Source organism: Ophidiomyces ophidiicola (genome assembly GCF_022830035.1).
Source record: "Ophidiomyces ophidiicola strain CBS 122913 chromosome Unknown scaffold_5, whole genome shotgun sequence".
Classification (NCBI taxonomy): domain Eukaryota; kingdom Fungi; phylum Ascomycota; class Eurotiomycetes; order Onygenales; family Onygenaceae; genus Ophidiomyces; species Ophidiomyces ophidiicola.
The window spans coordinates 1-56,373 of NW_026054645.1; the positions used below are offsets into that span (position 1 = coordinate 1).

The window sequence follows — 56,373 nt, forward strand, 5'->3', positions numbered from 1 at the left end:
CCCCCCGCCGCCGCCCGCCCCCGCGCGCCCGCAGTCGGTCGTTCCGCCCACCCGCTACGACCCGCCGCAGTATCACCAGCCGCGGCCGTTCTCCGTGCCGCCGCCGCCACCACCACCACCAACACAACGCACCAGCGGCCAGCACTATGACCCCGTCCGCGCTGCTCTCGACAGCTATCCTCCTCCACCTCCTCCCGTGCCCTCCACCTCGTCTCCCGCCTCCGCTGCAGCCGCTCCAGCGCCCGCCGTGAACGTCACCATTCCCTCCACCCTCTCTGGCTCCTTCACCTCCCCCCCCAACACTGCTACATCGCCTCCTCGCACCGTGTTCCGTGCAAGTGCATCGCCCGCCATCTCCAGCATCATCGACCCTCCAGCACCCACCATGGCTGCCGTCAGCCTCGCTCCACCGCCTCCCACAGCCCTGTTGCCGCAGAACATGACCAACCTTCCTATCCACAACTCACCCGCCAGGCCAGAAGCAAGCATGGAACCACCCAAGCCAGCTGAAGAGCGTTCGCTGGGCCCTGCCAGGCTGCAGGAACTGGTGCCCATGGACATTGACAACAAGCAACAGCCACCTCCCGTTCCCACCACAGCCATCGCCCAAAAGTCCTCCGCCACCCCCAAGAAGGATAAAGCCACTGCAAGCCCTAACACCCCAGCCTCCGGGGCGCAGTCGCCCAAGCCTGGCGCGCGCTCAAAAGAAGCTGCTCCTCGCACAACCGGCTCTGGCTTACTAACGAGCGCCGTGTTCGGGCTGGACATGAACTCTTCTGCGTCCACCGCCAAAACAGTGCCCAATATCATTGTGCACGTCCCACTACAAGGCCAGACCAACGTGATCTTTAATTTCGCTCGCTTGGCCGAAGAACAGTACGGCTTCGACGCCCTGCATCCTCGCATCGCGGCGCAAAGGGAGCGTCGAGCACGCCTGGCCGCCGCCAGTGCGGCGCTGGCCCGGAACGAGAAAAACCGAGGCGAGAGCGGCGCCGAGGATGATCTGAGTCTTGACGTCGACCGCGACAGCGATGGGGATGGCGACATCGCCATGTCGGGCACGGGTCCCGCCAGCGAGGCTGCCGCCGGCGCGGCAAAGGGCCGCAGAAAGAAGATGGAGGACTACGATCGCGACGATCCCTTTGTGGATGACAGCGAGTTGGTTTGGGAGGAGCAGGCGGCTGCCAGCAAAGACGGCTTCTTTGTGTACAGCGGGCCTCTGGTTCCGGAGGGCCAGACACCGAGTGTCGAGAGGTCAGTAAACATCCTAATTGTTCTGTCTATTACACTCTTTCTAACACCAGATAACTACAGAGCCGACGGCACCGTCAAACGCGGTCGTGGCCGCGGTGGCCGCGCCGCCGCCGGTGAAAGCCGAGCCGCTGCTGCCAGCAGAACCGGTCGAAAAGACGGAGCCAAAGACAAAGACTCCAAGGATGACGGCCCTGCCAAAGAGAAGCCCAGGTCCGGCCGAGGCGGCGCGGGAGCCACGAGAAAACCGCGCATGACCAAGGCCGACCGCCTGCTCATGGAGAAGGAGAAGGCCGAGCGGGAGAAGCTGGGTATGGGCCTGGCGGGTAAGAATGGCGTCGCGGTGGGCGCGAAGTAAAGAAGTAACTATCTGCATGTTTGTTTGTTTGTTTTTTATTTGTGTGTTTTTTCGATGTCTATGATTTTGTGTCTCCATTCATTCCTTTTTCTTGATTTCCTTTGTTGTTTGTCCTGCACCACTTTTTTCTTTCTTTTTGGTGCAGTGTCGGTTTGCAATGCTTCAGGCTAGCCGATCGGGGTCTACATAATTCTTTTGTTTGACGGCGGTATTTTTTTTTTTTTCCGAGGGTGAGAGAGGGGATGCTTGCTTGTATGTACTGTCTTTTTTCTATGTCTCCCTGGAAGATGTGTGTATAACAATTCTCGTATCCACCAGGTGCTTATGTTGCAGAGAATTTTAAAGGAACTCATTGAAGATCTTTTCCATCTGTTACTCGCGGCAGCTGGGATCAAACCGGATATTAAAAGCGGTTAAATATATAGCCATTTATTATCTTTATACACTAACTACTCGTCAGTCTTTCGCAAGACCATTTAGAACCCGTCTCCCGACATGTAGTATCTAAATCAAACGCTCCCTATGCAATATTGCTCCTAAATGCAAGTCAAAAGAGACAAACACCCCAAGCTCATGGGAATCACACGTAAGAGGACTACCACCTACTCCTGCCCAACAGCACCAACATCGCCTGCCTGAATGGCCCAGATCTTCCACTTCGCATCGTCAATCACACTCTTCCGAAGCCACAAACCGCTCTCCTCCCTCTCACCCTGCTGTCCCTCCGGTTTCGACCGCTTGTCTTTCCCGCCCTCCTTTTCACCCTGCTCCAACCACGCGAAAAGCAGACGGAGCTGCCACAGCCGGTCCCGGATCACATCGCACCCGGCTCCTCGGCCTTTGGCCGCGGATACCATGTCGCGCACTATCCTATCGACCGACAGTCTCGCCTCGACGACCGTAGGGCGAATCCAGGGCGGCAGCACGAGCTCGCTCCTTGGCGAGTTGTTGGGCTGCAGTGACTGGTCGAACGGATTGGGCGGCAGGACCAGGGTCTTTTCGCTCATGTCGAGGTGCCTGAAGGCGGGCAGCTTGAAAATCCATTCCCAGAGATGGCGCGCGGGAATTCTGATCTCGACCGAGGAATTCCCGTATGAGCAAAGGGAGGGTGTGGTGGGGTTGGCGCTGCCGCTGAGGGCTTTGGACGAGGCGACGGGGACATCCTGTAGCTCTGTCAATGCCGACATTGTTGCCGAGAACATGGTTCTTCCAGCAATATTATAGGTGGTCCGTCTCTTGAGGTAGATAGATTGATTCCCGCAGCGAAATTTGTCAAGCAGGGATTCATCAGCAGTGAAATCGAGGTTAAGTTTCCAGTGGTCAGGGCTCTGTACTTTTATACTAGCAAGCAATGACACCTCTGGCAGAAGACAGGGTGCTATGGTCATCCTTGTTTCCCCGGACTTGAATGTCAAGGAGACAGGAATTGGCATTGCGCGTCCGGTTTCGAGGTCGCGAGGGATCAGACATCGAGGTTCGGCTGCTAAGACCCACAGATGCCGAAACGCTTGCAAATGGCATTTATTATCCAGTACGGTCGTTGGGAATACCGGGTATAATGCACAAAGTAACGACGCGACGGCAATATCCGATGTTCCCAATGTATGTGTTCCTCCTCCCAGAAACAATATCCCAATGGCCATATGTGTTGCTAGGTGGCTTCCATATGTAGTGTCCATGTCAACGCGGCCGTGAAGCGAGCGTAAACGGCGAAAAACAGGCACATCGCCAGCTCCAGCCATAATAACGGCGGCAGAGAGCGCAATGACATCTTGGCAGTTTCTTGCCGAATTCCGCGTCAACCTCGAGTCGTAGTTGATGGCCGGCAGACGACAGATTCGAATAAACTGATCAAGGTAAAAAACAAGCACGTCACGCGCTCCCTTTGACCTGGAGCCCGCGTAGCGCAGGCCCATAGCGAAGCAGATACCCGCAATAATATTGAATAACGGCATATCGTCTGTGCTCAGCCGACGAATTGTAAGAAGACGACACCTGCTCCTATAAGCCAGTGGAAGAGACATCTCAACCCATTTATGGTTTGGTTTGATTGCATCCCACATAATTAAATGTCGAGCTAGGGTACGAAGAAGAAAGATATCAGGGCGAACATAGTCAAATTGAGCTGCCGTATCGGGTATGTCGACTTGCTTGGCGAGAGCCGCGTCGTTCGACTTCATAAAGATGATTGCAAGAGCAATAGTAGCGCCGGCCGTGGCTCTGTCCAGAGTGTGAACCATATCTACTTGTCTTGTGCCTACTGCAAGGGCAAGCAACCTTTCGACAACACGCATATCACGAAGGCCTCCCAAATCCTTTCCTTTGGCTAGATTAATGAAGCCCAGGGCAAACCCAGCGGCTAAACGATACCCTTCGTCTCGCAAGATTTCTTGGGACAGCGATGTATCCTCCGTTTCCGTATTTTCGATTTCTGAGAGCATTATTTCGCTCATTCGGCGATGCTGAGAGTTACAGTAGAGCAAACCAATCCCCATTATTCCAGTAGTCTGGGTTAGCGGAGATAGATTCAGTTCTGCTGCGCCGGGTGGAAGCATTCTTGTAACATGAACCGAAAGTAGGCGTGCTATCAGGGTATCCATTGTTCCAAGATATGACGCCGAGAGGCCTAAGAGCAATCCAACAGAGGTCATTGTGTGTTTCGGTGTCAAATACTTAAAAGCCACCCATTTTGCAAGACATTTGAGGTGTCCGTTTAGACCAAGTGCGAGCAGAAAACCTGCATGTCGATTCGTCAATTCACCAGGTTTGTTGTATAATATCCATGAGGTGTCAATGCCTCTGGCAGCTTTAGATATAGCAAGGCCAGTCGAGGCCCCATTATGAAAGAAGGCCCAGCATACTTTTTCTTCCGTGAACGAGGTTTTGTCAGCACTAATCGTGATATTAGAGGGTTTTACGACACATTGCAAGGAAAATGAAGGAATTGGGAGTTTCTCCGTGGATAGAGGCACTCGACTGCTAAAGAATAGCAACCCACGCCCGCTCGGGATAGACAATGTGCGCAGAGTAACAAGCTGTACCAGCTCCTGTTGTGCTTCAAGTAAATCGGCTTCTGACCAGTCCGGCTCTGGCTGGCACTCTACTACCGGAGCTCTCATTTGGTTCAATACTTTCACAGCTTCAAAAAATCGTCTATCGTCACGGAAAATGAGTTTAGTAACGGAAAGTCTGTCAGCCTCCGCAGACGCTTCAAACGAATTAACCCCGTTACCATCGTAAACTGAAGATCCAATGTGAAGAATATCGCGTGACGCATCGTGAGACTGCAAAACCTGTAGTCGCGGTATTGGAGGCGTAAGATGTTCGTTAGAAATGGTCAATGAAATATCGTTCCTGTCAATAAATTCGAGTATGGAGGGTCCACAACTAAGTGATGGGTTACTTCGACAATGGGCAATCGCTTCATGCAGCGGTGCGCTAATGCCGTATGGAAGAGTATCAAGGATTGATGTGGTTAAGCGCCAACGTAGTAGCAATGCCGCTCTCTCAGCTGGTGAGGATTGTAGCTCAATTTCCGAAAGTACCCCAGAGACGGCCAGTGTCCTAGGTGTAAGCTCAATGGCTTGCTCCCATAGTTTCCCTGTATCTCGTTTAGCCTCTGTCCTCGAAACTAAGTCTAAGAGAGTAATGAAGTTAAACTGTTTATTCTGCACAAAATGCTCCACGCTCTGAAACACTGATGGTGGAGCAAACGGCTCTGATGGTATGTCTAGTGTCGATATTTCGGATTCCTCAAACGACCAGCCATTTATGCTGGAACTCTCCAGGCCATAGTATGAATTTTCTTTCCAAGTCCACGATTTCCACCCTAACCAGGTGCCAATTTGTGCCAGTACAGGCAGCATGAGCCCCGTGGAATTGTTCAACAAATCAGCATCGACAGATGATAGTTTCAATTCCTCGCGAAACAAGTGTAGCGCAACTAAGATGGTACCCAGCGCAGTCCTTCGGGTCTCGGTGCTTTTTGAGACAGCAGTAGGCAAATAACCCTCGGCGCCACTGGTCGCTTCGCCTTGAGGAGATAAGATAAATTGACGCGCAAGAGAGGCACATCGGATAATGTATTGGTTTTTCTTTGAAACGGATTGATGAAGTAAGGATGCATTTGAGGGGTGATTTGCTTGAGCGACCTCAACATGGTCTTCTCCCTCACGAATCCATCCCCATGAAGGCGTCATCATCCAAGACGGTGAAATACCTGATGAACCGGCTTCCTGTTCCAACATTGTGTCCCAGTTCTCAAAGTCAACAAAACCACTGCTTGAGCGTAGTAATGCACCTCTTTTTCGCTTCGGCTTGGCACCAGTTATTGAGAAATCACCTTCGATGAAGTAAACTGCCATAGAAAAGAGTGTTACGACAAGGGCGGTCCATTCTAGGCTGTTACAATTCTCATTTCTAGAACGAAGCCACCTCAATGTCTCCCACCAGGTCACGAGAATTCCGTCACCTCCTTTTTCACACTGTCGCAAAACAAACCGGCATACATTGAGTATACGCTTAACAAGTACGTTGCGGGGTTCCATTTGGACCTGAAGCCTATGCTTCCTGTTCTGATCGTCAACTATATCAACCTTTCCCCTATGGCTGGGGTGATCTAGCGCGCAGAGATTAAAACTGCTGCTATCAAGCACTCTTCTCAGGCCAGCCTCTCGTGGGTAGTTTGATAAGCGTGCAGGAGAAATGTTAGAAGGTTCATACAGTCCCAAATAAGATGGTAGTTCAATTTTGGCTAGAGTGCTCCAAGGGGCTTGCAAGGTCAATTCGCCCCGACCATCAAGAGTAGTGGATAACACAAGCATTCGAGAAATTTCCCCGTCAATAAGTTTGCGGCAGTCAATGACATTGGATCCTTGGCGAACATCCCTGAGCTGAACATTATAAACGACGTCTAAGGAGTTGTGCTTTTTTGCTTTTCCAGTGGAAAGCGTAGATGACTTTGTCTTTTGAACTTGTAAATTCAAAACGACTAAGTTCTTCGAATGTTTGTTCAAAATGCAAACGGAAATAGGAGTGGCATCAGGTTTATCAGGGTAGGTTTCGTAGAAAGACGACACGGTAAAAACCTCGAACTTTCCGCGTTTTTCACTTGCTGTTAAGCCGCGTAGGCTTGAAAAACCTGAGGAATAACTTCCTACTTTTGACAAAATGATCTCTCTCGGTAGTCCAGATACGCTTTCTCCGAGGCCCATAGTCTCGAAACCTTCCAACTGACCTTCTTTATTCAACCCCTCAAGGAATTTATCAACGGGAACATCCAGAAAACTGCTCCCAGCGCTAAAGACGGAGGGATTTCCAGGAGGTAGAGAGCTTCTGCGGCGGTACCCAAAGCTCGCCCGAGTACTTCCGGCGAAGGATTCCACTTTGCGGGTAAATGGGGTATTTGATTGATTTCCAGCCATCAAATCGGTAAATGTAGTTCTGTCATGGTTTCCACCCAAATCGCTGCGTGCTAATAGGGAGCTAACTCTCCTCGATGCTTTCCACGAAGCCCCAATATCACCAAAATCTTGACCTAGCTGTGATGCTAAAGCTTCTTCCTTTTCAGGGTGAGCATCTGGAACTTGTGAATTGAGTGTATGCGATGCACTTCGGACTTGATTAAGCATTCCAAAACTCTCTCTTAGTCCGTTGGCCCCACGGCTTGCAGGAGTAGCAACGCCAGCTGGTACATCAAAGTAAGAGCTCCTACGCCTACCATACGTCGCGTTCGATGTCCTTCCTTTCCGACTCCGACGAAAACCAGAGCCCTTCTCTCTTTGCTGGGCCGTCCAGACAGTGTAGAGCCCGGTAGTTTCATTAAGTGTCACAACAAGTATTAAAGGATGACGAACTGGTTTTCGAGGATCAAGGTGCGGTAGTTCGTTCGTGGAAGATACATAAAGAATATCTTCTAAAGGGCTTAGGGCTTCTAGGAGTGTTGAGGAGACGTTCGGCACATTGGGAGAGACGGCGACCAATCCCATCTCTGAATGGTGGTCCAAAAGGGAAAAGGTTCTGGGGTAAAATTTCTCCTTTTCCAACTTTGATTTCGTAGAATAAGAAGGAGACATTGTCAGTGAGAATCTGGCACTACTTCGAGCAGAGGCAGAGAAGGACCCCGACGTCCTTGACTTCAGCTGTATATTCTGTGGTGACACAAAAGAATTGGGAGGCACTGGCGGGACGGGCGGTGGTGTGCTTTCAGAAACCTGTGCTTGGAATAACAGGCCGCATGGGGCAGCCCAGATGGAGTCCACTTCGAAGGGCAGTGGAACTACATGAGTATCTCCAGAGATTATGAAAATATGCATCTGAGACTGTAACACCACAACCAAGGCTCTAGACATGGATCTCCTACTGTTTTCGTCCTCATGAGAGAGTCCATGTATGCCGTCAGAGCTGTGTTTCTCATTGATAATAACCTGCTTGGCCAGCTTTCGACTCTGCCCTGACGAAGTGTTCCCGGCATTCGGGTCTGGAGCCGGTATCTGAGTAGTAGCCGCAGCATCATGAGAGCCTCTCAGTTGCCCCGTAAAACTATTTGTCCATTCATCACCAGGAAAATATGCAAACAAAGCGTGGGTGACCTTCTCATTCTCAACATCAAATCCAAAAGCCCGGATTACCACGCCTCCTCGAGACCAGACGACACGATTGTCAGTGACAAACAGCTCTTCTTCAACGGCAACTCCTCCCTCATTCTCATTGCAACATGTCTTCCATGTAAACGCGTTCAACGGCGTGTGCGGTGAAATCACGGACTCGGCAACAAGGTATGGGACAGCTGAAGGTTCGTGGAGGCCCAGCGAGTAAACTGCCGCCATTATCGCGACGCGTTTGAACGGTAAATCGACCTGGCTGCTCCAGCCAGTACTGCAATCATACCCATATTAGCGCTCAAGGGTGTTTAGCACAGGTTGCCAGGCGTTCAGGCTGCCTTCCATTGAGGTGAAGGAAAGTCACGTTGGTTGGTCGTCGCGGTCACGGAAAATCTTCCACAAAACAAACTCTCCATCCAGCTCACAATGCCATCGCAAGCTCCTTATCAGCAACACATCATTCACAGCTAAAGCACAAGGTTCAATTTCGATACTTCAGTCAAACTTCAATACCAGTCATCATGCTCTGAATATGGCCGCTATTTATTGATTGAAGTGCACCGTTGATACAGCATGGAGTTCCCTCAACTGGAGCCTCTTGTCCATTCGACAGAGAGTGGCCTGCGGTTAAGGTGAAGAAGCTCCATTTGTTTATATCAGCCCTACATTCTAACACTTTGTAACAGCTATGAGCTTCCTCATCGCGTCTACAGCACCAAGGTGTATCCGATCCAATCTCCCAACGGTTCTACCATCATAATATATGGCCATGACACTGGAATACACGTCCTATGGAGAGGGGGCAAGAGGATCAAACCTTACAAAGAGGAAGAAGAGAAGGAAAATATCGAAAGCCAGAATGATGGGAATGATGACGTTATAATGATTATAGATTCAGATGAAGAAGACGATGCTCAAGTCGAGAAGGAAACTCCTGCCCCCGCCATCGAATTCGAGGAAGAAGAAGACGAGATCGACCCGAATTGCCCTTTTTTGAACATAATTGCTCGCTATGACATACACCTAGGAGTAAAGGTTTCAAGGGTATCCATTCCAAGCATTCTTCCCGACGCGATACGGTCTCCGGATTCTGTGCCGCAGGTACTCTCAAAAACAATACTCATCACTGCGTGCTGTGCGGATTCTTCAGTTCGCCTCATTGCTGCACCTATTATACCTCCGCCCCCTGCGGACAGTCCATATTCATGGGACCTTCAGACGCTTACGATCCCCTCTCAAAGCATTCAAGCGATTCCACCCCAAGCTTCCATGACTATAACCTGTGAGAGACCTGCTAGCAATGTAGAGTCGCGAAGTCGGAGCCGTAGCAATGCTGAAGCTTTGCGAAAATCTACTGAAAAGTGGAAGCTTCTTGTGGCCGTCCATTCTGCAGAGGCTTCTGGCAAGCTATCGATATACCAAATTCCCTTCAACGAGCAAGAAACCAAAGTTTTCTGCCCATACACACTCTCAAACGATCACCTTTTCCCCGTTCAACAGCTCTACTTAGCGTCGCCAGCAACCAGCGTTTCTTTCAACCCAAGCCAATTTCCCTCCTACCGACACGCGTTTTTGCTTCTGGGGTTTGAGACCGGCAGTGTAGATCTCTACTCATGTCTACCGCCAGATCCGAGAAACCTGTCTACGGCTGATAAGCGAAAATCTAAAGCTGACGTCGAAAAAGGAGGCGTTCGCACAAAGCTACTATTTACATTTTTCACCGATTTTGATTCATCATCAGCAGCACCACTTCGCCGCAAAGGGCTGGTTGACGCAAGATGGGTGCTTGGTGGTAGGGCGATTATGGCTTTAACGACAGAAGGTGAATGGGGTCTATGGGATATTGAATTATCTGGCTCAAACCAGAAGAATCTCGTCCCTGGCTCCAGCGTTTCTGCCGGCCAACTAGGCTTGTTCGCTCTTCGAGGTCGCGTATCTTCCCCAGAAGCGCTGTCTAAACCCCAATCTACCCGTGCTCCGCCCGTTGTTGGTCAGCATAAGTCTAGATTCGCACCTATGACGCCGTCGACCCGCCGTATTCGTGAGGAAGCCCTATTTAAAGGATCACCACAGCATTCTACCCCCATTAGCCATTCTTACAGAGGTGGAATTTCTGTGATTCCAACCAATCAAGGTTGGGACAAACCAGTGGACGAATCCATCTTGATATGGCATGGAGATAAAAATATACAGATTCCTAGTTTACTGTCACTTTGGAAAGCTAGCAACAGCCAACTCACAGTGTCGTTTGATTCACCAAGGATGTGTAAGCCATCTGATGTTAAAGATATCGATACGCTTGGAGAATTGGAGACTGGAATATCTTATATATCAACCTACTCACTATCGCCCACACAAAGTTTATGCCCCGATATCATCATTACCGCTGAAAGCCGCCTTATTATCCTTGCTTCCAAGCTTCGAGTCCCAGAGACAAAAGAGGAAAACGAGCATAGAGAAGAATATGTCACGACTGGTGAGGTTGACCAGACTTTATTACAGAAAGGAGAACTAGACCTTGATGGGATGGATCGTGTATTGGCTGGAATGGCGGATAGTATCCATGGAGGTCGGCCGAACCTTCTACGAAACTCGCAGAATACGTTTTTCGCTTAGATTTTGCTGGTCACCTTACGTGTGAATCTTGTCAAGAGCACAATTCCTCTGTACCATAATACTGATGATAATTCTTCACCAGAGTCATGCCATCATCGGTTTAAAACTAACCAACTTTTGAAATAAGTATACTGATGGACATGCAATGACTAGATTTCCCACGTACCTTTCTGATATCCAAAAGACACGGATTAGTCTCATTTCGCGACGCAAGGTGGAGCACAAGGCGAGCATTAATGCCTTGAAAACTTCTTCCTCTCTCTTCATCCCATGGCCTTTCCTTCCGTGATGTGGTTATGGCTTGGAGATGATGGAGGAGTTAAGCTCTGTATTCGACGCGATACATCAAACACACTTATTTTCCCTCTCTACACCTCTTACACTACTATCAACCATATAGTGATTGTGTTAAAAAAGGTGTGCGCTGAAGGGAGCTTGAGGAACTTTATTTAGTCACTCAGCCATAACTTACTGCCTTTTGCAACATCGAGCGGGAAAAACAAACAAGTCCAGATCTAGTATGTAGATGTACAGGAACTTTAGCAGAATGCAATGCTCAGTGACACAAAAATATTTTCAATTTTCTTTGCTTTTATCTAGACGCACTTGTGCAAACGCACCTCTACTGTCAGGTGAACATATCACAAGAGTCTCACAGCCAGTTCCTCGGCCATTTAAATACAAGAAGACAGGCTAAAAATGGGGACAATACCTGGTTCTATGACAGGATACCAGTAAGCCAGTAGGGACAAGAAATCACAAATAGGGCCAATCGACGTCATCCCATATATCCATGAAGCAGTAGACACTTATCTAACTACCAATTAAAAAAGCTGCGATGCCATCACTTTCCTACTTGAATTATTCCATACTAGGAAGACAACAAAAAAATGAAGGGTGAATCAAGAAATGAACAAATACAAACTAAAAATCACAAACAAAAAAGAAAAAAGAAAGTCTAGTAGTGTAGCAGTGGGATATCAAATGTGCTGAAAAAGCAGGTGAAACCACAAGGCAAGCTTTTGGCTTGAAAGAAATAATCCGGCCTGAAAGAAGAGCTATTTGCGTCTTGTTTGACAGAACAAAAAATATCACACAAAGCAAGCAAATGTAGGAGACATATGATACTTGGTAGAAGAGGTTAAAGAGCGCAGGTAACAATTTGCCACCAAAATTCCGGCCACCAGATTCATCCATAGGGGACCGTGTATCATGGCGGAAGTAATAATTGGAAGGTCCAAACACACACACAAAAAAAAAAAAAAAAAAAAAAAAGAGCGTCTAGACAAGAGTAGGGTCGGGTACCAAAAATTAATCTGAAGAGAATCTCAAAATGGAAGATGATCTGGAAATCGTCTGATCGGAATGATTTCTCAAAACCACTCTTTTTTTCGTTTTCGAAAAAAGCAGCAGGGCTAAAGTGTTATGCAACCTGAAGATGCGAGAGTGTACAGTGCTAAACAGAGCTCCGTGGTCTTGAATGCAAAGGAGAGAGTGCTATGCATAGGGAAAAAAAAAAAAACAAAGGAAATGAAGCGCTACACATAGTTGGTTGAATTTTAGTTACTTGTAAAAACTCCCAGGTGTTTCTATCGGGAAATTCCATTGGTTGAAGCGCGTTGATGCGACGCGAGAGGTGTGTTTGCAGGAGGAAATGCATATGCATCAAAAGGAGGCGGAGGCAATTCTTTGTCTCGCGATGCCATCTTCATAGGACTGCCGTTTCGCCGCTGAGGAGAACCATCAACTTTGGGAGGAGGTGCTGGGCGATCGGGTGGCGGCCCAGGTGATGTTAGGTCGGTGCGAAAAGCGCTCCGCCTTGTGTCCGATACACCATTCGTTTCAACCCCATTGGCTTCCTCTTGATGATTGATGCCACTCTTGCCACTTCTACCCCCAGTGCTACTAGCTTCACCGGCTTCTTCAACAATTGGCAAGTGAGTAGATTGCGACGACGGGCCGGCCATATCGGTATCGGAGGCTCTAACAGTAGTTAGAACTCGTTCTCCGGGTTCTGGTCGCTCGGTAAGGGTTTTTGAGGATTTCTCAGCTTCCTTCTCCGCCATCTCCATAGCAATCTCGCCAGGAGATCGGGAAGCCGTTTGTTCTTCGTCCACATTTTCAGCTGCTGCTTGCTGGTGTGCTCTTTTTTGTTCAAGCAATTCCCTTTCAGCCTCTTCCTTTGATTTTGTAACCATCGAAATGAAGTTGATGAAACGATCACCATATGCAACTGGAGGAATTGCTGATATCAAAAGTTTTCTACCAGAAAAGCCTTTCCAGAAATGCTCCAGCTTTTTAATCATGCCATACTATGAGTAAAAAAATTAGTATCAAGCGTATAGCCTTGCAGCATATTAATTCACTTACATGAGTCAGACAATCTATTACACCAAGGTAATAAATCTCATTACCAAGAACTCCATCTTCATGGGTCGATCTCAAACCAGCCTCGTCGGAGTAAAAGACGTGATTTGTTCGTTCATCAAGTATCTCATCGGGCATTCTGGCCGTTGTTTGTTCCATCGGGACGGGCTTTTCTCGCTTAATGATTTCCCGTAATTCCCTGGCCTTTCGTGCATGCTCTAGTCTTGACGGAGTTCTCATCAGCAAATTTGGTGGCTGCTCTTCGACACCTTCACCGCCAGGTTGAAAAACTTGCAACGTTTTATCGCGTAGCTTTTCCTCGTTACCCTTCTCGACATCATGAATACCGACGAGCAGTGAGTAGTCCATGATTTTCAGTCGCTGAAGCAAGGCAACATCTCTCCGCAACTGCGCCAGAAATATATCTCGTTTCATTGGTCCCAGTTCGAGGTGACGATGCCTTCGTAGCCAGTTTAGATCTTTCAAAGTTGCTCTCGGGTTGGTTTCCAAATCTTCTTCCCGAAAGTCCCTACCAATAGTAGAGCCTTTAAGATCAAACATCTGGTGAATATCTTTGTGCGGAGGGAAGAGGTTATTCATAACAACAAAATGGATCTTCCGGCCGTATGCCATCTTGACACGATGTAAGCCATAGAACTGGGAGATGAGAGTATTTGGGTTGTTCTCAATGTGCTCATAGTAGTCTCGAAGTATGCGGCGAAGAAACTTATGCTCAGAATGGTGAATTGTCTTGATGATATATCTGTAGTCGCGAGAGAAGTAGAAAAAACTACCACTTTTCCCAGGCGACCCGAGTTCTGATAGGATATACTTGCTAGTGAGCGACATCAGATAGTCGGCAGGGTCGAGTTGGAACTTTGCCCGCAGGTGACGAAAGACCCACGGGGCATAATCCTTGAATTTGAAGTCATATTTTGCAGATGGCGTCAGTTCGTTACCGGTTCTGTAGGTTGGTCAGCAAGGCGAGTACACAGTTATCTCGAGGTGGGGCTAATACGTACATATCAAAGGAGAACTTGTGTTTTGCGTTAAAATCAGCATCTGTGAGCTCGCGGTCTAATTTTGCATTCGTTCTTGAAACAGTGAAACGAATTCCGGTCAACATGTTATACGCAGTGACGTAATTGACATGGTTCTGATCAACCTTCGTCCCAACGATAACACGCTCGTCATCATCGTCATCACGTTTTCTCCGCTTACTCGCCCTCCTGTGTTTAATGGCTTCCGTCCATCGTGCAGTCTCTTCTTCTGGAGCGCCGTCGTCAAGATGGAGGTCTGATTGGATAGATCTTGGAGCTCGGCGGGCCAGGCTGAGAGATCCTCTTCGAAGGCCAGACGTAGAGGAAAGCCGATCACTCGTAGTAAGATTGTCCTCCGAAGGGCTGGTACCAAATGGGTCTCGTGTGGGTTTTCTTCCGGATGATGCTCTAGGAACTTGGAGGGTATGTCGATGAGCCAGACGCGGACTATGGGGGCTAGGAGGTGAGGCGGAATGCTCAAAATCCGTTTGCAGTGTGGCGGGAGGGGACGAATGTCGGTTTCCTGTCTGGTCTGGCTGTGGGATTGGGATAGGTGCGGTGACAGGAGCAGTAGTAGGAGATACAGAGGTAGATAGAGTGGGTTCCACTGAGAAACTATCAGGAGATGATATATTTCCATTAACAATCGGCTTGGCGCTGGGAGATTGAGTAGAGTGGATGCCATTTGGGGTAGGAGGGCTCGGCACCGCGTCGATTTGTGTGTCAGTGCCATTCGTCATGGTATATTTCCCATGATCCTTGCCTGCTTTATTGTGCTCCCTCACTGAGGCAGCCTCGAGAGACAGTAGGCTCCCATTTCTCGAATGGGAGCGCTCGAGGCCGTGTGACGATACAATGGACTTGTTTGTATGCGGGAGAGACTGAAAACTGCCGGCTTTGAAGTTCGTCATGAAGAATTCGGAGGAGGAGTCGACGTGGCCGTTCTCCCCGTTAGCTTCGCTGGCCCAAACAAAAGCATTAGTCAAGGATGATCGATCGTGGGATTTTCGTGGCGGCTGGTTGAATATCGGAGAGGGAGACGTGGTGCGTGGTCGGAGATGGGCTTGGGACTCTTGGGTGGTGGTAACGGCGGGCATCGTAGGTTACTGGCACGAGGACCGGCCAGACCGCCCTCCGGTCACTGGGAATTAAGTCGAGGAGGATGAGGCAGCGGAGCACCTGTTTGTAGCCAGGTCCTTTTAACTGTAGGAGGATCGCAGGGGTGATTTGGACCAAAAGGGAGTTGTACAAGTCACCCTTTGCCTAGGCGTTGCAGGCAAGAGAGGACAGAGCCACAGCCCTCAGCATCATAAGGAGGAGTGAATCCAGCAAGAGTAGGGTCTGCAGCCGGGGCAAACAGAACTAAAAACGAACCTGAAAACGGCCGATGGAAATTGTCGAGGGGGAGAGAGGACGGGGCGTGTCGGTTGTTTGATTGCAGCGCAAGGGCCTGCTCGCTCAGGCAAAGTGAACTGAACCCAACACACGCTGTTTGCCCGCCCGCCAAATCAGCCAAGCCGCGCTAGGCTCGCCGTGTCTCCAGCCACACATCGGCTAATTTTGGAACGGCCGCGAGTGCTTGGGGGAGTAACGGGCATGGAGGATGCCGGCGCTGGGGGTGTGTGCACGCTTAGAAGAAGCGGTAGGCTACCCGGGAGCCGTTATTCGCATGGCTATCGACAGCGTGTGCCCAATCTCAACATCAGCGCCAGTGTACGTTGCCAGCAATTTCACAAGGCTGACGACGCCATGGCACAGCCTTCCGGGGCCGAGTTAGCGCGTGGCTTGCAGCTGCTCCAACCGCCCAGGGTCCACGCGAACGGGACAGGGAAGGGCGGCGCGATCAACAACTGAAAAGATGCATTTCATTAACTGCATAGAGGCCACACGGCACGCGGGAGAAGAACGGTGACAAGTTCATCTTCTCTCCAGACTATTGAACATGCACACAAAAATATAAAACTTAAAACACAAAAACCCATATTTCCCATAAAACGGACGATATCAAGTAGAAAACGAATAGCACAGTCCGTCCTTCCCTAATTCCACCCCGACGCCATTTCGTTTCCCATGACACACAAAAGAAAGCTCACCCCATACGAGCTGGCCTGGAATAGAACATCTAGATTCGAAAACAGGCCGTGCAGTTGTACCACGAGAATGCAGGATGAAGATGAAAAAAAAAAAAAAAAAGGAGCAGGCACTGGAAACAGAGAACCAACACCGCAAGGCAGACCAAGAAAATTACAAGCAAGCGCACAAGGAAATTCAGTCAGGCTCATGCCTCTGATTTCTTAGGCGTGGCTGTCTTCTTCTTCTTGTCCGTTGCTCGCTTCTTAGGAGTCCCAGCCTTCTTGGGTGTGGTGACGGGTGCAGATTTGGCGGTGGTCTTGGTGATTCGGCCGGACTTAGTCTTACCAATGACCTGGGGGACATCAACGATAGCTGGGGCCTGCAACCAAAAAGTTAGAATGGTATCAGAGGCAGTATAGTTCACAAGAGTGAAGATGAAGAGGAACATACAGCTACGGGCGTCTTGCGTTGTTTAGAAACATTGGCCTTGGTATCGGTTGACTTTTTGGTGCCCTCCTTTTTGCTGGTGCTAGTAGACTTTGCCTTCGTAGTCTTTTTCTTCGTGGCGGTAGAAGTCTTTTTGGTGGCTGGCTTGGTGGCAGCAGCAGTAGTAGCAGTTGAAGTAGCAGCAGCAGCAGCAGCAGCAGGCTTCTATTGAAGATCCATTAGTATCTAACCAGAGAAAATAGGCGAAATACGCTGGTTCATACCTTAGCAACAGCCTTAGCAGCAGGCTTCGTAGCCTCCTTCTTAGCAAGCTTAAGGGGGCCGGAGGGACCTGTAGATGTAACAACGCGTTAGCAAAATTAATACGACACGTAAAGACGGACGGCAACATGATCCCAGATCTTCAAATCAAGGAATAGTGGGAGACTTTGCCTCGAAGGCATAGGCAACGTACCCTTTGGCTGCAGGAATTCACCCTTCTCCACGCCGGCCTTCACGGCACGGTTAAACTGGACATCGAACGCGCTCTGGGATGCCACATTGAGGCTATTGTTGTTGCGCACATACTTCTTCAGTGCTTGACGGCTAAAGGAAAACAGGATCGGTTAGCTTTATTCTTGATTGTCATAGCCCGGTGCGCTGACACGTCACAGCCGGATTGACGGCCAGCAAGGCGCGCACGAAGGCGCGGGCAGGAACAACAAAACAACATACCTGCTTCCAGTGCGTTCTTTAAGCTGTAGACAAAGGTCGATTAGCCTCTCGAAGCAAAATGCTACTGATGCGACACAGGAATTGGTGGTGGGTGGTGGGGGATGCCGGATCAGGCCGGGAAGCCGCCAGCCTAAACAAACAGGCGCGAAGTTGATGTACTCACATTGATGATGGCATCCCGGATCATATCTATATCAAACGAATCAGCAAAGGCACGCGATCGCGAATACTGTAGCGACGTCTCGCCACAAGGTGGTTGTCGTGGAGGATCAAGAGGTCAAAGACCGCGCTTGGGGTCTCACCTTTGTAGGAAGCATGGGTGGCGGTGGTCTTCGTGCTGGCAGCAGCGGCTTTCTTGGGAGGCATGGTGGACGAGTTTGGCCTGCAGAATACCGTGTAGAATCGATGCGAGAATGCGAAACACGTCGATAGCTCGATAGAAACGCGATGGATGGGAGCGGGTTGGGCAGATGTTGTGGGCAAGACAAGTTTGGGGAACGGAAAACGGTGGGCAGAGCGCGGGCGGCGGGGCAGGGGGCGCTCTTTATAGGAACGCCAACACTGGCACAGGATCAACCACTCCTGTTGCTTGTCGGTTTTATTCTTTTTTTGCTCGCGCGCTGGGGCGCTACTGATAAGTGTTTTGTCTGTGTTCTATTTAAGCGAAAAACCGGCTGGATGTCCCGGGGTGCGGGCATGCAGCTGTTGTTTGCAGGCGCATCAACTACCGTCTCCCCCCATCACCCGCCCATCCTGATTTACTCCCCATTGTCACCTGCCAGATACCGCGCGCCCGCTTTGGCTTGACCGAGTCGAGGCGGGTTTCCCCAGACCATGGATTCCTTGGTATAACAAGCGCTGCGAGGTCTTTTCGGCCTATTATTATTGGTGTGTCGTCTCGTTACGTTGAACTACCCTCGTGTCGTTGCTCTTGTCGCCGCGCGATCGGTGGCTGGCATTGCAGTTCGCGACTCCCAAGTCATGCGCGCTTTTTCCATCTCGGCCATAATACTTTCAATCATCCCCGGCGATCACTCACCTCAGTAAATAAGCATCAGTGACTATGCGATGCGAAATAGCCATTATTGGCTCGGCTTCTACTGCAGAGCTCCTAGCAGCCATCCTTGTTTTGCGCCAGAGCAAGCGCTGCACCCCCTCATGAGGCGGGCGCTTCGGACGTCAATGCCCAAACAAGCCCAGCGTGATACTCAGGCTGACACTAGTTTCACCGGCCCTTTGACCGCTGGGGAGCATCGAGTCCTGCTGTCCCGGTGTACAGCTCCCAGGCTGCAAAGTGCCGCATGCCTGTTGATCTAGAATCGCGACTAACTAGTTCCCGCGCCTCTTGGCTGCCATCATCGTCGACCTCGATCAACTTTCGTCCCATCAGCCTGCGCCAAGACCATGCCCAATATCAACCTCTCCTGATCCTCACCACACGAGCGCAACCTGCCTGTTTTTCAGAGTGTTATATGCCTCTAGAGCTAGTTCTGGAGTGCTGCCGCCATGTAATGCTCTTCTTGATTTCTGTTATTCCAGCGTATCGCTCCCAGAAGCCGAACTGCCCCCTAATAGATGTGATCCTTGGATCGTCTCAGGGGTCCTACAGGCCATCGCTACTCCGTGCAATGCGCAACTTCAAGCGGTAGCAGAAAAGTAGGCCATCGAATAACATTGTATATACAAGCGCTAGAGCTCTAAGCGTGTGCGGTTCTTTCTGGCACCAACCTAATCGTCTCCCGTTGTCATGGCGCCCACGAGAGTGCCGTTCATTCATGACTCCCACAGCTACTAGTCCGTAAGAATATAATAAAGAGCCTGCAATTCTTCAAATGTCCGTTTTAGAGGCTAAGTTTACTTCCCAAGTATAACGCCATTGACCCGTTAATCGCCCAAATAGCCCAAATATACTCCGTAATATACATTCCTACCCCGTCCCTTTCGGCCTCGATCTCGCGTCTTTTTTGGCCTTTGCATCCTCCTTTTTCTTCTTCTTCGCCGCTTCTAATTTTTCCTCGTGCTTCCGTTTCATACTCGCTTTTTCTGCGTCTGTTTTTGCGACTGGCTTGAAGAAACCTTCTAATCGCGACTGTTGTGCCGTTTTTAAATTCTTTTGCAATCGCGCTGCGCCGCTCCGCACGCGATCTTCATTAAACCCCTTTCCTTCAACCAAAAATTTTACTAATCCTTCAACATCAGGAGCGTCCCATTTGAAATCACAGTCCGGATGATCAGCAGACCGAACATCCGGCTCGAAGAAGAGATCGCGAGCTTGCTCGTAAGGCCAATCCTCCGGTAAGTTGTACTTCTTTTTAGGGTCATTCTGGATAGCCTCGACCACTTTTTCAAGGGTCCCATGGTCGCGGATCATCTTAAGTGCTGTGTTGGGACCAACTTTGGGAATTGGATCCACATAATCGCAACCCAGCAAGATGCACAGGTCAACAAACTAAGAAAAGCTCCCAATTAGTTTGCAGCGGCATACATTGACGCAAAAGTGATTGGGTTACCTGTTTTCTGTCCATCTGTAGCCCTTCCAGAACCCGATCTAAATGAATCTCCAAAATTGGTTCTTTCCTCTGTTCGCTGAATGTGAGATGTCGCAATAAAATCGGCGAGTCAAAACATAACGTATCCATATCCTCTGATGCAGCAGCATACACTTTTCCCGCCCTCGCCAACACCGCGCACTGCGCCTCTGCCTCCGTCGGAGCATCAATGTATGGAATACCCATCAACTTCAACAGCCGTTTGCATTCTTCATTGTGTTCTCTAGTTACTCGTACTGTGCGCCTCGAGAACTTCTCCACTTCTTCTGCAGTACCGGTCTCCTTTGCTTCCTCATGCTGTTCGGCCGCTTCCTGTTTACGAGCCATCCGCTTGGCAAGCTCACCGGATTTCAGTTTGGGAGGAGCGCCGTCGAACACGTAGAGGGGTTTGATACCATTGTCGACCATGCGCAATGTGCGGTAAAAGAAGCCCATTAAATGAGAGGTGGTCTCGCCAGTCTCGTTCATGAGCTGCTGTCCATCGGAGCGGACTGCTATGAGAAAGCTATAGATGCTCATGGAGCTACACGAGGTGTTATCAATAGGATCCAATCAATAAAGGTACGCCCGGGGAAGGTCCATACGCATCCTATATCATACCACATTTCATGTTAGAGATATACGCATAATATTGGGGAATAGAAGTGAAGGGCATACAATCGCGACTTTCCTCCCAAATTGATTCTTAATTTCCCCAGTTTTAATCGAGTCAGGTGCATTTTCAGATATTATTTGGTAGAGGTCTATATCACAGCTTTAGCAAAACCTTGTAGGTAACGGTTTGTGACATGAAAGGTAGTGAAAAACATACGTTTTATACCCATGGTGAAGAGCGAGGCAGCTGTCGCAAGGACTCGAATTGAAACTGAGTGTGAAGTGAACGTGTGCTGGTCGAATAGTGACTTGACAAAGGTGCGCACTAATAATGCCCAGGCTACAGAGTGCCTAGAGAGTGAAATATAAGGTGAATTTAGAGGTTTGCTCAGTGAGAGCTCTTTGACGCGCGCGCGGTCACTGAATGGATGGACGCGATTCAATCATGCCTAATCCGGTTTAGTGTGAACGCTGCCCGCATTATAAATTTCTCCAAAAATCTTGTCTGTCCGCAATATAAGCTGGCTCAATAAACTGAAGAAATATTCCAACAGAGATCCCAGACCCATTCCTCAGTGATGAAATCGCTGGCCCTGGCAGAGTCTCCGACTCTTTAAAAAACCAAGATAATTTATTGAATTTTTGTTGCAATCTGAATTATATGACTAGTAATATTAATATGTGGCATAAGCAGTGGTTCCCAAAAGAAAGATAACTCTTAATCCTAATCAAGAGGATATGACTGATATTATCCATGAGAATATAAAAGAATGGCCACAAGATGTCGACATCTAAAGAGTCAAATTAAGTGACTTATCGGTCATATTAAAACAACATCTACAGCAATTCCTGAATCCATCAAATACCTTTCAGCGCAGCGTATGCGGATGACACCTACCTAATATACCGAAACAGAGCTGAAAAAGAGGCGTTGTGGCAGTGTCTAACACCCTACTCGGAAGCTGCAGATGGTCAAATAAATTTCCACAAGTCTTTCACCATGAAAATAGGAAAAGGGGACACCCTAACCTATGAAGGAACAACACTGTTAGAGGAACAGCATTACATCCATCTTGGAATACCAGTTGGTGTCAAAATTGAGCATGGAACCCTTGAACACTGGAAACTGATGCTCCAAAGAGTGACAAAAATTATAAATGGCCCAATCAATAGTCACTTATCTATAAAAGGCCGATGCTTAATTGCAACATCCCTGATCATGTCTGTTCAAAGATACTCCATGAGATTCTTGACACCTCCAGCAAACCTGTTGCAAGAATTTGAACGACAATATTTCCGAATGATATGGGATGGAGCTGAGAGCCTGAGAGAGAAAAAATCAACAGGGTATATGCACTTCTCCCTACAAAGTTGGAGGTCTCCAATGTCAAGACATTGCAAGTATAAGGGATGCTCTAGCAATCATGCACTTTGCTAGAATGGAATCACATCCAGAGCTCCCATGGGTGCAAATACGAGGGCAAGACCTAAGAGAAACAAAGTCCAGAACAAAAACAGTAAGAGAAAAAAAGGTCTCCCACCCGTGGAGACAAAGAATCTCAAACCGTAGCACATGATTTGCCCCATATATCTCAAGTCGATATTAACTTTCAAGCTTCTGTGCTCAGTGCTATTTAGAAACCTCAGTCCCTAGGGCCACATTGGCCCCAAGGTATGGCTTCAAACAGGAGCTTCAAATTATCCTGTGATGCAGACACAGCCCAGGGCGATCGATTCTTATGATCCATTATTCTGGACACGGTGTGCCCAATAATCTGAATGAGCTTGCACTATCTAGCAAAATTAAAAAAATGATAAGAAGACTACACTTACATTCAATTGGGTAACAGTATATGAGGCAGGGCCCCGTCACAGATAAAGCACTTGAAATTTGAAGAAATGAACATGATCGGAACTATCTACAGTTCATAAAGATTTGGTGCCTGAATCTACATCATCATCACCGTCATCGGGTTATTTCAATAAATACTCAAACGTGCCATACATCTTATCTTCCACAATTTAATTGACAGAATTGGATCCAATATCTGATACATTTTCAGTCACAAGAGGACATCAATTGATATCGTAAATGATTTCAATACTGTCTCGAAAAGAACGTGGAACACACTGAAGCATAAATTTAAAACTAATTTAGCAAACAAATCATATTACAGAGATGCTTCTCTTAAAATTCTCTAGAGAGTCGGCAGCAGAAAGCCGCTGGCCTACTTGAAACTCAAGCTAGCCCGCCTAGTGAATGTCGGGCGGCACACCCCTGACGGACCGCACTTTGTCCCTCAGTTGATGTCATTTATCAAATCAGAGAAGAGTTGCTGTGCTAAATAGGCGGAGGTATTTAAACAGCCAAGTGAGATACTCCTTAGATATGATTGTCATTCTGCCAACCAACATAAACTGAAGGCACAGATTACACATCCCACTAAATCAAGAATCGACGCAGACCCCCCGGCCCCAGGGGCCATGAGGGATATCCCTCTTGGTCAATCTCCCCCAGCCCAGTCATATGTGTCTCAAAATAATTTTTGGTCAAGTCTGGTTCTGGTTGAGTTAGGTACTTTGGTGTTGCTCTTTCTTTTCTTTGCTTGGTTAGTTGGTTTTTTATACTTGTTGGTGGTGACAGAGTGCGATGACCTTTCGGAATGGTATGGTATGGAAAATTGGAAGCTCTGCAGCACTTATCTCACGAATCACAAGGAGTAAGAAGAAAAATCTTGGGGGAGGCCGATTATTGGACGTTGCATGCAACTCATTCCAGCACACTCTAGTCAAACACAAGGTGGATAAAATATCAGCTCCGGTCTTTTTTCAATGCTACTCGGAATGGTGACAAATATTCCCACAAAAGAGGGCGCAACTAGAGTGCGTATGTGGCCAAGGTAGCACACGCAGTGTTGGTCTGAGCCTTTGGAAGATGTGCGGCTATAAAGGTCCTTGCCTTAAAGACCTTGACGGTCTATTAGCATATGGTGATTCTGAAAATTCGATACCATGATTGAACATATTAAACCATGCCTCAGTCTATAATGTTTTATGAAAAGGCAGTTCCATAGCTTCAGTCGAATGTCAATAAGTCTTTTCTCTTTTCAGATGGAGTAAATGATCTTGCTCTGTTACAACACCAAGTGACTGGAGTAGTTGAATACAGAAGCTTATGCTCATCAATCGTCCAAGAGAAATCTGCTCTTCAGACATCACCGAAAGCGGAGCAGGCGGTGTTAATCTCAGATGGGACTGGGGGAATAAAAATAACGGCTATAACCACTAGGTAGGCATGGTTATCTCAGAGCAGAATAATTGGGGTGATATGGCAGGGACACTGGGTGTGGGATGGCGTTCTATATCTTACCCGAAGAGGTTGTGCAACTTAGGGGAGAGTTGATGGAACCAAGATGTACGTAACTATATAAAAGTTGGTGCTTTGAGCCGGAGTAGCTAAATTGCGCCGGGCCGGTGTCGGGCTATAGAAACAGCCGTGCAGGAAGCACTCATTCCCACAGATCCGCAGTCTGCTGTCTGTCTGGCGCAATGCCGGCTCGCTCCACGGGTCGGCCAGGGGCAACGGTAACGCTGCGATACCGGAGTATTACACCGATGGGCATGTAGCTTTGTCATTGTTGGGCATGTATTTTATCGCTGTACAGTGGCACTTGGGAGATGGCAGGAAAAAATCTCGAAAATCACACCAATAGATTGTTTGGGCATACGTATTTCTGGTCCTTAGGCACCAAAGCATCCCTTTCCTATACTGATAAGCCACACCTGTTCCAATCCATGCACTTCTTACAGGGTACCTGGCGATACGCCGTGGTAATGAATATTACCCGAGAATTACGGCCGGCAGTTTGCACCTAAGAACGTCAACGCCGAAGATCGCCCGGCAGAAGCTGATGGCGTCGTGTATAAGAACTCCACGATCCAATTGATTTGGCGAGACTATTGCCAAGGCATATACCTTTCCCTAGACTTCCCTCTGAGACCCTCCATTTCTCGTCAGACAGTGAATAAACACGACTGTCAGAATGAGCACCCCTGCTTTAAGGCATACCGTGCGGGGCGCCCTCAATGCAACCAAAACTACTTCCCACCGTGCTGCTCAACGTTTCGCTTCATCCTCAGCTGTTAGATTCGACTGGCAAGACCCTCTCAATGTTGCAAACATCTATACTCCCGAAGAGCTGGCCATTGCGGACACAGCAAGACAGTACTGCCAAGAGCGGCTTTTGCCCCGGGTGTTAGGTATGTCTCGTGAACCGCATTATATGCGGGAAGATGGGGGAGATGAAGCTAAATTGTTTCCAAATGTCAGAGGCGTACCGAAATGAGAACTATGACAAGGCCATCCTACAGGAAATGGGAGAGCTGGGGTTACTTGGGGCAACGATCGACGGATACGGCTGTGCCGGTGTGAGCACGGTTGCGAATGGCCTGATTATCAAGGAGGTAGAACGCGTTGACTCTGGCTACCGATCGGGCATGTCGGTGCAAAGCTCTCTGATCATGACTGGAATCTACGAGTTTGGCACCAAGGAACAAAAGGAGAAATACCTTCCTGGCCTCGCAAAGGGCAAGTTACTTGGTTGCTTTGGCCTCACGGAGCCTAATCATGGATCCGACCCGGGCTCCATGGAGACTATCGCAAGACAGCATCCCACTAAGAAGGGTTACTACTCGCTCACAGGCGCAAAGACGTGGATCACCAATTCCCCAATATCCGACCTCCTTCTCGTCTGGGCTAAGCTGGAGTCAACGGGAAAGATTAAGGGCTTCGTTGTGCAGCGGGACCAATGCCCTGTGGGGACGCTAGAAACCCCGGCTATCAAGAATAAAACCGCTCTTCGCGCCTCAATCACCGGTATGATCCAGCTCGACAACTGCCCTGTTCCAGAGGAGAACATGCTTCCCGACGTTGAGGGGCTTGTAGGTCCCTTTACCTGCCTCAACAGTGCGAGATTGGGGATTGCGTTTGGGACCATGGGCGCGTTAGAAGATTGTATCGACCGCGCAAGAACGTACTCCCTAGAGCGCAAGCAGTTCAAAGGGAACCCTCTGGCCAAATACCAACTGATCCAGAAGAAACTCGCCGATGCAACGACCGACGCGGCATATGGAACACTAGCTGCAGTCCAGGTTGCAAGACTCAAGGATGAAGGAAAGTGCCTGCCGGAGATGATCTCGATGATCAAAAGGCAGAATTGTGACCGAGCGCTCGTGGGGGCCAGAATGTAAGTGCCGCCCGTGCTACTGCGATCTTATTAACCCCGGAGAATTAACACAGCATTGTTTATTTATAGACTACAAGAAGTGTTCGGCGGTAATGCAACTAGTGACGAGTACCACATTGGCCGCCACGTGGCTAACCTGTTTGTGACCCAGACGTACGAGGGACAGAGTGACATCCATAGTGAGGCCCCATATCCCTTTTCTAAAAGAAGGCGTGAAACAAGAGTTGCTAACAGTTTTGTGCAGGTTTGATCTTGGGAAGGGCGATTACTGGCGTGCAGGCGTTTTGCTAAGCGCCGGCCAAGTATAGACTGCGTTATTATGTACAGTAGTATAAACCCCTGCCTGCTCGCGTGAGGTTGCACTAGTATAGTTATACACATTTGGATGGATACATATAATTTTTGCGATAGCCACTTAAAATTGTCTAATTCCGATGTTTCCCAAGGGGCTGTGACAGCGCTTCGAGGTAGCCGAGGATCATTGGTCGCGATGCAAGCGCCAGAAAACCCCCGTCAACGCTCGTATCAGGCATGACAGGTGTCAACTGTCGGATATTCACAGCGGCCGTATTACCAGCTTCAATCTCCGTCTGCTCAGTGAAATCATGCCCTCCATCACTGCAAGCGTGCAAAACCTCGGCCGCGATGCCGGAGCAGCCAAGACGGTCGTTCCCGCAGGAGTGGATTAGTCATGGGCGCTGTGCCCCCCGCTAGCCCGATGCGACTAGCGTAGGATGGCTTATCTCAGCGGGGGGCCGCGTACGTAAGCGGGCGATACGGCTAGCAGCGACAATACCGTACGGGCTGCGTTTTTCGCGTTTCTTTTCTTTTCCTCCCGCTTTCCACGCTCGCCGTCTCGCCGTCGCCCAGAACGCTGCCCGTCCGTCACTGCTGCCCGTCCACCGCGCCTGTGAGTCTCGCCGTGCCCGCTCTCTGCGTGTATATAAAGGCCCTTTCTTCTGCTCCTCAAGCACGCTGCCTCTTCTTGCTTGCCCTCTCCGCCACTGACCACTGCGTTCTCAGCCTCCTCCAGCCTCAAAGTCGAACCCAACCTAAAACAGGGACTCAAATCTTAGTCGCCCCTCAGTGCCTCCCTCGTCCACCCACAACCCTTCTCGACTCCCACCCTCCACCCGCTCATATTCTCCAGATGGCTCTCAAGCGAATCAACAAGGAACTCTCAGATCTCGGGCGGTGAGTACATGTCGCTTCTGTTTTGTGTGCCATCGGGGGCTGAAATGACCCCGCCTGCGGGGCATCAAAAACGCCTGCCGTTTTGCCGGCTGCCAGAAGGGCAGCACAGCGTCCTGGGATGGCCGATATACTAGATCTGAAGGACAGATCGCTGACGAGATTCATAGTGACCCTCCGTCCTCCTGCTCTGCAGGCCCCGTTGGAGATGACTTGGTATGTCGGCCTTTGCCTGCCCTCCAGCCCTTGCCTGGTGTCGCGTGTTGGAAACCGTTTCAGGGTCCTGGCCGTGTCGAACCACGGCTGCTCCCGTTCATGGATATGGCCAGTAACTAACAGTGAATCAGTTCCACTGGCAAGCTACGATCATGGGACCAGTGAGTCACATTTGCCCCCCTAATACTTGAGAGCGCTTGATGGCTAAACGACACATCTCAAATAGGGTGACAGTCCGTACACTGGCGGTGTCTTCTTCCTGAACATCAACTTCCCCACCGACTACCCATTCAAGCCCCCAAAAGTTAACTTCACCACTCGCATCTACCACCCCAATATCAACTCCAACGGAAGCATCTGCCTTGACATCCTCAGAGACCAGTGGAGCCCTGCCCTCACCATTTCGAAAGGTATATTATATAGATTTAAGTGAAGATGGGTTTCCCCAATATTTACTAATTTTTGTAGTTCTCCTCTCGATCTGCTCGATGCTGACTGATCCCAACCCGGACGATCCTCTGGTTCCCGAAATCGCCCACGTTTACAAGACGGATCGCCCGCGCTACGAGGCCACGGCCCGCGAATGGACACGGAAGTACGCGATTTGATCGTAGGTGACTGCGACCTGCATGGCCAACTTCAGATCAACCTTCCTCCCTCCCCTTTTAACGGCTCGTGGTGCATTATCTCCCTGGATTTGATGGGCTGGTGCGAATGGGTGTATGACTTGGGTGGTGTTTTTTTTGCTGTGTGCTTAGCCATAAAAGAAAAAAAAAACTACCCTTTTGGTTTTCCTCCGGCAAGCTCATTTTAGATCCATCCATGCTTCCTCCTTTTCGCTCTATGTGTGTGTGTGTGCAATCACTCGTACTCTCCCTCCCTCTCTCTCTCCCTCTTGATTTTTTTCTTTGCCTTTATTTTTTTTCTTGTCTTGCTTTATAATGAAATACCATGACCCAAGCATTCTATGTCTGCAGACCGCTAGTGATGTAGTTATCCTCCTGACCTGCGCAAACTTTTCCTCCCTCTGATCCTGCACATGACTAGTACTATCATCATTATTCATACTCCCAAAACTCGCCACAGATCCCCCGGCCTCTCAACCCAACTGCCGTGCTACCTTAACTATATGTAAGTCCCGCCAAACCGGCTTAGAAATCATCCGCCTTTTTTCTTTCTTACGGTTTCTTTTCGCTCCTTTTCTCTCTCTCCTGGGCTGTACGACAGATATCTGCGGCTGGGCCATTCCAGCAAGATATCTTACGACAAGAGAGATCTTTCGCGCGATCGCCGCCGCAGTGAAAAAAAAAAAAAAAATAAATAATAAACCTGATAACACAACATATGTATGTATATACTAGTTTCTATTTCATGCACCATTACAGCGTACAAAAAGCAAGCAGAAGTCTTGGTCTATTCAGCATTGAATGCATGTCCTCATGAGTCAAGGAAATTCAAAACAGGGCTGGAGAAGGGTTCACAGAGAGGCTGCTAGCAGGTTGTGAGTGGTTGGTTGGTTGGTTAGTTATTTCGTGTGTAGAGTGCTGCTGTGGACGGGACGAAAACTATTGCAGGAGAAAAAGCGCTGAGAGGGGAAAGGGGAAGTAGAGACGAAAACAAAACAGAACCCAGATTATTATATATAATATGTAGAAGTTAAATAGAATAAAATAAAAATAGAAAAAAAAACAAAACACCATTCAATGATACCAAGCACCATATATATGTCTTTTTCCAAATTCCATGTCTTTTGGCTCACTCAGCAACAAAATACAAAAAAGCCAAAATTCTGTTAATTCTATCCTCATATTCACTCCTTCATTCTCATCCGACGATTCTTTTACTTCCGACTCCTCCCACTCTTCCTCGACACATTGCTCCCGATCTGACTCACGCTGTCACTCGGCAGCACCGGCTCGTCGAACTTGCTGCCGCTGCCGCTGCCGCGCAGGCTGCTCGCGCTCAGACTCACCGTCGAGCCGCGGCGCGAGCCCGACCGCGAGCGCCGCCGGCGGGATGACGTCGTCGTCGTCGTCTTGCGCGACGCACGGCTGCCGCCGCCATCGGGCAGCACCGTGGGCAGCGTGACGTGCGAGTCGACGTCGACGTCGTCGAGGAAGATGGTGCTGGTGCCGGCGATGCTGGCGGGCAGGGGCACGTGGCGGGCGGCGGACGAGTGGGTGGTGGTGCTGCGCTTGCTGTTGCTGCTGTTGCGGGAGGCGGCTTTGGAGGAGGAGGTGGTGGTGCTGGTGATGGTGGTGACGGAGCCGCTGGGCAGCGGGATGTTGCGCGCGGAGTAGTAGCCGGAGGCGGTGGTCGACGGGGCTTTGTCGTAGATGTCGTTGATGGTGATGACGGAGCGCGACGAGTGCGAGCGGTGCGAGGAGGCCGGCCGCGAGTGGCTGGACTTGGGCGGCTTGATGGTCGACGACGACATCACGCTGCTGCTGCCGCTCTGGCCCGAGTAGCTGCTGCGGCGGTCCTCCTCGAAGCGCCGGCGCGGCCGCTCGGTGAAGCTGCTGATGAACGTGCTGGGGTTGCGGTGGTTGTTGTAAGGGAATTCAGACGCCCCGTCGTAGTCATCGGGGATGCCCTCGATGGCACGCAGCGGCATCTCACCGGTGGCGTAGACGATGCTGCCGCTGGACGAGCGGTGCATCTCGGGATGCTGCTGCAGCTGCTGCATCTGGGGGAGGTTATTGCCGCCGCCGGCCAGCGTGGCGGCCTTGCTCAGCAGCTGCGTGCACTGCTCGATGCCCTCGAAAATGGTGCTGGCACGCGGGTTCTTGGAGTACGTGGTGCGGGCGTAGGCGGAGATGCCGTCGTCCACGGACATGGACCGCTGCGGCGGGCCGAGCGCCTTGTACTCTGACGGCGCCTGGTTGGCCGCGTACGCGAGCGGCTCCTCCGTGTATCGCGGCGGCGCGGGCTCGGTCGGCGGCGACTCGCCCTTGACCATGGCATATGCAATGGCGGCGCCCGCGGCGGCGCCCAGGAGCGTGCCCACGACGGCTTTGGCGCCGCTGAGATTATCCACGGGCTTCGCCACGGAAGACTGCGCGGGCTGCTGGAACGCGGACGCCGTGGATTGCTGCGGTTGCTGCTGGTAGGTCGTCTGTGCCGGCGGCTGCTTCGCTACGGACACGGTCGACTTGGCCACGGCGGTCCGCTCGATAGACGGCAGAGTCCTGCTCTTCGCAACGCTGACGGAGCTGCGGCGGGCCACCGATCCAACCTCGGACTTGGGCACGCGGCTGCTGCTCTTGGTGGACACGGCGCGGGAGACGTACGAAGCGCGGTCGACGACGGTCAGAGCGCGGTCGTCAGTGGCGCTGGCGGCAGCAGCGCGGGCGCGGTGCACGGCCTCAATGCTGTTGCCGTCGAAGTCGATGACGGCGGCGCTGTAGTAACCCTGGTCGGCGTCGCGCAGACATGGCTCGCCGTGGATCTTGCCGCCGGCCTTGAGGGCGGCGATGAAAAAAGCACCGACAGCGTCGTGCGAGGGCGCGGGGAAGGCGATGTGGGCGGCGCCGGCGGGCACGCTGGATCAGTTAGACAGAACAGATAGTTACATATCAAGGGACTCACCCCGGGCGCTCTTCGGCGATCCAGAAGTCGGCGGGCTGGCCGGGCTCGGCACCGAAGCCGATGCTGTTCTCATGGCGGCCGATGAAGCGGTAGCCCAGCGGCTGCAGACACGACAGGAAGAAGGAGGTCGACTGCGGCAGGTTGGAGACGGTGAGCGTGAGGTGCGAGACGGGCATGGTGGAGGTCAGGGAGTAGACGGAGAAGAAGAGAAGAAGAGAATAAGAGAAGGAGAAGAAAAGAAGAAGAAGAAGAATGGAGGGAGGGATATATCACAAGGCCATCAATCGTACAGGATATCAAGATATAAGAGAAATCCACGCTGATTCTTGATGCACGCAAGAACGACGTCACACGCACTGCAGCACAAGGAGCAACAGCAGCAGAAATAGCAGCAGCAGCAGCAGCACGCCTCGACCACGGCCAGACAGTAGTTTTATACCACGTCGTCGTGGGCCCGGCGTTGCTGCGCGCCGCACGAAGTGAAGCACCAGGCGGGCCGCCCCGCCCCGCCACCATGTACAGTCGCTGGCTGGCCTGGCCTGCCTTGCTGGGTCCACGGAGAGGCGGGTTATTAGCTAGCCAGCGTGTCTTTCTCTGGTATGCACGCGCGAGTCGAGCGCGGCCACCGCATCACATTATCCACGGCGCGGGTGATTCGCAGGGACGGAAGGGGCTGGCTCGGTGGTTTGTGGTTGGCGGGCGAGCGTCGTATCGCGTTGGGAGGCCCTGCAGGAGTGCGTGCCTGATGGGTTGGTTGGTGAACTGTGTGGTTAGTTGGCGGGTGGTGGGCGGTGAGTGAGCCTGACAAGCCAACTATCATCTCATTAACTAAGGTGGTTAACTCCATACTCTGTAGTGTTGAGAGTGGCAGGTTAACAAGCCGGCAGCCAATTGACCAGGCAGAGCAGGCAATCACACCCGCCGCCACCCAGCCCTCTCCTACAGATACTCTCCTACTGCCACGGCCGGCGATCCGCCCGCCAAAGTGAAGCAACGCCGGGCTGGAGCGTTGGGTGCGCATGCATGCCCGCCGCCAGAGCGAGGCCCTGGCTACGTGGAGCCCGTCAGCAGCCCGTCGCCGGCGGTGGCAAGACAAGCCCATCCATCATACATACATAGCATACGGTCTACTGGTGTACGTACGGACAGGCTCGGCTCGGCTCGGGCGGTGTCACCGGCCCACGCGCGCCCTGGCACGAGCGCGGCGGCCTCGGAGCAGGCGGACAAAGAAGAAAAGAAAGAAAGAAAGAAAGAAAGAAAGAAAAAGCCACACTGAGAATACGCGCATATACAGAGCTCATGATCCAGGCACATACATATATGTACTCTCGGCGTAGAAATACACACAAAAAACGGGGTCCCTCCGCTGATATGCGAGCGATATCCAAAGAGACAAATAACAACAAGAACATACACTACTAGAAACACAGGACTGGGTTCCGGGGTTCTATTGGTCAGCCGCGGCAGGGCGACGGCGGGGGTCGGAGAGATCTCAGGTGCTCGATGTTGCGATCGTGAGCCCGGGGATCTGACGCTCTCCGAGTTCGGTCGCGCTTGGCCCGGCTGGCGCCCCATCGTCTCCATCTTCTCCAGCCCGCACAAGATCCAGATGTAAAAAGATCCGGGTTGCTCGGTCGGGGAAGCATGGCGGGGAGGTATGGCGTGGGTGGCGGGGGACCTGCTGTGCTGGCTCGTAAGTAGAGTAAGAAAGAATAATGGAAAAAAAAAAAAAATAAATAAAAAGGCCGATTTCAACTTTTGGAATGAAGTTTTTTTTTGAATGGGTTGAAAATTCCCGGCCTACACAATGCCCCAGGCGTCCTCGGCGGCGTGGCAGAACTTGCTGCAGGCGACGCTGGCGCTCAGGCTGAAGTTGCTGATGCTGATGGTGTCGTCCTTGAAGGCGTCGGCGAAGTCGTCGCGGCCCTTGGCCATGGCGCCGACGAAGACGCAGATGCTCTCGGCGGGGCCGAGGGTGCGGATGTAGTCGTTGACGCGCACGACGGGGGCGTCGAAGCTGAGGGTGACCTTGCGGCAGTTGGGCGGCAGGTGGTCGGTGATGGGGTTCTTGATGACACGCAGCAGCTTCTCCTGCGAGTTGGTGGAGCGGATGGCGAGCCGGTGCAGCAGCTGCACCATCAGGCCGGCGAAGCGCTTGAAGGTGCGCGGGATGCGCACGGTCGGGCTGACCTCGATGAGCACGCCCTTGGCCGTGTGGATGTAGATCTGCAGCTTGCCGGCCTTGTTGATGGGCGAGTCGAGCAGCGTGAGCAGGCACTGGCGAGCGAGTTAGGAGGAGTATGGGAGGATGGAAGGATGGGAGGAAGAGGATCGGGGGCGGCCACCTGGTGGGTGATGTCGGGGCGGGCCTCGCTGATGTCGCGGCCCATCTTGCGCATGACGCCGATGTGCTCATCGCTGTTGAGCAGCGAGTACTTGTCGTCGCGCGCGGGCTTGCCGGGGGCGGCACTGCTGGCGGACGCCGAGCTGGCGGCGCGGTAGGTCTCGAGGCTGGCGTTGGAGAGCACGACGACGAGGCGCTTGGAGTGCTTGTCGTGGGCGGCGAGCGGGACGTGCTGCTCGGCGACGAGTTGCGGCAGCTCGGGTGGCGGGCAGGACTGCGTGCCTGAGCGGAGGGCCATTAGAGAAGCAGTGTAGGGAGTGGGAGTGGGTGGTGGAGGTGTGTGAAGGTGTGTGAAGGTGTGGAAGTGGGAGTGGGAGTGGGAGTGGGAAGTGTCAAGAGAGAGAGAGAGAGAGAGAGATATGCAGAAAGCCAGATTGCAAACGCGACGGGCGGAGCGGAGCGCGGAGAGAGCAAGGCGAGACGACTTACGGGGTCGCTTGCGCTTTTCGGCGGACATGCTGGGAGGGAGGAGGAGAGAGGGAGAGTATGAGGAGAGAGAACGCGAGAGAGTGTGTGAGACAGAGAGAGAGGGAGAGAGATATAACTAGAGATAAGTAGAGAGCGAGTGAGTGTGCGCCGGGGAAAAAAGTCGAAACAGGCAGAGAGACCAGCTAGTTGGTTAACCAGCTAACCAGCTAACTAACTAACTAACTAACTCTCAGCCGGTTAGCCTCCGGCCGCGAACCAGCAAACTAATAACAATAATAATACTGCTCAACGGCTCCCTCGCTGCCCACCGACGGCTTGCTGGCCTGCCGTCTGCTCAACTCTCTCTCTCCCTCTCTCTCTCTCCCTCTCTCTCTCTGCGCGTCTGCCTGGCTGCAGCCCAGCCCAGCGCTGACCGACCGGCTTGGCCCGACACGCCAACCGCGCCGGCTTCACATGACCTCTCGCTCGCTCACACAACACCCATCACACTCTCCTGCTGGCATTGCACACCAGCTCTCTCTCTCTCTCTATCTCTCTCAATATATATCTCTCTCTGCCAATCGATACCCGTCTACCCTCTACTCTCCAGACGCTCCCCTCGCCGCCGCCATGGTCAGCGTGCGGGACATGCCCTACACCGTCACCAACTCCTTCAAGCGGTACCCTCTCTCTGCATCCTCTCCATCCCATAAATATACTCCCGCTGACATTTCTGACTCCAGTGGCCTCATGATGCGTACCTACGCCGCCCGTCCCGCTCGTCCTGACCCAGATGCCCGCCCCGTCGCGAAGAAACGACGCGTCGACCACCACCACCACCACCTCCCATCCGACCCCCTCCGCCCATCCAGCGACTGCGAGAACAACCTGCAGACCGCCATCCGCCAGTGCTCGGCCGCCGTGCTCTCCAGCCCCTCGCAGCGGCCCTCGCGCGCCCCGTCGGACGAGCCCCTTGATGACCACGATGACCCTGATGATGATGATGACCCCGACCACGCCCCGTCCACGCCGCCGTCCTCACCGCCGCCACCATCCACCACCACAACTACCACCACCACCCTACAACTGACCCCTCCACCAGCCGCTGCCGCCGCCCGCAAGCCTACCTTCGCGTTCCTCAAGCGCAAGCGCGCGCTGCTGCCGGCCCAGGACTTCCAACCGCCCGTGCTGCGACAGATGCAGCTCGACCTAGGCGGCGACGTGCGGCGTACGTGCGGCGGCTGCGGCATGGAATACGTGCCAACGCACGCGGACGACGCGGCGCTGCACCGACGCTTCCACGACCGCCACACGGCCGGTATCGACCTGGGCAAGGCGTTTGTGCGCGCCAACGCGTCGCGCTGGGTGTACGAGGCCGCGCGCGTCGACGACGGCTACGTCGTCATCGTCGACCGCAAGAGCTCGCCCGCTGCCCGCCGCCAGGCCCGCCGCGTGCTCGACGTCGTCAACCGCGAGCTGGCCGCCCCCGACCTCGACGACGCCCGCCTCTGGGGCCAGGCCGAGACCCCCAAGCCCTTCCGCAAAAACGGCTCCCGGGAGGACGTCGACCGCTTCCGCGTCTTCCTGCACATGAAGGACAGCCGCTGCGTCGGCCTGTGTCTGGCCGAGCGCATCTGGGAGGCCTATCCGGTCAACAAACCCACATCTTCTTCTTCGTCTATCACCCTGGGCCCCGACCCGCACCCGGCCATCGTCGGCATCTCGCGCGTGTGGACGTCGGCCGCGTCGCGCCGCAAGGGCATCGCCCTGGACCTGCTCGACTGCGTCGTCGGCAGCTACTTCTACGGGCTCGACATCCCCAAAGCCCAGGTGGCCTTTAGCCAGCCCACCGAGAGCGGCTGCCGCCTGATGGCCGCCTTCTTCGGCCCCGACGAGCCGTGGCATGTCTACAAGGAGTGCGTCGAGACGAAGACCGAGAGGGAGCATTAAAAAAAAAATTATTTATTCGAAATTGGTAAAACGAACGAGTTGTTTTGAAACGAGTTGTTTCTTAGTTTACAGTCTGGCGGGGGACGTGGGACACGGCAAATTGCGTCAACATCAAACCAAACACCCGTCCTCCGTCGCGAGAATGGATTGTGGGAATTTGCGGATTTATGTACAGGCGTTTTTCTGGGCCGGGACCGAGTTGCTGAGTGGATTTTTGTCTTTATATCTTATTCCAAGCTGTTTTATCTAGTTGAGTTAGTTTACATAGTTACACAGGTAGTGAGAAGTGACGTCGAGGGCTGGGCTGGGCGCCCGACCTCGCTGCCTGTCTGTCTGTCTCTGTCTCTTCCCAAATTGCATGCATCCTAGACGCCCGCCGACTTTCTCTCCTTGTCCTCTCTGCCCGTCAAGTCAGCCAGTTAGTTAGCCCTGAGACGCCGCCGCCGGGATCCCCGGTCCCTGCATGCAGCCTGCGCCAGGCGCCCGCCCCATCACCAACCTAACCAGCGCCTGCATAACTGCCGCATACTTACACCTCACACCCACTCTCTCTCTCTCTCTCTCTTCTCTCCCTCCCCACCTGCTCATGTCCACGGCAATCCGCGTCGCCTGCAATGTCGGCGTCCAATCCGTTCCGCCGTAAACCCGTGCCCGCCGCCGCTGCCGCCCTCGACTCCGTCGTGGGTGAGCGAGAAGCTGCCCCTACTACACCAGACCCAGCACCAGCACCGCCTCTTGAGAACAGTACGTGAATATCCCCTTCCATCACCCTAATACAAAGCCATTGACCAGACGCGTTTCTCCGCCAGCCCTCCCCCCACGCACCAAGTCCGTCCGCATCGCCTCCCCACCCGTCCGCGCCGTGATCTCGCCCGTCGAGCCACTCTCTCCGCTGGCCACGAGCCCGCCCGGCACCAGTCATGGTCGCAGTCGCCATGCTGGCTCCCCGCCGCCGCCGCAGGTAATCCCACGGGACGTGGAGTCTAGCAGTGAGAGCGAGGATGACGAGAGGCCCGACGGTCTGGATCCGTTTGAGAATCCAAAGGCGAGAAGTGATAATGACGATGATGATGTCCAGACGGGACGGAAACGCGCTACGATGGATGTCGATGCCTTTAAGAGGCTGCTGCTGACGGGCGATGCGAACGTGCAGTCGGCGGCGTTGACGGAGACGAATGTGAGCCTGATCGAACAGCAGCAACAGTTACCACTGAGGAGCGCTTCGAGATCGAGTCAGGACCGCGACGCCGCCAGTCCCCGGCTGGAGCGGAAGAAGCCTCCCGTGCCCAAGACCAGACACGGCAAGCTGCTGCAGCACGCCGTCGACGAGGACGTTGTCTCTGCTCGCGACCAGCAGTCCCGCGCACCACCACGCGCCGTCTTGTCGAAAAAAAGCCCGCCGCCCCCGCTCACCTTCTCGCCCTCACCCTATCCCCCGGCCGGAGCAGCCGCCCGCGTCGTCTCCGACCCGCCGCCATCCACCTCCAGCCCCGGCAGCAGCTCGCGGTCCTCATCGCGCGACGGCCGCCGGCCCAGCCTCTCCGACCCGTTTCCGCCATTCCGCTCCGCCTCGCAGAGAATCCCGCCCGCCGCCCCGCCCACCCGCCGACACAGCCAGCTCCGCCACGCCCACGCCCACGCCCACGCTGCTGCCGGCTCGTCCCCGCCCATCGCGCGCTCCAGCTCCGCCCGCCTCCCTGCATCATCCACAAGCTCATCCGCCTCCGCCATGCCACGCACCCCACCCCCGCCACCACCACCACCCACGCGCCGACGAGACCACGAGTCTCCACCGTCCTCGTCACACTCGTCCCCATCCACGACCCCCGAAGAAGCAGCTGAACCAGACGCAGACAACCAGTCCACGACGCCGCCCCCCCTGGCCCGCTCGCAATCCGGCTCCGTACGCTCGGTGAACCGGCTCGCGCGCGCACCGCGCCCGCCGCCGCCGCGCCGGAGTGCGAATTCGCAGGTCGCTGCGGCGGATGACTCGCGGTCGCTGCGGCATGTGTCGGGTGATGGGGATGCGGAGGACGACGGTGGTGGGGTGGGCTCGCCGCCGCGGCCGCCGTCCAAGGCGGAGAATATCCTGGCGGATTTGTCGCGGCTGCAGAGGGAGCTGGATGAGTTCCGGGGTAGGTATGAGAAGCCGTCGTCGTCGACGTCGTCGGCGGCGGGCTAGGGATAATGTTGGTGGTGTCGGCGTATTTATTTATCCATGTTATATTCGTCTGTCTTGTTTTTACGTTTTTTATGCTGCTATGAGTGGATGGGTGATGATGGTGGGCCAAAAGAATGAATAATAATGTATGCGGCGCTGGGCTGGTTATTTGATATTTCTCTTATTTGCCGCTTCGATATGTAATATACCCACATGTCTGGTAGTTATCAATACTCAACTTGATAAACATAGTTGATATCTGATTCGCTGAGCGGGTGGTAACTAGCTAGCTAAAATTTGATAAAAAGGGTGCCTATATAGGAAAGAAAAGAAACAAGAAGAGCTTCAGCTAAACAAAAGAAAAAATCCCACATGGCCTGTTTTTTTGAATAGCTCGTACGGAGTACTCCGTACAAAGGTAGCTGATACAAGCAGCCATATCCATCCCATAACCCCCGAACTACTAACGATTCCAGCTCGATCGACAACTGGTTAGCAGAAAATCACTTCAACGAAAAGATACGAAAAGAAGAAAACAATAAATCTGGACATAAGATTGAAGAACGTTTGCTCAGAAAAGAAAAGAAAAGGTAAGTCAAGAAGAGCTGCGGAAAAAGCGTCGGCATAAATCCACTCGAGCGCGCTTAGCGGGAGACAGGCCGCGGCGACCGCACCGTAGTATCCACCACGTTCTCATCAAACGTCACGCCGTCCACCATGCGCACATCGTCAAACGCCTCGCCCTGCTGCGGGTGCGTCGCAGCCGCAGCGGCCACGGCCGCCGCACGCGACGCCGCGGCGGCAGCAGCACTCGTGCTCCCGACGCCGGACGACTGGCGACTCAGGAAGGCGACGCGCGCGGCGGACGACACGGGCCCGCTGGTGGTGCTGTTGGCGCCCTCGCCGAAGCCGACCAGGCTGGCGTTCTCGTCGCTGAAGCCGCCCAGGCTGGACACGCCGTCGTCGTCGTTCAGCCGGTCGTGGTCGAAGATGTCGCTGCCGCTCCAGGCCGTCGCGCGCCCGCCCACGCTGCTGCCCGTCGCGCTGGCGCTGCCGACCGTGCTGCGCTCCTTGAACTGTAGGTGCGCTGGCAGCGACTGCTGCTGGTGCTGCTGCTGGGTGTGCGACGGGTCGAAGTAGCCCGGTGATGCGCCGCTGGGGAGCTGCAGGTCGTCGTCGCAGGACGGGTTGGGGTGGTTGTGGTGACCAGTGCTGCTGGTGATGGTGGAGGGGCGGGAGGCGGTGACGCGCTCGAAGCCTGCGAGCCGGGAGATGCGGTCTGCGCGTTCGGCTGCGAGTGTGTCGGTCGAGGTGTCGGAGGCGTCGGACGGGCGCCGGCGGAGTCGGTGGCTGTGCGGGCGGAGCTTGCCCTGGTGGCCGTCGTTGATGGCCGTCGTGGAGAGCGCGGAGAGAGAGGTGGTGCCTGAGTTGGGAGTGCTTCTGGTGAAGCGGTCAGTGGATGAGGGTTGGATAGATGATGAGGATGATGGGGGGGTGGGTGAGTGCTTACGGGCCCATGTCAGACGGCGTGGGTGGTTCTGAGGGCGGGGGAGGGAGGTTGATCAGGGTGGGCTGCGACATGGTGATGGGCGGTGCGTGGTGGAGGTTGGAGAATCGGTGAAGAGGTGTTTGATGAAGAGCTGGCGATCCAGGGGCGGTGCCGTCAATTAGTACTTGCTGTCGGGGACCAAAGAGTCGCGGAAAAGGGTGTATCCGGTGCCAGTAGAAGGGTTGGGCTTTGGTAACTCGAAATTCCGGTTGGGAATGCAATCGACGGGCGTTTTTTGGGTTATGTGCGACCTGCTTTGAACACTGATCTTCGGTGAGGCCACAAAGTTCTGCGACAAGGCGGGAAAAGGATGCAAGTCTGGGGGTGAGTTGGGGGATCAGACAAGAGGGCGGGGTAGGACGGGGTGGCGTTCAACGAGAAAAAACAACAGCAGCGCGTTCAGCACCACACACACCACAGAATGACACGCCCGCGCTGACAGAAGCAATGCAGGGCCAGCAGACGCGATGCCGTTTTGTCGCCGGCGCTCTCGCTCGCTGCGGCTCTAAGGGCGCTGAGGCGCGAGAGGACGTCGCTTAGGTCAGCATTCGCTGACGTCATCTACGCGCGATGCCGGAAGCGGCCGCGCCAAGACCAGGCACAGCGTGCTGCAGCCTGACGAACCGGGCAGGAGCGGCGGGAGCGTGCTTTTGCCGTTTCCGGCCGGCAACATGGTCTCAAGCCGGTTTACGCCTGTACGGGCCACGCACAGGCCGTACAGGCCGTGGACGGGCTCTTCGCGTGTCGTGTACGGCGCTGCATGGCTGGCCGCTACCCCCCGCCCCAGCCACACGCTGCAGCCACTCAGCCCTACGGCCTAGCGGTGATCGGTGCTGACATAAGCAGCCGCTGTCCACAGAAAATCTCTCGCTTTCGCTTCTTCCGGGCCTTCTGACGCGCATCCTTCAAGCTCCCGCTCCCCTCGCACCGCCCGCTCGCCCTCTCCCGCTTCGTGTTCTGCCAATCTCTGGGACTCGACCCTGCTCTCCTGCTCCGTTTGTTGCTCGGCCCGCTTGTTTTTTTCTCTCTGTCGCTTGGCATTGACTTGTCCAGCGCAACCGAGAAAAAAAAACAACAATCAAATCCCGGACAATTCAACGCAACAGCTCGCGAAATCCACGAACCCTTCAGTGTCTCTCGCCTTTTTGCTGCGCGCACTGTTGGCCTTTCGACTGTCTATTTTTTTTCGCCTACGGACCCTGTGGTGCTGCGGCCATTGCGCTCTCAGTCGCCACCGGCACGTTCATCGTCTCAAGAGCCTCTCAAGAACTTCGAGTTTCCCGTGGGAAGAGGGTAGTTCAGCCGGCGACCCTGTACTTTGATACGATACCGCACCCCCGTGTGCCTGTTGGAATTTTCTGTGGCTTTGAGTAGCCATGGCAGCCCCAACTCAGCTCGCGTGTATGGGACCCCCCTAACTGGGCATTTCCTTTGTACCGGGTGATACTGAGACTTAGATAGATCGAACCTCAAAGGACGTGGGAATTTTGGATGCCTCTCCTGTCTATGAACCACTAGCCGGTTTCACCAGGTGTGCTACAAATTCAATGCCGGCCGCGCGTAGACCATAAAAAACTAACAAGCTCTTCCAGGCCAGAAGGAAACCTGCGCTGCTGCGCCTACTCGCCGTGCGGCAGGTACTTTGCATGGGCTGCGCCCGACGGGTATGAAACGCCTGTATATTCCCTAGCTTTTGACGCCGGCGGCTAAGACTTGTCTCGCAGAGTTTCGATCATCGACCCATCCGTTGGTTACACAGTCGCCACTCTCCCTGCAGAGAACGTCTACGAGCTCGGGTTCTCGCCCCTGGGCACCTATGCAATCACGTGGCAGCGCCCATCCAAAGACGAAAACGGCGATGCAGTGAGAAACTTGAAAGTCTGGGCGGTCGTGGCGGAGAGCTCGCCCGACGAAGGTGCTGCTTCGCGTGTACCCATTGGGAGCTTTGTGCAGAAGTCGCAAACCGGCTGGAACTTGCAGTATACTGCCGACGAAAAATACTGTGCTCGCGTGGTCACGAATGAGGTCCAGTTTTATCAGAGTGCGAACCTGAGAACGGTATGGAATAAACTACACGCCGAAGGTGTCGTTGATTTTGCTGTCTCGCCGGGACAAAATCATGCTGTGGCGGTCTTTATTCCAGAACGCAAGGTTGGTGCCTCATGTTTTCTACCATAGTGCTTTATCGTACTCACTTTCCATGTTTATAGGGCCAACCCGCCGCTGTGAAGGCGTTTAATATCCCACAATTTACTCTGCCGATCTCGCAAAAGACTTTCTTCAAAGGCGACAAAGTCCAGATGAAATGGAACAAGTCCGGGACAACCGTGATCGTTTTGGCTCAAACGGAAGTCGACAAAACCGGGAAGAGTTATTATGGAGAAACCACATTGTATGTGCTCGGCACGGATGGGTTTGACTCAAGAATCGATCTTGGTACGTTTATCTCACTGCCACAGCTATTGGTGTGATGCTTACTTTTGCAATGTAGACAAAGAGGGCCCGATTCATGATGTTACCTGGTCTCCGAACTCCAAAGAATTCGGCGTCGTCTACGGTTACATGCCAGCAAAGACCACTATCTTCAATTCAAGAGCAGTTGCAACACATTCCTTTGCCCTCGCGCCACGAAACACTATTGTCTTTTCTCCTTTTGGACGATTTGTCATTGTGGCCGGTTTTGGTAATCTTGCCGGCCAGATGGACATCTATGATTTGGAAAAGAACTATGCGAAAGTCGCCACAATCGAAGCATCCAACGCCAGTGTTTGCGAATGGAGTCCCGATGGGAAGTACATTTTGACGGCGACCACCAGCCCTCGGCTTCGCGTTGACAACGGCGTTCGCATCTGGCATGTTGGCGGCGCGTTGATGTATAACGAGGACATGAACGAGCTCTACGACGTCTGCTGGCGGCCACAGTCCACCACCAGCCACCCGCAAGAAAACCCTCTCCACCCGATGCCGAATCCCCATCCGTCTGCGCTGGCCTACTTGGCCAAGACAAAGACGCCCTCGAAGCCAGTGGGCGCCTATCGGCCGCCCGGGGCTCGCGGCCAGAGCACTCCGATGTCATTCCGCCGAGAAGACGAAGGCGGCGCTGCTTTCGTTCGAGACGATCGCCCCAACACGTTCGGGCCCAGCGCGAATGCGTTTGGCAAGCCAAGGCGCCGTGTGGTTCCTGGGGCGGAGCCCATCGACGAATTCCTCCCTCCTGGAGCCGCTCCAGGCGGAGGCGTGGCGCTGCCGCCGGGTGCGCAGGCGGACGACAAGCTGTCCAAGTCCGCCGCGCGAAACAAGAAAAAGCGCGAGGCGAAGAAGGCCAAGGAGTCGCTCGACAACAAAACGCAGCCGAACCTCGCGGTCGAGGGCGAGCAGCCCGGCCCAGCTGCCAGCCAAGCCGGCGGCCGGCGCGACCATTCTCGCAGCCGATCCCGCGGCCACAACTCGCAGCAGTCCTTGGACCCGAACGCGCTTGGCCGGCCGTACCGCGATCGCAGCCGCAGCGGCCACCGGCATCAGAACAGCGATGTGTTCAAGGGCAACGGGACGCCCCGGCCGGCGCACTCCAGAGGCCCCCCAGCACAGGCGAACCATCGACCGGCAGCGAACGGCACGCCCGGCCCTCTCCCGGACGTGACGGTGACGTCTCCCGCGGCGGCGGCCGGGAATCCGTCCACGCCGCAGGAGAAGAAGATCCGTGGCCTGCTGAAGAAGATGCGGGCCATCGACGAGCTCAAGATGCGCTTGGCGGGCGGCGAGAAGCTGGAGGAGACGCAGATGAAGAAGATCCAGACGGAGGAGTCGGTGCGCAGGGAGCTGGAGGGTCTTGGATGGAGCGGGTAGGACGGCGGTTTTGGCATTGGACGTAGAGACTTAGATTGGCCAGCTCGTAATGCAAGTGTTGGCGCTCGCTTGTTGGTGAAGCCAGAGTAGACTACGCAGTAATTGGATCAGAGAAACAAGCCAGCCGTGATGCGATCCGGCCCGTCGACATCCGGCACGACAGGCAGTGTGTATGAGTTGCCTGCTGGTGGCTCTGTGACGGCTCATCCAACCCCTGGCGGTCGCGCAACCCCAGCCGCCGCAACCTCGCATCTGCAACGCCAGCTGCATCAGAAGCGAGCCAGCACCGGCGGCAAAAACGAAGGGAAAAAGAAAAAGAGCGGGATTGCCCGGATACCAAGGACGTGGCTGGGCAGGCTGCGGATAAGAGAACAGCAGCCAGGCTGAATGCGAAGCGATATGAGAGGCTACAAGAATACAGCGCGCCGGCTCGCTCGCAGTCGATCACCCAAGCGCCCTCTTCCTCCAGCCAGCGCTTCTGCCAAAGGCCTCTAGACTCCCTCTGGCCCACGGCTAACCTGCTGTCAGTCGCAGAGCTAGCTACATAGTTTGTCGCCTCTCGCTTCTGGCTGGCGCGCGCTGAGACACCCCCTGTCCCAGATCTGAACCACCATCCGGCCGTGCTTCGGCCTCGCTGCCGACGAAAAGACCCTTCGCTTGCTCTGCGCTGCGCTGCACTGCTCTCTCTTTTTTTTCCTTTTGACCAGTGTTCTTCCCTCTCACGGCTGGTCTCTTCCGTTTCCCTGGTCTGCTTGCCCTTTAAGCGTGGTCTTGTTTCTGTTCAACGGGGTTGAACTCTCGGGCGCGCCCGTATATTATATCCTCTACGGAGCGGGAGCTCGACTCTCGCCACGCTTAACTCGCTGCCAGAGACATCGTACCTCTAATTAATTCTCGATACTATACCCGACCCTTGTGTCTCTCTTGCTCTGTGGTTGCGCTGGCGTGTCCCAAAGGGCGACAGCTGGACATGCGTGATACCCAAAACTGATATTTTTTCCCTACATACAAACCAATTCTCTCTTCTGCATATCCCGTTTCTTTTGATCCTCTCCCTCCCGTCTACTTTATCACTGTTTGTGTTACCCTGTCGCTCCCGTCGCAATGAATGGGAAAGGCGGTTACACGGAAACATATGTCCAAGGCCCCGAACGGGCAAGATGGCCGCCGCTCACGAGAATGCTGATGTCGGGCGAGATGAGCGGCGAGCCCCCGAGGAACCTGACCATGAAAGAGAAATTTGATCGATGGTGCGTCGTCTTTGTTTGCATTGTCCGGCCCGTTATGCAAGATGGGCCACCTGCAGCGTCCATGCTAACATCAACTCTCACGCAGGATGGTAAATGAGGGCTGGCGGAGATTGTAAGTTTGCGTCTTGTGAGGCTTGATATCGGTTGCTTACGGGTGATGATAGCACTGTCTTGGTCTTTGCTCTGGCACATTTGATGATCTTTGCTTTTGGCCTGCTGCACTATGGCCTCAAGGTAACGAGTGCTGCCTCTTATTCGTTGTTAAATTGCTGACACAAATCATCTAGGACAATCTTACGGGATCAAGAGCTACTTTCGGTGCTACGTTTGCAATTGCGCGATCGGCCGCCCTTGTTCTTCACTTTGATGTTGCCTTGATCTTATTTCGTACGTGCTCTGAACCCCTACCATTGAAGGACATTTACTCATGATATCAGCTGTTTGCCGCACCCTCATTTCTTTACTGAGGCAGACCCCTATTAACGGCATCATCCAATTCGGTATGGTCTCTAATATTCCGCCATGATCACACTTATAACTTTTACTGACTGCTGATAGATAAAAATATCACCTTCCATAAATGTGAGTTCATCTGAGCCATGAACTATGGCCCAGACTAATGCGTCAACAGTGGTGGCTTGGTCGATTGTCACGTTCTCGTGGATCCATACAATCGCTCACTGGGTTAACTATGGCCAGCTCGCCGTAAAACAAGGCTTGGGAGTCCAAGGCTTTCTCCTTGCCAATGTTGTTACAGGACCTGGCTGGACCGGGTACATAATGTTATTTGCGCTGATGGCAATGGTTTTTACATCACTCGAAAAACGTCGTCGATCAAATTTCGAGAGATTTTGGTATACGCATCATCTCTTTGTCGTTTTCTTTGTCTTCTGGGCATTTCACGGCGCCTTCTGCATGATCAAGCCTGATTTCCCTCCCTTTTGCGCTGGTACTGGTGTATTTTGGATGTATTGGATATATGGAGCCGTCATCTATCTGGCAGAGAGAGTGCTGCGTGAGGTTCGGGGACGCCATAAGACTTACATCACAAAGGTTGTCCAGCATCCGAGCAATGTTGTTGAAATTCAAATGAAAAAGGAGAAAACGAAAACGCGAGCAGGCCAGGTAACGCCCCTCTCTTGCAATACTAATGACTATATATCCTTACTGATATGCCTCGCAGTACATTTTCCTATGCTGCCCCACGATATCAGTTTGGCAGTATCACCCATTTACGCTTACGAGTGCCCCCGAAGAAGATTATATTTCCGTACACATTCGATGCGTCGGGGATTTCACCAAGGCCCTTGCAAAAACACTAGGATGTACCTTCGACGAAGGCAGAGGAGGCAAAGGAGGCGGTGGTGGTAAGGGCAAGACAAACGTTGTCGGCGTGAACAGCCAAACCTCTCCAGACGACGTGGATCCCAGCATCCGCCGGGTTCTTCCCAGAGTTTACATTGACGGCCCATTTGGCAGTGCATCAGAGGACGTCTTCAAGTACGAGGTTGCCCTGCTTGTTGGAGCGGGTATCGGCGTGACCCCTTTTGCATCCATCCTGAAGAGTATCTGGTATCGGATGAATTTCCCGCAGACCAAGACGCGCTTGCGCAAAGTCTATTTCTTCTGGGTGTGTCGAGACTTTGGCTCCTTCGAGTGGTTCCAGTCCCTGCTTCTTGCGATTGAGGCCCAGGACAAGGCCAATCACATTGAAATCCACACTGTGAGTTTTTATGTCCTGTCTATTTTTTCTTTTTTTACATCATTTTAACTAACGACTTCGATCTGTAGTATCTAACGGCCAAGATCCGTCCTGACGACGCCACGAATATCATGATCAACGACGCCAACGCTGAACAAGACACCATCACCGGCCTGCGTGCCCCGACGAACTTCGGCCGTCCAAACTGGGATATGGTCTTTAGGTCGATTCGAAAACTCCATGCTCCCGCAGAGGCGGGTGTGTTCTTCTGCGGGCCAAAGCCCCTGGGCAGCGTGTTGCATGTAAAATGCAACATGTACTCCGAGCCCGGGTTTAATTTTGTCTGGGGCAAAGAGAACTTTTAAACAAAAACGCACAGGGCTTTTAATGCCTCTTTCCTTTATTCTTCGATATTTTGCGATGTATATATATACGTGGTCTTCGAATCTAGCTTCAATTGACCTTCGCTACAGGAACTGCGAGGTTTGGGGGTTTTCTTTTTTGTATTTAATTTTATGACCTCGATATATACTCAAAATTCGATTGTGTTGCCAGGCGCAGCAATATCACGCCCGCTACATCTTTTACAGCTGCACTGAAATTGAATGGACCTATACACGGAACAGTTCGTTCCACCCCTTAAGTAAGATAGAAAGAGTGACTTCCAATAGTTATTGTGGCAGCAAAAGTTCGCCTGAATTACCCCTCAAGTGGAAAATGGTATTTACCAGGAGATTTAGCTTCGCAGTCCAAATTTAACCACCTTGTATCTGTCAGGCTTCCGCTATGGTTTAGGACGAATAATTCTCAGGTAGGGAATTTGGAATGATAGCCTAGCATATTACCAATGACAGCATATAAAGAAAGCACAAAACAACTCTTCGGGGAAATTTGAGTTTCAGTTATTTAAGATGTTGATATATGTACAGTACGAAGGAGGGAATGAGAAATATCATTTACTCCATCATAATCAGAGTCAGGCTGGCTGGGACGCGATGCCTGCGAAGAAATTTCAAAATCTTCAGAGAGATAACTCTCCGATCGGTGAACCGGCACTGATGATAACGAATCCCCTCCACTCCAGACAGACCCCGCTCACATAATTCTAGATAAATTATATCACAAATAACGGTTTTCAGGTTCATTCCGGTTCCGGCACCTGCCGACGCGTTGATGTCGGGAAAAAGCACGGTTAGTTTGGTCTTCCATGCACAGCGGGTAGCACAGCTCGCCGGCGAGCAGATCACTGTCGGGCCCGATGAATGCAAAGATGGCGCCTTCGCGGTCGAACGACGCGCGAAGGAAGACGGCCTTGGTGGCGTAGTAGGCGCAGGCGGGGCGCGAGCGCAGCGAGTACTCGTGCTCCTGCGTCAGCCCAAAGCCCAGGACCGTGACGTACTCGGCAAAGTGCATGAAGCTACTCTGCGCGTCGGCTGCGTAATGCGGGCGCGTCTCTGTCTCCTTGATCATGCCGATCTGGAGGAACGGCTTAGATGTGGAGTACCAGCCCATGGCGACATTGTGGGCGGCCAGGCTGTCGCGATAGAACGCATTCGCGAGCGCGGTCAGCGGGTCCCGGTCTGCACCCAGGTCTCCACGGAAAATGACCGACACGTCGCGCTCGGTCGCAAAGGCCTCGCGGGTTCGCGAAGAAACAGGATTCCTGAGCCCACTCGTTGGTCAGGATCCAGTTATTTGCTTCCCATGCCGAGGGGAAGCTGATTAGACACTGGAGCGCGTGGGCGATCGACGAGCCAGTGAAGTGATAGCTGAGGGCTCTGATGGTCCTCCTCCCATGAAATCTCCAGAGCCTGCTTGACAGCCTGCTTGTGCCGTGTCTCCAGCTCCTGAAACTGTGTTCCCGCCGGCGCACCGTGACATCCATATGCCAGTTGGGCGGGATATAGACAATGGCCATGCCGTTGATACGGCTCTCCCGGTTCCGGCGTATGAACAGCTGCTGCAGGATGAACCGGAATCGGTTGCATACCGTCTGGTATATTTCCGGTTCGATCCGCGGCCCATTCAGCCGGAACCGGGCGGCGATCTGGGAGAGGATGCCTGGCCACATTCCGAACTTCGCATGCGCAATGCAAAGCGGAATGTGATACTCGGTTTGGCGTGTAAACCGAGCGATGCAAGGCCGAAGCGCGCGAACCGGCCGTGCGTGACGGCCGCGCACTCCAAAAAAATAACATAATGCAAGCCACCCGCGCACACGCACGCGGGCGTACTTCATGTCACTTCCGACTCTCTGCTCTCTCCCAAGCAGATACGAAAGTGAACAGTCCGTGGTGTTCCGCCGGTATAGTATTGGCCTGCCAGAGGCCGAAAGGTCGAACCGAAAAAAATTGTTGAAATGGCAGCATTGCTGGAGGTTCGTGCGTAGCGGTACGCAAAAAGGGCGGACGGACTGTTTAGCAGTGGGTGGGTGCCCTTGGTGCCTGGCAATCAAGACACCAATGACGCGACGGCGCGGATGCAGTGCGGATAATGGCGCCCCTGGCCATATATCCGGTACCGGTTCGTCATCGTGGGAGGATCAAAGGAAAGGCAGCCTGTTCAAGCAGGCTGCCTGAAGAGCTGGAGCCAGCTGCCAGAGCTGGTTGAGGAATGAGAAAGAGAAAGAGCACGAACAAGCCGGGAGAAGACAGGCTTTATATATGCTGAGAGGGAGACGCTAGCGGCTCTAGCGTAACTAGCGAGCCGATCGTATAGCGGTGAATGGTGGAATTGCAGAAGGCCTGGCTTGCGAGAGTGAATATGCAAACAAGCGCGCGGGCAGCAAATGCAGGCATCTCGATAGTTTTCAAGACCTGGTGAAACATATGGTGGGTCCAACCTTCACTGGAATGACCGAGAGATAATTGGATGCTCAAAGAAACGTCCTTGTGCTGTGATGCCGATGCAGGATACTTTCCTGAGGCAGTGAAGAGAGCAAATAAAAACGGAGAATTTTTGAATTAGAGTTCAAGCAAAGAGCCTGTCTGCGGAGTATTCCATCTATTCAAACTGTTTGCTCCATCCTGGGTATAAAGAAACCGCACACCTGCATATAGTGAATCTCGGCCGACGCCGATCGGCGACGCCTGCGGCTAGAGACAAGCATTTCTTTGCACCAAAGGCTATGTATGTCACTCCCGCCTAAGCGTTGGGAGGCGAATCTGAGGCTTTCTTTGCGCTGCTTCCCCTTGTTTGCCGGCTCTCTCCTTCCAGCATATCACCTCGGCTTGAGGCGCTGCGGCTGGGAACATCTCTCACTTCATTCTCCTCATCTCCGGCTCCCTGTCTCTGCACACTTCTGCCTCTCAGACCTGCTGACCCCAGCGCCCATTCCTTCCCTTGCCTTCCTTGTTGGCTCAGCCATTGCCAGTCCTCCTCTTCCACTAGAACCCCACTATTCCCGTTGGCACTAGATTCTTTGCTGTGGCTGCGGAGCGATAGCCGATTAAATCGCCGGTACGCTTTGCTGTTGGTGTCCTCCGCAGCCGGCACGGCTACCTGCTTATTGCCTTCAAAGGCACTATCTGCGGCCGGAGCAGCAGGTAAAGTGGCTAATTCAGTGGCGTTTGCCAATCCACCAGCGGCAACGGGCATGGTATCACTCTCCGTATCATACAGGTGTGCGTCATCGCTTCCAAGCGCAAGCTCGGTCTTGTCGACTCCCTCATCACACGCGATTTGCGATGTCCAGCGCTGGATAAGACGTCTCTTGATCTTTGACACAACACCAAGGTCGTCTTGAGAAGCCGAAGCGCCCTCGGCTCTAATTGTCCTTTCAGGTGCGCTCCACTGTTTAATAAAATACCATTTTATTTTTGCCATTCGGCCCTTTGGTACAATGTAGTTTCGAGGACCATCTCGGGACCACAGGGCCGGGTTTTTATTTGCTAAGTCATTGAAAAAGTCTTCGTATATCCCACGGCGATAGAGAGTATTTTGCTTAGAGGTAAGCGCGTATTTCCAGAGATACCAAGTTACAAGGACTCCCAGCATAAACGGAACTGAGGCAATAAAATACCATTTGATACTGGGATCATCGCTGAAGGTGTCAACATTCATGCCTATTCAACATCGTTAGCCTCTGAATTTGGGCGAGGAAGGAAGCCATACCGAAAAATCCCGTAATAAATGTCAAAGGCAAGAATATAAAAGTAATCCAGCTCAAACGCCACACTAGTCTCTTGCGTTGGTATATAATTGACCACTCACTAGGACTAGAAACTTACTGCTGACACTAAGCCGAATATTCTGCCTACTGTCTCTAATGGAAACAGATCGGTAGACCAAAGATATCAAATTTTTAGTCGGCTTAACTAAATCCTCCGTAATGAGGTTCGCAATGCGGTCGAAATCTCCGCTCGTGCTGCCCAACCAAGGGTCATCCCTCTCCATATCATCTACGGATATTAGAGGAATGGCGCGTCATATTTACAGAAGGGCGAATGGTATATCTCACCAGTCAATTCGCGAAGTCGAATCTTCAACTCTTTTATGATATCAACTTGAAGAAACATCAGTTTCTCCATTTTCAACCATAATTTTGAGTTTGTCCACAATTCAGGGGCGCGTGTCTCATCCGCCGGCTGCTCATAAACTTTGTCTTCTAGTATACTGACATGATCGTAGGCGAGGTCAAGCAATATATCCCAGCCTCCTGCAAGCGCTTTGAAAAGGTCTTCCATGATGACTCGTGTACAGTGGAAAGCCAGTTCCTCATCGGTCGCAACCAAGTCCCGAGATTCAAAAGCGAGAAAGAAGGGCAGGCGTCGCCATCGAGCCTCCCAGCTGTCACGGGGTGGAATCAAGGTATCATCGAGGACTCCAGAGTGCGAGTCATCGAATATGAGAATAGCATTTCCATTATCAAGACTTCTAAGCCTGGGGATATACTCCTTTACGCCATCTCCATCGCAGTCAATCTGCGTATCCGGGAGATACGGGCTTGTGATATCTGGGTCAGTTGGCGGCGGCTCAACGATAACCTGTTTATGTTGTATATAACAGCTGATTCGCTGAAGAAAAACATCATAGCCATAAGCGGGATTGTCTATGTGGTGGCCCCGATTGCACTGCGTGCATATTGCACGTCGCAGCGATCACGGGCATTTTCTCAGTAAAATACCCCTTAAAATCAAGAATGGAGTAAGTGAACTGCTATTTTATGTATGTACATACCGTTTTCACCGAAGTTGTTCAACTCCATCATTTTATACCCATCATCTTCTCGAACGCTGGTCGGGTCCGGAACCTGATAGTCCTTAAGATAATCAAGCGAAAACGAAGTCTTACTAATTCCTCGCCATGGATCATATTGGACCTTCCACGTCTTGCCACTCAGGACTGGCTTCCCACGGCGCTGGTCTGGTCGTCGGCGTCTAACATATTGACCAAAGTCGGTGCCTACAAGGTCATCTCGGTTGTCGATATTGAACTTGCGCAGTAAATATCTGGCAGCCCAATCGGCATTTTGAACGTGAAAGACTCGAAGAACCGCTTCGCCGTTTCGCTCAGGGTTATTGTACAGTGTACGGAGGCCTTGGAGGTCGAATATCTCCTGCGCAGCAACTTTGCGGATGTTGCTTTTCGACGCATCTAATGTAACACTCAGCCGCCATACTCGATACATATCTTGAAACATGCCATTGTAGATTTGTACCTTGTTTCACAAAATCAATGACTAGAACTCGCCCGCCATGTTGGTCGATGTGCGAGTAGTTCTGGTGCCACCTTGGCCCAGACCTGCGATGCGGTGGATGTGCTGGAACCAAAGACCATTCTCGTTAGCAATTGCAGGATAGCGATATCCAAAAACTCGCCTACCGCTTCGTGCAGTCTGCGGAGCTGTCCGAAGTTCTTCCGCAAATCGCGGAGACGGGGCTGTCCCTGTGTTTGGTTCACCGTTAGTTAGGGTTGTTGTTTTTACTAAGCTGCCGCCACAGTTGACTAGTCAGTTAACTAGTTAGTTAACTAGTTAGTTACCTGGAATCCCGCGGCCCGTTGAACCACGATTGGGGCCTACGGTTTCGAATGCTTTGGGAAAGCTGCTCATGGTTTCGAATACGGATGATAGGACAAGTTGAAATACGGATCAAGTCCTGAGAAGCGGTTGCAGATTAATCAACAAGCTGAGCTGCACATGACCTGCCATTTGATAGGTAGTAGTTAGTACCCGTGACCTTGCGGAACCTGTGTGTAGGTTAACTAGACGGCTTGGCAATATCACGGGCAGTCAACATTGGAACTTATGACAGCTCGGAAAATCGGTTATGTGGGATTCTGCACTACTACCTATATATTTTGACTGCTTGTTGAATAGGAGTCAGGTGGCTTGTCAGGTGACCAGGTCCCCAAAGGAGGAGCCAGAGAACCGTAGGTTCGCCACCTCCTCTTCTCAACCATGGTACCATTTCATTATCTTTGACTATCAGACTGGTGGAGATTTTGCTAGAAGTTTTTCATATGTTCTTTCTGTAGTCTTGATTATAGCATGTTTATCTATAAGTACAGCTGTCTCATTCATTAGGAACAGGACCAGATGCAATATTATAGATCATCATGTGCTCCTGTTTAGTCTCATACTACTACACAGAATGAGTTTACTGTGTTGAATATACTATACTTTGGATAGAATATCAACCTTTTTAAATCTTATAAGCAAATGATCAGCAGCTGAAAAAATTTTCATTCATCTTTTTACTCTCTCTTCTACGGAGTACAGTAGGAGCCTATGCACTTTCTACTACACTTCAACATATTGATTTAGCCCACAGATCCCAGATTCCACTATGGACACCACAGCGGTCACGCGTGGTTCGCGTGACTTCCAGCCTACGTGGCGTACAAGTAACTATATATAGACGCTTCTTATTACTGACAATTACATCGTCAGTTATCATAAGGAATGATATAGTAGAGTGTGAAAATAAGAAGTATCATTGATTCGCAGTTTGAGAGACTGCTAGAAACTATTTATAATGGATCAGAACATGTGTTGATGGAAAACTGATCTCAAACACTATGAGAGTCTATAGCGCCTGAGTTGCTGTATAATGAAACAAAGAACTCTCTAACCTCTATGCGCAGCCTAACCTGCAGGCCCAAACCAAGAAGTTCCTGTCCTTGGCCCAAGGACAGTATCAATAGTATCACATAGCAGAATTCCAATATCGGACTTGCGGCCTTTAAGAAGAAAGAATCTTGTTCTGAAGCGTCACTAGCGTCGAATATCCCTTTCCAGATTGTTCGAATATTGGCACCGACACCTCGCAGTCGACAACATTAGGCTTTTTGCATTGCTCGGCCTGGCCCTTAAATTGCTGGCACAGAGTCCAAAAAGGCGGAGAACCGCCGTGCGGGGTTTCTTGCTGGGAGTCATTCCAGTTACACATATTTCTCACGTTCGGGCATTGCACGTGCGGGATAGACAAGCATTTTCCCTTAACCTTTGCAAAGAAAGTCCATGTCACAATAGCACATACATAACCAGGCGGGCAAGTCATAGTCAGCTCCACTTGAGTGATATCAGTCTGTGACGTTGTAGTACTGTCGGAGTATGAGACTCCAAGTTCCACCGACTTGTCTCCCCCACCAATACCAAATGCAGCGGAAACCTTAGCATCAATGCTCCACCCGGTAGTACGGCCTGTTGTGAGCCACTTGGATTTCAACGTTTTCAGGGAAGCTTCTTTCGTGCCAGTATTGGTTACTCTGTTTTCCTCCACGGGCGTATAGAGAACTTCGACCTTCTCAATACTTTGTAAATATTGTCTGTAGAAGAAACCAGCGCCTCCTGGGCAGAGAAGCCAGTATTGAGAACAAGGTGCTTCCCACTTCTTATTTGTCTCCAAATATGGTGCCGCTTGGGGCTTTATTTTAAACATTTTTTCCAGCTCTTTTATATGTTGTCTAGCAGCCTTCAACTCGGGAGTGAGCACGGATTCTTTGCTGACATTTATATTGGCAGGTTGGTTTGTAGGCGGGTTTGCCGGAACAGCCTGAACGCATACAGAGAGAATAAAGGCGAGAAGCGCAAATTTTGAAGGCATCTTGATAAAAAAGTAAAAAGAGAGAAACAAGTTCTTGAAAAAGATATTTTGAAAGTCGGTAAAACTGAAAATGCTGACTAGAAGGGGCGAGTAGCGGCAGTTTATATAGTCTTCATTCTCCTACGTCCGATCCGTCTGTTAGTAATTCTGCGCTCAGGGAATTGCTTCTTGAGAGGTCAAAGCCACGCCCATAATAAATGTTATACTTCATTTCCTGGAGTGCGTTGTTATGCAGTTGCAACGTAGGTGCGGAATGTCGTTAGAAGATCGGCGGTAGCTGGTACCTAATGACGCGCGAGAAGGGCTGAATCGGGTCACGTACGGAGTACAGTACCTGGTACCGCCGATCTCTAAAGACTTTTATTCCACACCTCAGTGGGTCTACATCGATGGCCCGTCGGATCTGAACATTCACATGCCTGAAATGGCGAGGAAGCTCAGGTATTTCTTGGTTGGGTATGCGGCACTTGAAAAGAGGAATTGAAGTGTGGCAGAGAGAGGTTCTTCAGGAAGATCCATGGTATCAAAAGAATGGACATCCCTTTTTCAAATGAATACAGTACGATCACGTAGCATTCTATAAAAATCGGTAGAGCACTGCTCAAGGAAGCTTGAGATGCTCTGCAAAACGTACTCCGTACCGAAGGTCACATTCAGCTCCGCCAAAAGCATCATACAACAAACACTATTGATTGCAATTTTCTACCGTCTAGCAATCTTGTTAGCCCCGCCTCAGCTGAGGCAATTCATTCATACATACCCGAGCAGACTAGGCTTCTGGGGTGATATGCCATACGCTAAAATGGCCAACAAGGAGTGATTCCAACAATATTATAGTTGGGGAGTTTGGTTTGTTGTGCTCAGGTGCCCAGGAAGGAACAAAGCTCGGGTTAAAGGTCCAGTTGTATGTATGTATGTCCTCCGTATGTATATGAGGTATCCATGAATGTATGTAGGTAAGGTCCCCGTTAGTTGCCTGTGGTTGCTAGCATAAACCAGGTTAAGATTAAAGTAACTACACCGTAGGTAGCGCATCCTTCCTTCCACTAACCGCGCCACCACAAGGGAATCCCACGATTTTCCGAGCTGTTACATAACACCAACCAAAGCATCGTTTTCAACGTTGACTACAGGGTACTCCGTGCAGGAACCTACGTATTTTGAACTTACGACGTTGAATCTACTATAGAGTAACTACTACCAATATCTACCTATAAATTCAATAATATAAAAATAATCAGAGGGCGAAAAATTCTCATTCATCTTTTTCAAATCTCTAAGTGACTAACTCCTACGTTAGGGGTCTATGCACTTTCTACTATTATCCTACTACTATGGAGGAATCCGTACTCCGTACATATATATTCCACTAGGAACGCCCCAAAGGATCACAACATTAGCGTTTGGTATGTTTTTACTACACACCACCAATGATACATTCTGATTGGCTTTCTCGGCCCGCAAGCGGCTAGTTAGTTAGTGAAACGACCTAAAATAATGAGCGGGCTGACGCGTAGAATTTCCTCCTTCGCATGGAGTACCTAGTTACTCCGCATTGCCTTTTATGTGCGGAGTACGGAGTATCAAGTCCTTTCCTGTCTTGTGGGCGCCTTTTGCTTACTTGTCGTGGGCTGTTCGTGATAGAACGGGCGCTGAGGCGCATAGCAGCCGTGTACCAGCCGATTACTCTCTTTCAAACTGCCACTGTTCCAGCGAGTAGATTTTACAGTTGTTGTATGGCGGGTACGCGGGCAAGAGCAAAGTAGGCCTCATGGTCATTTGGGGAATGCAACTTAGCCTCTCGGGCGAGGGAACGCCAGCCGCTGTTCGATGGTTTATTCCTCCTGGAAGGGTCAGGCGGGGCCATAGTGTTAACTAACTAACTAGTAGCAGCATACATAAACGGCTCGCGGGTTAGCTAGTTACTTCACCCGGTGTATAACATCACAACCAGCTGGATATGGAATTATTGAAGGAATCCAACAGCCTGGGCCCATTACTCATAATTGGCTGCAAGTGATATTATGCCGTCCGGAACCTAGGCATGCCGATTTGCTGCCTAGAGTGGTTAGGCCGACAAAGGTCCATCGGCACAAGCTGTACTGCGCATGGAGTACGGATACAGACTACCTCTGTACCCAAGTTTGGCCTCGCCTTTCTCCTCCACTGCGCCTGCCCCTTTTACTTCACTATCTGCGTCACC

At 52.1% G+C, this 56,373-nt stretch overlaps 18 protein-coding genes across 18 annotated transcripts; 8 read left to right on the plus strand and 10 right to left on the minus strand.

Annotated features, from left to right (window-relative positions):
- Window positions 1-142: 142 nt before the first annotated feature.
- HPC2 (HIR complex subunit) lies at window positions 143-1,609 on the plus strand (the record flags this gene model as incomplete). Its single annotated transcript, XM_049250928.1, has 1 exon — window positions 143-1,609. A coding segment is annotated over one exon (1,467 nt), but the record flags the coding sequence as incomplete, so codon positions are not given.
- A 602-nt stretch (window positions 1,610-2,211) lies between these two features.
- APC1 (Anaphase-promoting complex subunit 1) lies at window positions 2,212-8,436 on the minus strand (the record flags this gene model as incomplete). Its single annotated transcript, XM_049250929.1, has 1 exon — window positions 2,212-8,436. The coding sequence occupies one exon, from the start codon at window positions 8,434-8,436 to the stop codon at window positions 2,212-2,214; it is 6,225 nt and encodes a 2,074-aa protein (XP_049109779.1).
- Window positions 8,437-8,784: 348 nt separating this feature from the next.
- LOZ57_001848 (uncharacterized protein) lies at window positions 8,785-10,827 on the plus strand (the record flags this gene model as incomplete). Its single annotated transcript, XM_049250930.1, has 2 exons — window positions 8,785-8,843; window positions 8,898-10,827. 2 exons carry the CDS (start codon window positions 8,785-8,787, stop codon window positions 10,825-10,827), a joined length of 1,989 nt encoding a protein of 662 aa, XP_049109780.1.
- Window positions 10,828-12,416: 1,589 nt separating this feature from the next.
- On the minus strand, window positions 12,417-15,331 carry MSS4 (Phosphatidylinositol-4-phosphate 5-kinase; the record flags this gene model as incomplete). The annotated part of the gene is made up of 3 exons (XM_049250931.1): window positions 12,417-13,139; window positions 13,198-14,158; window positions 14,217-15,331. The coding sequence occupies 3 exons, from the start codon at window positions 15,329-15,331 to the stop codon at window positions 12,417-12,419; spliced, it is 2,799 nt and encodes a 932-aa protein (XP_049109781.1).
- A 1,181-nt stretch (window positions 15,332-16,512) lies between these two features.
- LOZ57_001850 (uncharacterized protein) lies at window positions 16,513-17,834 on the minus strand (the record flags this gene model as incomplete). The annotated part of the gene is made up of 7 exons (XM_049250932.1): window positions 16,513-16,686; window positions 16,758-16,958; window positions 17,018-17,085; window positions 17,209-17,339; window positions 17,469-17,491; window positions 17,632-17,657; window positions 17,771-17,834. The coding sequence occupies 7 exons, from the start codon at window positions 17,832-17,834 to the stop codon at window positions 16,513-16,515; spliced, it is 687 nt and encodes a 228-aa protein (XP_049109782.1).
- Window positions 17,835-19,395: 1,561 nt separating this feature from the next.
- Window positions 19,396-20,841, minus strand: FEN1 (Elongation of fatty acids protein 2; the record flags this gene model as incomplete). Its single annotated transcript, XM_049250933.1, has 5 exons — window positions 19,396-19,917; window positions 19,979-20,540; window positions 20,602-20,606; window positions 20,675-20,760; window positions 20,829-20,841. The coding sequence occupies 5 exons, from the start codon at window positions 20,839-20,841 to the stop codon at window positions 19,396-19,398; spliced, it is 1,188 nt and encodes a 395-aa protein (XP_049109783.1).
- Window positions 20,842-24,654: 3,813 nt separating this feature from the next.
- On the plus strand, window positions 24,655-26,148 carry LOZ57_001852 (uncharacterized protein; the record flags this gene model as incomplete). Its single annotated transcript, XM_049250934.1, has 4 exons — window positions 24,655-24,871; window positions 24,942-25,857; window positions 25,927-26,036; window positions 26,102-26,148. 4 exons carry the CDS (start codon window positions 24,655-24,657, stop codon window positions 26,146-26,148), a joined length of 1,290 nt encoding a protein of 429 aa, XP_049109784.1.
- An 859-nt stretch (window positions 26,149-27,007) lies between these two features.
- On the plus strand, window positions 27,008-27,872 carry UBC4 (Ubiquitin-conjugating enzyme E2 4; the record flags this gene model as incomplete). The annotated part of the gene is made up of 5 exons (XM_049250935.1): window positions 27,008-27,051; window positions 27,219-27,264; window positions 27,396-27,425; window positions 27,491-27,674; window positions 27,733-27,872. The coding sequence occupies 5 exons, from the start codon at window positions 27,008-27,010 to the stop codon at window positions 27,870-27,872; spliced, it is 444 nt and encodes a 147-aa protein (XP_049109785.1).
- Window positions 27,873-29,104: 1,232 nt separating this feature from the next.
- LOZ57_001854 (uncharacterized protein) lies at window positions 29,105-31,028 on the minus strand (the record flags this gene model as incomplete). The annotated part of the gene is made up of 2 exons (XM_049250936.1): window positions 29,105-30,806; window positions 30,853-31,028. The coding sequence occupies 2 exons, from the start codon at window positions 31,026-31,028 to the stop codon at window positions 29,105-29,107; spliced, it is 1,878 nt and encodes a 625-aa protein (XP_049109786.1).
- Window positions 31,029-32,652: 1,624 nt separating this feature from the next.
- Window positions 32,653-33,494, minus strand: NEP1 (18S rRNA pseudouridine methyltransferase; the record flags this gene model as incomplete). The annotated part of the gene is made up of 2 exons (XM_049250937.1): window positions 32,653-33,129; window positions 33,198-33,494. 2 exons carry the CDS (start codon window positions 33,492-33,494, stop codon window positions 32,653-32,655), a joined length of 774 nt encoding a protein of 257 aa, XP_049109787.1.
- An 800-nt stretch (window positions 33,495-34,294) lies between these two features.
- LOZ57_001856 (uncharacterized protein) lies at window positions 34,295-35,614 on the plus strand (the record flags this gene model as incomplete). Its single annotated transcript, XM_049250938.1, has 1 exon — window positions 34,295-35,614. The coding sequence occupies one exon, from the start codon at window positions 34,295-34,297 to the stop codon at window positions 35,612-35,614; it is 1,320 nt and encodes a 439-aa protein (XP_049109788.1).
- Window positions 35,615-36,228: 614 nt separating this feature from the next.
- On the plus strand, window positions 36,229-37,796 carry LOZ57_001857 (uncharacterized protein; the record flags this gene model as incomplete). Its single annotated transcript, XM_049250939.1, has 2 exons — window positions 36,229-36,358; window positions 36,424-37,796. 2 exons carry the CDS (start codon window positions 36,229-36,231, stop codon window positions 37,794-37,796), a joined length of 1,503 nt encoding a protein of 500 aa, XP_049109789.1.
- A 623-nt stretch (window positions 37,797-38,419) lies between these two features.
- Window positions 38,420-39,356, minus strand: LOZ57_001858 (uncharacterized protein; the record flags this gene model as incomplete). The annotated part of the gene is made up of 2 exons (XM_049250940.1): window positions 38,420-39,215; window positions 39,286-39,356. The coding sequence occupies 2 exons, from the start codon at window positions 39,354-39,356 to the stop codon at window positions 38,420-38,422; spliced, it is 867 nt and encodes a 288-aa protein (XP_049109790.1).
- A 1,344-nt stretch (window positions 39,357-40,700) lies between these two features.
- Window positions 40,701-43,170, plus strand: LOZ57_001859 (uncharacterized protein; the record flags this gene model as incomplete). Its single annotated transcript, XM_049250941.1, has 6 exons — window positions 40,701-40,725; window positions 40,786-40,855; window positions 40,917-40,988; window positions 41,049-41,475; window positions 41,535-41,760; window positions 41,816-43,170. 6 exons carry the CDS (start codon window positions 40,701-40,703, stop codon window positions 43,168-43,170), a joined length of 2,175 nt encoding a protein of 724 aa, XP_049109791.1.
- A 1,104-nt stretch (window positions 43,171-44,274) lies between these two features.
- On the plus strand, window positions 44,275-46,487 carry LOZ57_001860 (uncharacterized protein; the record flags this gene model as incomplete). Its single annotated transcript, XM_049250942.1, has 9 exons — window positions 44,275-44,420; window positions 44,506-44,532; window positions 44,585-44,654; window positions 44,708-44,807; window positions 44,858-44,920; window positions 44,979-45,002; window positions 45,052-45,545; window positions 45,604-46,143; window positions 46,212-46,487. The coding sequence occupies 9 exons, from the start codon at window positions 44,275-44,277 to the stop codon at window positions 46,485-46,487; spliced, it is 1,740 nt and encodes a 579-aa protein (XP_049109792.1).
- A 754-nt stretch (window positions 46,488-47,241) lies between these two features.
- LOZ57_001861 (uncharacterized protein) lies at window positions 47,242-48,110 on the minus strand (the record flags this gene model as incomplete). Its single annotated transcript, XM_049250943.1, has 2 exons — window positions 47,242-47,785; window positions 47,851-48,110. The coding sequence occupies 2 exons, from the start codon at window positions 48,108-48,110 to the stop codon at window positions 47,242-47,244; spliced, it is 804 nt and encodes a 267-aa protein (XP_049109793.1).
- Window positions 48,111-49,266: 1,156 nt separating this feature from the next.
- LOZ57_001862 (uncharacterized protein) lies at window positions 49,267-52,174 on the minus strand (the record flags this gene model as incomplete). The annotated part of the gene is made up of 7 exons (XM_049250944.1): window positions 49,267-50,186; window positions 50,352-50,522; window positions 50,582-51,172; window positions 51,301-51,717; window positions 51,782-51,883; window positions 51,946-52,008; window positions 52,105-52,174. The coding sequence occupies 7 exons, from the start codon at window positions 52,172-52,174 to the stop codon at window positions 49,267-49,269; spliced, it is 2,334 nt and encodes a 777-aa protein (XP_049109794.1).
- A 1,132-nt stretch (window positions 52,175-53,306) lies between these two features.
- On the minus strand, window positions 53,307-54,170 carry LOZ57_001863 (uncharacterized protein; the record flags this gene model as incomplete). Its single annotated transcript, XM_049250945.1, has 1 exon — window positions 53,307-54,170. One exon carries the CDS (start codon window positions 54,168-54,170, stop codon window positions 53,307-53,309), a length of 864 nt encoding a protein of 287 aa, XP_049109795.1.
- Window positions 54,171-56,373: the final 2,203 nt, after the last annotated feature.